The sequence below is a fragment of the Aquarana catesbeiana genome, linkage group LG12 (genome assembly GCF_042186555.1).
Source record: "Aquarana catesbeiana isolate 2022-GZ linkage group LG12, ASM4218655v1, whole genome shotgun sequence".
NCBI classification, from domain to species: domain Eukaryota; kingdom Metazoa; phylum Chordata; class Amphibia; order Anura; family Ranidae; genus Aquarana; species Aquarana catesbeiana.
Window position 1 is genome coordinate 65,454,088 of NC_133335.1, and position 72,089 is coordinate 65,526,176.

At 43.4% G+C, this 72,089-nt stretch overlaps 1 protein-coding gene across 1 annotated transcript; it reads left to right on the forward strand.

The window, feature by feature from the left end:
- Nucleotides 1-14,190: 14,190 nt before the first annotated feature.
- Nucleotides 14,191-40,265, forward strand: CCR7 (C-C motif chemokine receptor 7). The gene is made up of 3 exons (XM_073607971.1): nucleotides 14,191-14,329; nucleotides 25,394-25,443; nucleotides 36,204-40,265. The coding sequence occupies exons 1-3, from the start codon at nucleotides 14,236-14,238 to the stop codon at nucleotides 37,305-37,307; spliced, it is 1,248 nt and encodes a 415-aa protein (XP_073464072.1). The 5' UTR covers nucleotides 14,191-14,235; the 3' UTR covers nucleotides 37,308-40,265.
- Nucleotides 40,266-72,089: the final 31,824 nt, after the last annotated feature.

A 72,089-nucleotide genomic window follows, 5' to 3' on the forward strand; every position in this document is an offset into this window, starting at 1 on the left:
TAATTACAAACATCTATGGGAAAGATGAAGCGCGGGACTTAAAGGATGTCTTTCGTAAATTTAAGGTGAAAGGAGCAGCAGGTTTAGACCCAGATGTATGGAGTGAAATAAAAAGGGACAGACAAGGAGAGGTGTTAGAGAAGCAATGGATGCGTCAGGTTCAATGCTTAATTAAGGTTTCAAATAGAGCGAAAGAAGGGGGGTGGAAATATAATCCAGATTGTGATGGTTGGGATATGAAAGACAGAAGAACAAAAAATGTTGACATTTTAAAAATCCATCCCACCCCCATATACTGACATAGAACGTAAACCACACAAGATATATCCAGTACTTGAGGGGAGAATGGGTACCACCAGATTCCTGTGTATTGTTACAATATGTGGATGATTTATTGTTATGCTGCCCTGACAAGGAAACTTGTTTGGCCACCACCCTTAATTTGTTGCGATTTTTGGCAGAAAAAGGTTGCAAGGTTAATAGGAACAAATTACCAATGTGTCAGGAAAAAGTTATCTTTTTGGGACATTGTATATCACAGGGTACAAGACATCTCACTGAGGAGAGGGTTCAAGTGATAAAGGGAATGTTAACCCAACGGAATTTCAAACAATTGCGTATGTTTTTAGGTATTGTGTCATATTGTAGACAATGGATACCGCACGCTAGCACTTTGATGCAGCCATTATACGATTGTTTGAAAATTGTACCGTATATGCTTACAGAAGTAGCTTATGAGTCGTTTATCACTTTAGATTATACTAAGACATTTAATCTGTACATTGCTGAGATCACTGGACACGCCACAGGTGTTCTGACACAGGCACATGTAAAACAAAGACCAGTCGCTTACTTTTCAGCAGCATTAGATCCAGTATCTAGAGGTTCACCGTCCTGTGTACGGGCGGTAGCTGCAGTGTCAATCATCATAGATAAGTCATCAGAGATTGTTCTAGACAATCCAGTTGTAGTGCACACCACACATGACATACATGCAATCTTGTCTCAAGTTCAGCCCAAACACATTTCAATGGCTAGGCAATTAAGGTTACAGTGTACTTTACTCTTACCTCCAAATGTCACTTTTCAGCACTGTACAACTTTAAATTTGGCCACCTTTTTGCCTCTTCAGTCACCAGATTTGGCAAGGGGGAATAATAGTGCTAATAAGGAAGGAGATGAGGAAACTGACACCCTTCTGTTTAAAGAGGTAGATGAGCACGATTGTTTTCAGCTCATGGAGCAGGAGACAATGGGATTCCCACATGTTACAGATACACCGATTTTAAATGCCGAGCACACTTTGTACATAGATGGCAGTAGGTTTGCTGATGACAAGGGTAAATATCACACAGGGTATGCCGTAGTGACTGATACACAGGTGATTGAAGCACAGCCCTTACCAGCCCACATGTCAGCACAAGAAGCAGAATTAAAAGCTTTAGAACAAGCCCTAGAATACTTAAAAGGACGAGAAGGGAATATTTACACTGACTCCGCCTACGTTTATGGTGTAGCGCATGATTATGGCCATATATGGAGGGCTAGAGGTTATCTGACAGCAGCAGGTACACCTGTAAAACATGGAGAAGGGATTAAGAGAGTTCTGAACAATCTTCAAAAGGTTAAACGAGTGGCCATTATGAAGATAACGGCACACACGAGCGCAAAAACAATTGAGGCAAAAGGAAATGCATTTGCAGATTTGACTGCAAAACAGGCAGCTCTAGGGGAAGGAAGCCCTGAGACCTTAGCAGTGGTAGAGGTGAGTACTGCAATGATGGGCAGTGAGGCTGCTTTGATGGGCACAGTGATGCGTCCGCGCCGCACCGCATCCTGAGAATTTACCAGTAGCTGCTGCATTTCCCACCCTAGGCTTATACTTGAGTCATTAAGTTTTCCCAGTTTTTTGTGGTAAAATTAGGTGCCTTGGCTTATATTCGGGTCGGCTTATACTCGAGTATATATGTTGCTTAACGTTATCAATGGAAGCCTTATAAACATTCATTTAATGTCAGAAACCATGAAATCAGACTGAGACAGAAGTACAGTTAAATCACACTTGTTTAATAATAAAAGTAAAAAGAACAAACATAGTAAAAACATAGCCAAAGTTGGCAAAGGACCTAGTCGAACGTGATGCGGACGTGACCCGCATGCGATAGGGGAGGGGCCTGACTGCAGCGCTCGTGTGGGTGTATGGAGGAGGCTCTGTGGAACCAGCGGGAGCTGAGCGGGGTGAGAGACTGCTAGCCCCGGGGGATGATAGCCCCTGGGACCCACGGATTGTGAGCAGAGGAGCAGAACGGCCCGAAAGGGGGGACGGCGTTAGAGAGGTGAGCGGAGGAGTACACCAGGTGCCTGCCCAGATCAGCTGTAGCCCGACACATCCCCTTCCCCCTCACTTCCCATGTAACCCCCGGCATGCCATAGGATGAGACTGGAGACTGAGAGACAGCAGTGCATGCTGGAGGAACGTGGGGTCTGATCAATGAACAAGCTATGGGAGCTACATATAATTACCAGAAGCACATGGAGGTGGGTGAGAGCCCCCTCGGAGGTCTAACGATAGCTCCTGGAAGGGAAACGGACGAGTCATTTGTCCCCAGGTAAAACGGCTTTTTGAACTGTCAATAGTGCTCTATTGCTGACCTGTATCTCTGGACTTCCTTCTTAATATCATTGCACTGCGATCAGACCCCTTACTATTTTCTGTACTGAATAGCTGATATGTGGTGGATGTCTGTTCCTTGATCATGCCAGAGCGCTTTCCTAGATCTTGGACTTAATCTTTGCTGTATCATATTGCTGCTTGCTCATCAGTGTTCTGGATGCTTTCTATGCGACTTTGGACTTATCCTCTGTTTTGCCTTATTGCCATAGTGTAGCCCTATGCTTTTGCTACCTGTTGCTTTACAGTACTTGTAATGCAGTTTAATGGACTTATTTATTTGTAATCCTCTACCTGATGAACGTCTCTTTTGAAGAAGCCCCTCCCCAACAGGGCGCTAAGCTATACTAACTTAATAAATGCTCAGCCGGAGGGACTCAAACTAGGCCTAGGGTCTTGTTTCTAAATATAGGAAGAAGTAGTATCCTGGCTGACCATTAATTTTGCCTCTATGGATGGCCCTCCATTGGCCTACACATAAATTGTGGATTACGAAATTACATGGAGGTCTAGATACAGGGGACCGTACAATAAGCTGTGAAGTCTTTCAAAAGTAGAAAGGTAGGGAGGAGGGGGGTGGAGGACTGTGCATAAATAGTATACCCCCTCAATAAGCGCAGGGTAAAGATATATTGCTCCAGGTGTGTGCCAGGTAAAGTTACATATACCCTGGAACGCCCACTTGAGAGGAGATCAATTTGGGGTAAAGAAAGTAATAAAAGTGAATATGAGAGGTCGGACTCAGAGAGTGACAGAACCAGAGACCCCAAAAGAGAACTTAAACTCAAGTACGATTCAGAAATATCTAACAACAAAAGAGGCGAACCCTAAAAGTCCAGGAATGGAAAAAAGCAGCAGGGTGCAAAGGAAAAAAAGAAAGAGTCGGCAAAACAAAAAGGGGACCAAGGAGATAAAACCAGGGAAGATCTTGGAATGGAAAAGGAATTAGATTTACCGGTAAGTAATATGGAAGAACAAAGGAATATGTCTCAAATGCCAACTAAAATAGAAATTATGGAAATGTTTGCTAAATTGGAAAACTCAATTAAAAGTGAGATTACTAATGTAAGGATGGATATGGGCCACCTGCTGAGGAGAGTAGAAGCAGAGGAAAAAACAGAAAAACAAGCCCAAGAAATTTTGGAACTAAAATCGCAAGTAAGAAAACTGTAAACTGACCATAGGGATATCCTCTATAAGTTGGAAGACCAAGGAAATCAAAATAGACGCCAAAACCTAAGGATCAGAGCATTACCGGAACAGAACGGGGAAGACCTTGAGAAAAAAATGAAAAAAATATTTAACCCAGTTCTAGGTAGAGGAGAAGGGGATGATTTAAAGATTGATCGAGTTCATAGGGTGAGAAAACCCCCGGGTCTGAAAGAGGATATACCCTGAGACATAATCATTAAATTCCATCAGTACGAGGATAAATCTAAAATATGGAATAAACTTAGAGAAATGCCCCCATTACAATATGAGAGAGTAGATCTCCAGGTATTCAAAAATTTATCGGCAGGAACCCTGGCACGAAGAAGACAATTAAAACCACTATTGGAACAACTGAGAGGGGCTAATATCAAATACAGCTGGGGGTTCCCAGCATCATTAACCGTCAAAAAGGAAGGAAGAACAGTGAGATTAAAGTTCATGGAAGAGCTACAGGACTTTTGTAAAAAAATTAGATATTCCAGTTCCTAACTTACTCAAAGGGCAAAATAAGGGAAGAACGACAGGAGAAGAGGGACTTTGGCAGAGATCGCAAAGGATTTTTAAAATAAAATGAGGAACTGGAAGAGACTGGGGAGGTGGGGGGGAGGGGAAGAGGGTTCCATAACTTTAAAATAAAGATTAGAAGAAGTGGGGAGGCTTGAGGTTCATGGGGGGGTTTTGGGCCTTCTTCGTGCACCCACCCCTGCCCCTCCCTCCCCCTCTGAGGGATTGAGGGGGGGCTTGGACACGGGAGGTCGTGGTTGGAGCCACACCCTAGGAGGTACAGAGCACAGTATGGGACTCCTCAGGCTGTGGCACTGAGGCCGTTTGGTGGCCAGGGGTAGCAGGGTGGAGGGACGGGGGGAGTGGGTGAAAGCAGGTTGGTGAGGGTGGTTGGAAGGGAGGGGGGGGTGGAGGGGAATTGAGACGGGGGGGGTTACAGCCTAGACCGGGCAAAGTAACTACAAGTACACTACAGGAGAACAGAGGCTCTATTTAGCCCAATATGACAACAGTTAATTTTTTGACGTAGAATGTCAGAGGGTTAAACACGCCTGCTAAGAGGCACAAAATTTTGAAAGAGATTGAGCATTATGGGGCAGGTCTTTCTTCAGGAGACCCACGTGTCGCATGAAACAAAAGTAAAACTGTACTCCCCACGGTACCCAGTAAAAAATATGTTCAAAATGCTAACCTCCCCAGAATATCAGAGGAAGCCGCACTAACACTAGAGAGCCCAATTACAACAGAGGAGATAAATAAGGTATTAAAAGAGTCATCTAAGGGGAAAAGTCCAGGGCTTTACGATGGAGTACCTTAAAAAGCAGGGAAATATTATCCCCAAGGCTCTGCTCATATTTTAATGGGTTGGGGGTGAGGTGCGGACTGAGTAAAGAAGCTTCAATGGCCACTATAACTACTATTTTGAAAGAAGGTAAAGAGAGCACATTATGCTCAAACTATAGGCCGATATCGCTATTGAATACGGATACTAAGGTGTTTGCAAAAGTCTTGGCATTAAGGGTGAGAGATCTAATGTCGGAACTGGTCCATCCTGACCAGGTGGGTTTTGTCCCGGGAAGGGGGGGGGGGGGAAATGGGGTAAGAACCCTATTGCTGCTTCAGAAAATAAGAGAGGGGAGAACCCCCAGTCTATTTTTGTTGATTGATGCTGAAAAAGCTTTCGACCGAGTAGACTGGGGGTTCATGATGGGAGTGTTGGAGGGCATGGGGATAGGCCCAAGGATGAGAGAGTGGATACAGGTGCTGTATAAGAGCCCTATGGCATCCATAAAGGTAAACAGAACATTGTCAGCCCCTTTTAGGATGTACAGCGGTACGAGACCGAGTTGTCCCCTGCCCCCGCTGTTGTTCGTGCTGGCGCTGGAGCCACTCTTGGCGAAGGTGAGGGGAAATGTTGACATAGGGGGTGTGGAGATAGGAGAGGAGACACATAAGCTGGCCGCATTTGCGGACGATGTGTTGTTCTATATCTCAAATCCCTGCATCGCTCTACCCAATTTGTTAAAGGTTTTAAAGGAATATGGAGAGCTATCTAACTTCAAAATGAACCCAAGTAAATCAGAGATCTTAAATATAAACATAAACTCAAAAGAAGAATCTAGCATCCAACAGGAATTCCAGTTTCCTTGGAGGAAGTCGGGAATAAAATACTTAGGGATAAAACTAATAGCATCCGTGGGGAAGATCTACCGGGCAAACTATATACCCTTATTGGAAGAATTAAAAGTTGAGGTATAGAGAATAGCAGCATGACCCTTGTCCTGAATCGGCCGGATTATTGCGCTAAAAATAATAATTTTACCCAAAATTTTGTATAAATTTCAGATCCTCCCCATTTATATACCTCCAGTGTATTTTAGGGTGCTTAAAAGGCTAATATTGAAACTAATTTGGCAGAATAAAAAACCCAGGATTTCCCTCTCAATTTTACAGAGAGGGAAAGACCAGGGTGGATTAAGTGTACCAGATCTCAAAAAGTACTATGAAGCGGTGGTCTTAACACGTTTGGTGGAATGGACTAAATTAAGGAGTGAGAAAAGATGGGTCAAAATAGAAGACACTATGGCGGATATAAATTTAGGGAAAAATATTTGGACACCCCCACAACACAGGGCACTTGAAGTAAATACACTTATGTTAACTAAAAATGTCATGAGGATATGGGATTTGCTGCACAAACAGAATAAATGGGAATACAACTCACCACTAACGGCACTAAAAGAGAATAATTATTTTGCACCGGGTAAGAGTTCTATAGGAGGAGATTGGATTAAAAAAGATAACTTACAGAAATTTTACCCGTCCTCCCCTGGGTTGTGTTGGAGATGTCAAGGGGACCGGGGAACGATTCTACACATATTCTGGAGCTGTCCTTCATTAGATAAATACTGGAAGAGTATACAACAGACGATACAAAATTTCACAGAGCGCCCCATGCCTTTGGAGCCGGGTACTTATCTATTACATGCGACAGATATGACAAGCAAAAAATTTAAAAAATCCCTGATCAAACATTTATTGGATGCAGCGAAATCATGTATTCCATTATTATGGAAGTCCACCAAACCCCCAACCACAGGAATGTGGGTCAGGAAAGTTGAGGAAATTAGGAACATGGAGGATCTCACCCTCACGGCACGACATAAAAATGAGCTATACACTAAAACCTGTTCCCCCTGGCTGACCTTTATATTCTCAAGGGAAGGACAGAATCTTCTGGAGGAAAATTGAAAATACTGTACTAGCCAATCTGATACGTCGACCCCGTATATGGGGTTGTGGCCACCTACATGTGTGCTCCCGTCTAACCCCTCCCCCCCCCTCCCTTCCTTTCCCCATCCATCTCCTTCTTGTTTCCTTCCTGCTAAGCTCTCTTCTACTTACTTTTCTTTCTATACCTCATAAAAGAAAATAGGCGGGAGGAAGGGGTTACCCAGGAAAGTCTAAAAAAGGGCAGCGATCCTGATCAACATACTAATTTCAATGCTAATATGTAACTGCTAACACATCAAATGTGAATTCTAATGTGATTTACAAGAGGTTGCGCCCTCAATTTTTGCATGTATACTGGTTGTGAATTTGGGGCTCTGCCCAATGAAAAAAGACTGGTTTGTAATGAATGAATGGCGGTATATTCAGCTTAAAGATTTTGTAACGGCACTACCACACCTGTTGAGAGGAGGGGAGGATTTGACAGCTATAGAGAGATTATGCGACACGGAAACAGTACGGGGAGGCATTTCACGGATATATAAAATACTAGTAGAGGGAAGGGAGTTGGAAGTTCCGACGTATATAAAAAAATGGGAGAGGGAAATTGGACAACGGGGGGAGAATCAAGAGATAGTAAAAATTTTGAGAATGGTACATGGATCCTCAGTTAATATTAGAACAATAGAAATGAACTATAAATGCTTAACAAGGTGGTATAGGACCCCAGATACAGTAGGAAAATACCAAAAGGGGCAAACAACAGTTAGGATCTATGGCCCATATCTGGTGGAGCTGCCCTAAGATCAAAATATATTGGAGGGAAATATTGGAGGTATATCAGGGAGATTACCAGTGTCGAGCTACCTGAAGATCCTTGGATTTGCCTATTCCACGGAGTAGATACCCCAGTGAAAGAATACAGGAATTCGATCCTGATACATCTGATAGATGCAGCCAAGAGCCTGATCCCAAAAAAATTGAAGGTGGTAGATAGTCCAAAAATAAGCGAATGGTTTGATAGAATAGGTGAAGTCTATAGGTTGGAAGGACTTAGATTCTCTGAAGAAGGTGGGAGAGAGGGGTTCCTCAAAAGATGGGAAAAATGGAAATTGTTCAAACTAACTAAAGAATATAGTAAGGTAAAATGGTCTAGGGGTCTAGGGGTAAGAGGGTAGGGGGGTAGGGGTGGGAGAGGGATAAGGGAGGATTAATTATAGGGGCGGTTAGGGGAAGGAAGAAGTACTGTTTTGTAATTAATTTTGTATTATTACCCCTGTTGTGATTACAGGAGTAAAAAAGATGTCTTCTTACCCAATTTTGTATATGAAAATTTGATAAAGATTAAAAAAAAAAAAACATTGCCAAAGTTCAGTAACTGGAACGGATAGTCAGCCAAGCCAGAAGTCAGGGATCAATGTAGTGGAACGGCAAGCAGGATCTGGAGCCAGAAGGGATGTCGGCAAAGCAATCCTTTAAACAGGAACACAGGCTCTGTGATGTTGACCAAGGCGAAGGCAGAGATCCTCTGGACTGGACGGCTTAAGTAGGCAGGACTGACGAGCAGGATATCTTCAACAGCTGAGTAACTATGTGGAGAGATAGGAGCTGGCATTTAGCCAACAGCTGAGCGGCCTGCTCAGAGAAAGAAGGGCTGAGCTCAGCCCTGACAGTACCCCCTCCTCAACGACCCCTCCCTCTCCCCCTCAGAGGACCACCAGGCTTGAGGGGAACACATCTATGGAAATCACGGAGTAGGACAGAGGCATGTACGTCCGAGGATGAGACCCAAGAGCAGTCCTCCGGACCGCTTCCAATGCACCAGGTACTGCATGCACCCACGGAACCTACTGGAGTCAACAATGGACTGTACTTAAAGTTGGTAAAGCGGTTGCAGACCAAAGGTTTTAATAAGGAGACATGAAATACATTTGAAATACTATATTAAAAGGAAGGTCTAATGCATAACCCGCTGGGTTAATCCTGCGAAGAATACAGAAAGGCCCAATAAACCGAGGTGCAAACTTCAGTGAGGAAACACGAAGTTGGAGGTTGCGAGATGACAGCCAGACCCTGTCCCCAACCTGGTAGGAAGGCGCAGGCAGGCGTCTGCAGTCAGCATGGAGTCTGTACCTATCATTAGCATGTCGCAAAGCCTTCTTGATTTGTGCCCAAGTGGAATGATAACCACGGAGATGCTCCTCTAACGCAGGAATACTCTGTGGAACAAATGAGTCAGGCAACATGGAAGGTTGGAAACCATAATTCGCCATAAACGGGGACAATCGGGAAGCAGAGACGGAGACTCTCTGGGACAAAGCAGCGGTCACAAGGTTTCTCAGGAGGAGCATGGACCTGAGCAGCAAGAATTTTGTCACCCAAAGGAGAAGTGAGACTGGTGCGAACCGTAGCCAGAATACGATCAGGAGGAATCACAGGAACTGGAACCGACTCCATCTTGAAAGTGGAGGAAAATTGTTGTGACAAAGCATCAGCTTTTACATTCTTAGTACCGGGTAAGTATGAGACAATGTAATTGAAACTTGACAAGAATAGAGCCCATCGCGCCCTTCTGGAAGAGTGGCATTTAGCCTCAGACAAGAATGTGAGATTCTTATGGTCAGTAAGAATGAGAACTGGCACAGTGGTACCTTCGAGGAGATGTCTCCATTCTTTCAGGGCTAAAATGATCACCAACAGCTCACCGTCACCAATCTCGTAATTGCACTCCGCAGGTGACAATTTCTTGGAAAAGTAGCTACCAGGATGCATAGCGTTCTCAGAGGTAGGACGATGAGACAGAAGGGCGCCAACACAAGTCTCAGAAGCATCAACCTCAAGGGCATCAACCTCAAGGATAAAAGGTAACGTAAGATCAGGATATGTCAACACAGGAGCAGAAACAAAGGCAGCCTTGAGATTCTCAAAGGCCTTAATGGACTCCGGAGACCAACTTTGTGGGTTACCATCCCTTCTGGTCATATCAGTCAGGGGCTTGACCAGAGACGAGAAGTTACGAATAAACTTCCGATAATAGTTGGCAAAGCCCAGGAAACGTTGCAGAGGACGTAAATCCATGGGTCGGGGCCACTGTAGGACTGCTGAAAGTTTCTATGGGTCCATCGAAAAACCAGCAGTGGAAATGACATCACTCAGGAATTTAACCTGTTCACGATGGAATTCACACTTCTCCAGTTTACAATAGAGATTGTTCTCTCTTAATTTCTGAAGCACGCGACAGACATCTGTGTGGTGGTTCTCCAGGGACTTGGAAAATATGAGAATATCATCGAGATAAACCACCACATATAACTGCAACAAATCTCGGAGGACATCATTAACAAATTCCTGGAAAACTGCTGAGGCGTTACAAAGGCCAAAAGGCATTACGAGGTACTCAAAATTACCTGTTCTGGTATTAAACGTAGTTTTCCACTCGTCGCCCTCCTTAATCCTCACGAGATTGTATGCCCCTCTCAAATCAAGCTTCGTGAAAACCATTGCTTCCTTGAGGCGGTCAAATCACTCCGTAATCAACGGAATCGGATCGGCATTCTTAATCGTGAAACGATTGAGACCCCTATAATTAAGGTCTCAGTTCACCACTCTTCTTCTTCACAAAGAAGAAACCAGCACCAGCAGGAGATGAGGATTTGTGGATGAAACCATGAGAAAGTGCATCTGCAACATACTCCTCCATGGCCTTATCCTCCAAGACTGACAAAGGGTAAACCCAACCACGAGGGGGTATGGCAACAGGTTGAAAGTCAATTGCGCAATCATATGGCCGGTGTGGAGGCAAACTAACGGCTTGACCTTTGTCAAAGACATCGCTAAAATCGCGGTACTCCTCCGGCAGGGACGAGAGTGAAGATGTGCACAGGACCTTGGCTACCGTCTGGAAGCATGTCTCACTGCATTGTGGTGACCAGGAGAGCACCTCAGCATGGAGCCAATCAAAAGAGGGGCTGTGCCTCTGTAACCAAGGATAACCAATAACCAGTGGAAACTTAGGTGAGGAAATAACTTGGAATTGGATTATCTCATGGTGAAGAGCCCCTACGGCCATGGACAACAGAACCATCTCATGAGTCACATAGGCAGGCCGTAGAGGATTCCCGTCAAGAGCCTCAATGGCAAGTGGAGTGTCATGCAGCTGCAGCAGAATCGAGTGCTTCGATACAAAGGTAGCATCAATGAACAGGCCTGCAGCCCAAGAGTAGATTAGAGCCTGTATGTCGATGGACGACTCAGCCCAAGAAAGTGTGCCTGAAACCAGGGGCTTATCCTTCTGGATAACTGGGGAGGAATCAACTAAGGTCTGTCCGTGACAGGACCTCAAGGTTCAGGCGTTCACTGGATGGGTAGGACAAGACTTCAAAAAGAGACCTGCCTGGTCACAATAAAGGCACAATCTCTCCCTCCTCCTAAAGGTTCTCTCATTGCATAGATACGTGTGAAACCCAAGTGCATGGTTTCACCTTCACTGACCTACTCAGTACCAGGAGGCATGGGAGGTGAGGGAGGCACAGGTGGGACTGAAAAGCTCGGAGACAAACATACAGGAGGCTTCTGCAAGCGCTCCTTAAAAGAGTCTTTCTCTGAGTCTGGAGTCAATGAGGATGGCAAACGTGATCAACTTCTCCAGCTCAGTGGGTATATCTCGGGCTGCTATCTCATCCTTGAAGGTATCCGAGAGACCATGAAAAAAGCAGCCACAAGGGCCTCATTGTTCCACGCAACCTCTACTGCCAGAGTACGGAATTCAATGGCGTAGTCAGCAAAAGTTCTCGCATTCTGTTCGATGGACAGAAGAGGAGCATGCGGGAATGTCAAATACCCTTTTAAACAAAGCCACAAACTCAGGGTAGCTCAAGACAACAGGTTTTTGCGTCTCCCATAGAGGGTTTGCCCAGGCCAAGGCTCTTTCAGAAAGCAAAGATATCACGAAACCTACTTTGCTTCTGTCCGTGGGAAACGCCTATGGCAGCATCTCAAAGTATATCTCAACCTGGTTGAGAAACCCTCTGCATTGGACTGGATCGTCTCCAAATCGCTGGGGAAGCGGAGCGGAACCAGACATACCTCTTATAGAGGTAATACTCGAGGCGGGTGCCTGCACAGAGACTGGAGCAGCAGCAGGGTCGGTCTGCAACATAGGTTGTACCAGGTGAGCCGTGCGACTCAGGAGCGTTTGTAACGCCATGGCAAACTGATCCGTGCGGTGATCCAGTTTGTTTATGTACATTATGCATGCATATCATTACTTGTATGTTTCTTGATCTTCCAATAAAAACATTTGTAATAAAAAAAATGTAAAAAAAAAATCAAATTTCTTCATCAATTTAGACCAATATATATTCTGCTACATATTTTCGGTAAAATAATCCCAGTAAGCATAAATTGATTGGTTTGTGCAAAAGTTATAGCGTCTACAAACTAGGGGATATTTTTACATTTTATAGCGGGACTGCGATATTTCAGCGGACAAATCGGACACCTAACTGACACTTTTTGGGGACCAGTGACATTAAAACAGTGATCAGTGCTAAAAAAATATGCACTGTCACTGTACTAATGACACTGGCTAGGAAGGGGTTAACATCAGGGGCGATCAAAGGGTTAACTGTGTGCATAGGTTGTGCTTACTCACTGTAGGGAGGTGCTTTTACTAGAGGAAGGCAAAGATCCGTGTTCCTGCTTAGCAGAAACACAGGATCAATGCCTTCCCCTCTGACAGAACGATAATCTTCCTTGTTTACATAGGCATACTGTCGTTCTGCCTGTGACCCGTGTAATCGGGAAGTGGCGGCAGACATTGAGTCCACGGTACCTGCTGCTGGGCCCTCACCTCCCACGCCCCAGACCCGGAAGTGTAAGATCGTGTATTAGGTACATGATCTGGTGCAGAGCAGCTCCCATGCCACAGTATATCTATGGTGGGCAGTCTGCAAGTGGCTAAAGAAGAACTCCATCTTTAAAAACACTTTACATAGTTTGTTTGGGCCAAGCTGTCCCTCACTAGCCTGTGAGGCCGTTGGAAGTCCGGTATAAACTATATGTAGCTGCGGCTACATAGAGCATACCAGACTATGTTCCAGGTTATAACCGAGCATCCTATCTCATACCTGGAACACAGATCAGTTTACAGCAGCGGCGCTCAGCCACTCAGAGCAAGCAATGTATTCTATCAATTAATACAAAGTTTCCTCTGATTGGCTGAGTCAGAGAGGCAGGCTTATGATGTCACAACTCACGGGTGACCCAGCTTTTCATTCTTTATAGGGTCTATGGTACCCCTGAATTTTTGCACAAAATTGGTCGTAGGGACAATCCTCAATGTGCAAGATGTGCTCAATCCTCTGGTTCTTCCATACATTTGTTTTGGAAATGTCCTAAACCTTTTCGTTATTGGCAGGAGTTACTAGAAACCCTAAATACTGTATATGGTTCTGCATTGACCATAGACCCTGTCATATATCTATTAAGATATGTGAACTCTAATGACATAGACCCCATCCAGATATTGCCTATTGAGAGATTTGCTTATTGGGATCGTCCAATTCTCCTACCCTGAGAGACTGGATATTGGAAATGAATAAGCATATAATGTTTGAAAAGTATACATATGCTCAACGTAACGCCTTTCACAAATTTGAAAAAATCTGGACAAAATGGACATGCAATGATACAATGTGCTCCACTCCCACTTCATAATTGGGTACGTTTTGGGTTTTGCTGGGATGGCTGGACTTATTTTTTCAAGAGTCTGGGTGTACTGTTGATATAATTTACCTGCATTATAACTTTTTTTTTCTCAGTATTTGATGGTATCGAGTTGTACATGTCGATGCTGCTATCTCATTTTTGTGTTTTGTTGCCCTGTGATGTAACCTGTTTGGGTTTTTTGTTTTGCTTGTTTCTCTTCTTTCTTTTTAGATTTTCTTTTTTGGAATTGTTTAAAAAACCTTTTCATAAATAAAATCACCCTACCCTGGGATAAGTGAGTTTTTACAGATTCTGTCTATCAGTGCATACACAATTCAATGTACAGTTGGGTGATTCAGGAAGAAGGGGAGGGCTTTCTAGTTTTGTGTATTCTCTCTGCATAGAATGGGATGCAGCTCATTCATTTCAGACTCAGTAGAGGATCATATCTATCCTACACAGAGGAACGGACATCAGTCACCATGCCGCTGCTGAGAAACCGTGGTGAGTTACTGATCTTATTGCCAGATACGTAGATGTCATACTAGTCTGTTTAGATCTCATGCCATGCCAACTCACATAACTAAGAAGCATATTTCTCTGAAATGATCTTCATTCATAATGTACTATAAGCAATGTATTGGGGTGACTTTGGTTTGATTTATAATTTGCATTGATAGCCTTACTTTTCAAGTACATATTAAATTGCTGGCAATTACAGTGTGAGAAATATTGATTTAGTAGATTTTATTAAATCTTGTAAAATGGTTTAAATTACATTTTGGGCATCTGAGATACTGAATATAAATACAAATGCTTAAAATTAAATTAAAATTAAAATTGAAATGCCTCTAAGAAAATAAATAGAAACGGAATCTTGTTTGGAAACTGGGCTCATTTTCTACAATTTCCACTGACAGGTCTTCTAAATCAATATTTGTTACTGTAAATCAGGGACACTTGGGAACACTGGGTTGCTTTTCCATAAGTAAAAGTAGGTAAATTGCCATGTAAACTGATTATGTGGCTGTGGAGAGGTGAATCTGAACTGCAGATGCAAATTGGATTTTCGTAAATCCATCTAAATATTATCAGTATTGAAATAGATTAGGTGGATCATTGATGCCGGTTATTGGTTGTACGTGGTTTGCATTTCTTTTTTGGAGATCTACACACAAATCTCTGATTCACACAGCAATGTGGCACAGTAAGGACGTAACATTGTATAATGGTTCACTCTTTGTAGCCATGGTTAGCAGTTACAGTAATGGGCTTAATTCATAGGGCAACATACAATGACCATGCAGAATATGCAGTGACCCAAGCTAAACAATATTTTTTTTAGTTGACAGCAGTCAACTAAAATGTAATTGGTTGCTACGGGTTATTGAACTTCACACATCAACCAGGCTCTTAGCACTTACTAACTGAATAATGGAATCGGCTTGTTCCATAAAAGTGGGTGTGGAGTAGAGCACAGTACCTATAACAACCAATGTATCTGTTGTACCATGTGCTTGTATTAAAAAGTATACTGTTCTCTCTGTATTGGTTTCTTTGTGTAAAATCCTTGGTGTACCTGCCAGTTTTTCTGCTTTCCTATTAAAAACTGACCACACTAGGCATGTGAGCACAGCGTGGTCAGTTTTCTAGCTGTGCTGAGAACTCAGCCTGCTCCCTTCTAATGATTAGACTTGTGCTGCCCCCCCCCCCGAACCAGTCACTGGGAAGACCCATGTGCATATATATAAATATATATATATATATATATATATATATATATATATATATATATATATATACGCACACACACACACACAAACGTTTGGCCTTTCATGTCTATTTTGAATTGAATGGGTTGTTTTACAAGGTGGGGGCTTACATATACTTTAAAAAAGAAGTGGAACAGTTATACTCACCTGAGAACTGAGTGATCAAAGACCACTGATCGCCCAGTTCTCAGCATTCTGCTCAGGGCTCAGCCAGCTGTGGGTCCAGGCTTCTGGACCATATGGTTAGAATCTTTTCAGAGCCTGGACCAACTCTGTGAAGTCAGCTGACAGCGGACTTAAATTGGTTGTAAACCTTATGAAATCTGAACAGAGCACATATATCTGTAGTGTTTACTTGTCTATTTCCAAAGCAGAAAGTGTTGTTTCTCTCTGGTGCTTCGTTCCTCTGTTATCAGCATGTGTCACTTCTGACACATGAGATAAATTCACTGCTCCTCACAGATGCAGAAGAATAGTATCACAATTGTGCTCTTTTGAAGGGATGTGGACATGAAAAGACTGCAGATAAACATGTAAAACTTATGTAGGAAGATTTGTTTCATCTACCATATTGTGGTCTGAGCTGTGCTCTTTGCACTGCATAATGAACAACCTCCTTGAACTGAATTCACATATCTGATGTATGCAGCTCAACCTTAAAGGGCCAAAAGTCTTAATAAAGGGTTTTTATTCTTAGGTGTAGTAAATCGTAGCAACCAATCAGAATCTATTAATTTATACTCCACCTTTAGCAAAGTGAATTCTGATTAGCTTTACATAGCTATTAGCATTGGAACCTTATGGTCTTACATCCATGGTCTTACATCTTGTGGTTCCCGGAGTAGAGAATGACTTGCCCTCATGGATACCACAGGAAAAAAAGAAAAGAGGGTATGTGGGAGAGCTCTTATAGTGTAGTATGCCAAAAAGCACAGAGTAGGGTTTGTTGGAACAAAACGTAAGAGCAGAAGGAGTAACATTACTTACATCTGTTGAGATTGCAAATGACCAAAATAAGATGGTAGATGCAACCTGGAGAATATATCTCCATATGGATGTAGGGATGATTGTACTTGAATGCTTGAATGCAATGCCTGTTAAGTTTAAGGAACCATTCAGGTAAGGTGGGCTATTTAAACAATGAGTAGATATCTGTCAAATAATGATGAACAGAGAGATGTTTGTCCATGTTCCAGAAGGTCTTCTCCTTCAATTTCAACAAAGAACATTAAAGGACTGAGCTTGCTCACATTTTCATTATAACCACTTGAGAATTAGCTTTCCAGCTTCTGTAGGTGCCCATATACCTTCATCACACATCACATAGGCTATTCACCTAAGAACACAAAATGGATGGCAATGAGTTGTAGTCATAGAGCCTACAATATAGCTATGTTCCTACAGTGATACACTGATTTTGGAGCACACTTTAGGAAAAGCAGATGTTAAATGGGACATGACACAACTTCTGATGAGTGAGAGGCGATGTATATGTCAGAGGATTAAGGGCATACATCTATTAAAGTGGAGTCTCCTGAGCAGTGGTCTGATATCCCTCCAACACCTTCGTTGCTAGAATACATCGCTCTCTGAATGGCTGAGCGCCAATCAGATAGACTTCGAGTGTTCAGAGTAGAAGACAGGAAGTCTTGGCTCAAACCCATAACACGTGAGTTATGCTGTATGTAGCCTCAGCTACATATAGTTTATATTGCACATCCAGCTGGCCCAAACGAACTATGGAAAGTGCATCAAAACCTGGAGTTCAGCTTTAAAGTTCAAGATTAGGTTTTGACTTGAGCATGTTCAGAGGTGGTTACCTGTCATGTTAGTATTGTAAGTTAGTATTGAAAAGGAGTGCTATATTAAGCTACCACTTTAGGATTCAAGAAGCATTAGGTCATACAGTTTGGAAACAATACAATGTCGAGTTGTTGAAATTTGCTTGAGTTTGCTGTATCTTTGTCTGGACTTATACAATTTATTATTTGTTCTACAAGGAAGTCTTGTAGTGAAGTGTATGTAAAGCAAAACTTTACCTCCTGTTACCTTAACCTCACTTCCTGTTATGTCTATGGGACAGGAAGTGAAGGGAAATCTCTCTAATGTCACACAGACAGCAAAAAAAAAAAAAAAAAAAAAAAAAAACAGAATACAGACTCAAATAATGAGGTTTTATCAGGACACATTTTCAGTGTCATAGTTAACCACACTCCCCATCTCCAGAGATTCCACAAATCCTACAAGCAGTCTTTAAGAGTCAAACTATAAAATAGAACATGACATGGCAAAAGGTAAACGGAACTAGAACTTCTCCCAGCTGGAATTGACCACTTAGGACCCTCAGAAACATAGGATGCCAGTGGGTAATTTTTCTTGCAGGTGACCACACATAACATAATATTAAATATGGGTGGACTGACAGATCCCATAATTTGTTGGCTTAGGGCAGAAGCACACAGTCTATTTCTTTAAAGCTCAATCACTGTGCTAAAATCGCTAGCAAGTAATCACTAAGGGGTTCTTTTAACAAAAATTATTTATTAATGGTTTAAGAATTTGACACAGCTGAGTAATCCATGTATGTTGCCTAATGTTTTTTTCCCCATGATCATTAGCTCCATCTAGTGGACATAATGCAGTATTTTCCTGAGATACCTCAAACAGGTGAATCCAGCATTATGGCCACTAGATGGTGCCAATGATAATAGACAATAAACATATTAGGTAAAATGCATGGCCTATTTGTGACAGCTAGGTGAATGCTTGAGACATTCAAAAAGCATTTTTGTTTTATAAACATAACCCTAAAGGTAGCAATCAGTATCTATGCAAATGGACAAACTGATTACTATGGTACCCTTAGGCTCCATTCACACTAGCGCGTTTTTTGATGCATTTTGCATTTTGCAGAAATGCACGGAATTTTTTAACATGGGTTCCTATGGAACATGTTCACATCAATGCCTTTTTGTTTCTCTGCATTTTTGGAAAGGGTGAGGGACTTTTTTTCATGCAAAATGCAGCGTTTTGCATGTAATAGAATTCAATGGACAAGCATCAAAAACGCAAGTGCACCGTTTTTGCAGCGTTTTTGGTGCGTTTTTGCCGTTTTTTTTTTTTTTTAGTTTTTTTTTAGACTGTAAAAAAAAACTGTAAAAAAAAAAAATTAAAAAAACCGCAAAACGCAAATCGCGGCAAAAACGCCGAAAAAACGCCGCAAGAACGCTGCTCAAAAACGTGGCAAGCATGAAAAAAAAACCTCCAAAAACGCCCAAAAGCAACATGCATAGGTGTGAATCGAGCCTTATACATATAACCAGTGAAGTGACTGGCCTCAGGTGATACACAGGGATGAAACAAATGTCTATCTGCAGTCCTCTCTTTTCTACATCTGTTCAAAGTGCTGAATTTTTAAAACTCGTTTGAGAGTTAAAAAAAAAAGGGGCGGGGAGCTGAAGTAACACTTTGTGGAGCTCAGTGTGGAGAGCTCTGAGAGCAGGGAGGAGGGAAGGGACACATAGTTACATAGTAGGTGAGGTTGAAAAAAGACACAAGTCCATCAAGTCCAAGTCCAACATCCCCCCTTCACACAGTACACAGGAACATAGTTGAGGCCATCAATCAAATCAGCTGGAGGTCCCTCCCCTGTCACCATTTTTTTCCTGGTGTCAGGAAAACTTGTGAGCAGTGATTCATGCAGATAGCAGAGGAATGAAGCAGCAGACAGAAATGACAATTAAGTGCTTTTAATTGAGACAAGTACACAGTATAGAGGGATATGCTTTGTTCATATTTCATGTCTGAGGTTTAAAGCCACTTTAAATCACACACATGGTGAAGTAATTAGCATTTACAGTAGTTGCTATGTTTTATTCTACATGAAGTCTTTCGTTCCGTCTCTTTAGCAATCAATCGTTAGCCATTTTAGTGAGCTACAAAAAAAAAAAAAAATCACCCTTATGCTCCTATCTTTGGACAGTTCTCAGTGGCAGTGATAGAGTTAATGACTTTTGCTTATTTTGCTTTACGATACCTTAACTATCAAAACTGAGAAACTGACAGTTGTGGGACATTTTATTCGTCTTCTCAAGAAGATGGGAAACTCTAAATCTTGTTTGTCAGTTGTCATTTCAAAACCCTGACTGAGAGCGGTTTGGTGAGTGGAAAAAGTTACTTTTAAAAACAGAAAGTTTATAGCGTGGTTAAACCTCTATGGTTATGGTCACGGTAACAGTGTCAGCGCTTTGAATGCTGCTATCCCTTGTTGATTTGCCTAGATTTAAAGGAACCTGGTCACTTAAAACTAACCTTTTAGCACAATACTAACTTCCACTTATCTTCCACCCCTCTCCTTCTTACATAATCACAGATCGTTTAATTTAGTAAAAGTAGAAAACTATTCATTTTACCAAAACTTAGGCTAGGTGATGCAGTAGTTGGTTTCCTGCACCCTCCAGGGATATCCACATCCTAATGTTAGGAAGCTATGTAGATGAAGTATTGCTCTATTTTGATGCAGCGTGCCATTCAAGACCTGCCGTGCATCTGTGTGGAGGTGGAGATAGCCAACACCCGATTATGGGGGATTCACTATTGTGGCACGAGAACAGAGCGGCACAAAAACAAATTCATTGGCAAAACTGACAATGGAACACTTAAAAAGGAAGCTGCATTTAATTTTACATAGGTAGGGTGAAGTTCCTCTTGAAGAAGTCTATTCATTTAACAATTTTCTGTGTGAATGCTTCAGCATTCACACAGCTGTCGCAAATAATGTCGCAAATAATCCCTGTGATGTGTCGAATATGTGTAATTCCTATAATCGTTAGCTCCATCCAGTGGCCATAATGTGGTATTTTCCTGAAATGCCACAATCAGGATAAATGACCACTAGATGGACCTAATTGTTTTGTTTAGTTTAGATAAGAAGGGAAGATTTAAAACCCACATTAGTTTATTTTTTGCTTTCTTTAGGAAACTTTCCCTTTGCACTTCATCCCCCCGAAACTCTACAGGAAATGGAGGGAATTATCCTAATATAACAAGCACAGGCTTCCTTGTTGGAAAATTTTTCTTCACCTCTCATTCTTGTTACAACTGGATTTCCCATTAGTTTCTATCTTTGTTACAATGCCCATGGAACAAAACAGAAAGTAAATCACCCTACTGAGTATATAGCAAAAGGGGGTTCTAACCCTTCGAATGAAAAAAAGACGATATACAACTTTTCTGGAGGGCAGTGATTTACAGAGTGCGGCAGAGCAGTGAGGGCAGAGTGGAGAGGAATAGTGCCTCATTGTTGGTGTCAGTGGAAGAAATTGTGCCCCATTGTTGGTGTCAGTGGGAGTAACAGTGCCCCATCACTGGTGTCAGTGGGAGGAATAGTGCCCCATTATTGGTGTCCGTGGGAGGAATAGTGCCCCAATGTGGGTGACAGTGGGAGGAATAGTGCCCCAACGTTGGTGTCAGTGGGAGTAATTGTGCCCCATTGTTGGTGTCAATGGAAGAAATAGTGCCCCATTGATGTCAGTGGGAGGAATAATGCCCCATTGTTGGTGACAGTGGGAGGCAGAGTGTGCCATCGTTGGTGTCAGTGGGAGGAATAGTGCCCCATTGTTGGTGTCAGTGGGAGGAATAGTGCCCCATCGTTAATGTCAGTGGGAGGAATAGTGGCCCATCGTTAATGTCAGTGGGAGGAATAGTGGCCCACTGTTGGTGTCAGTAACAGGAATTATGTCTCACTGTTAATGTCAGTGGGAGGAATAGTGCCCCAAGAGCCGGATAAAGTCAAGCAAAGGGCCGCGTCTGGCCTCCAAGCAACAGTTTGGAGACCCCTGGTATAGTCAGTGCATTCTTTGACTTTTGTTTCAGGAAACCATTAAAATTATTGCTGTGGACACCAAGATCTACTGAATAGATAAGCTCTCACATAGGGTTTGTGGTTAAGACTTTAGTCTGAAGATTGTATCGTATGCAAACTGCTTGAATGAAAACTACAGAGGGTGGGGCTTGAACCAGTGAACATAGGTGCCTGCATATTAAATACATTCAGGGCCTCTGACAAGATGGGAAACCAAGAACTATATGGATTAGTAGAGCAGCTTTACAAGATTAATGTTAAAATGAAAATTACAATCATTTAGAAGGCACGCTGTGCTCTCTGAGTCAGTCTACATATATAATTTTCAAATTCAACTGGACTGTTCAAAAATGTGGTTTACCATTGCTGAATTCACCTAGTGATAACTCTAGCTGCTGACATATGGAAACCCAGGACCCCTAGCTCCTTACCCTTTAAGAAGCAACCTATGGGCGACCAGAACGTCCAAGATTATGTCAGAAGGACTTATATTCTTATTCCAAAACCAGATAAAGATCCATACGACACTGAATTTTATAGCCCTATCCCTTTGTTGCAGACCAATGTTAAGATACTTGCTGAAAGTTTAGTCTCTCCACCCTAACTTATTCAGACCCTCATACTCCCAGGCCAAATGGGCTTCATGCTCAATAAAAACATGTCCTTAAAAATACACATTGGTACATGAACCCACAGGCTGCTCATGAGCAACTGGATACTAGGGTGGTGGTGAGTTTGGATGCTGCCAAAGGATTGCCTTTGCTTTGGCAAGTGGCTACAACTACTATATTCTAACCCACTGGCCAGAATAAGGGCAAATGGGTGACCATCAGAGGCTTTGTACAAGGCAGGGGTGTTGGCTTTCCCCCCACTGTATGCTATTGTACTCTTATTTGGAAGAAGCCTCTATTATCTGAATTTCTATCAATCCAACACCCCAAGCTTAAATAAGGAATTATTTGGTTAGCCCATATTATTGCCGGAGAATGTACAGGCATACCCCACTTTTAAGTACACAATGGGGTTTATTTACTAAAGCTGGAAAGTGCAAAATCAGGCTCCCTTCTGCATAGAAACCAATGAGCTTCTAACCCCAGCTTGTTCAATTAAGCTTTGGTAATAAAACCTGGAAGCTCATTGGTTTCTATGCAGAAGTGAGCCTGATTTTGCACTTTCCAGCTTTAGTAAATAAACTCCACTGTGTACTTAAACTCACTGTGTACTTAAAAGTGGGGTATGCCTGTAATAAATTGTTTCAAATACTTAAGGAGGAGTTCTAGCTGCCCAAAAATACATCCGTGCGTTACCTCCAACTTAGGCGTGCTACTTACAAACAGCTTGGGTATTCGATAACTGCTCTCTTGTAGGATAATTCGCTGTTGGACACTCTGACCAGGCCCTCCAGTCCCTTTCCTAAAAAATTACTCTTTGACCTGACAGCTTTACTGGCCTTTTTGGCTAGTAAAATTGCCTAAGCTAAAAATACCCTCTGGGAAGGGGACTTGAGCTTCATAGATAACAAGGATTACGAGGATCTGAGTAATCATAGGTACATCTCTCTTAAAACTTCTGATAAGCGGTCTACATTAAAACCATCATATGACTGGTTAATTACCTGCAGAATTGTCAAGAACGATCTAGACATCTGTAACTGTATTTTATGTTATTCTAAACGGATGTATGTATAACACCTTGCGATGTTTTTCGCTTTGTATGTTATCACTCTTCTTTCAATAAAAATTTATTGAACAAAAAATAAACATCATATAATCCCTTATGCTCCAAGTGTCAACGAGCTTTTGGCACTGTCTTCCATTTGTTTTGGTCTTGTCCGCAACTCCAGACATACTGGAAATGTGATGTGATGGGTGACTGATGTGACTGGTGAAGCTTGACCCCAGGTTATGTCTACTGGAGCTGCGTAAGCATTTGGAACTGGACCGTCACTCCTCTGTCTTTCCTCAAACAAATGTATTTACTGCCAACAAGCTGATGGCCCGATCACGCATTGAATATAGGCATTGGTACCTACTCTGCATCAGTGGAAGATGAAGATAAATATATCCTTAACACACATCAAATGGATTTACAAAATTTTACCTCTTAGTATACAGTCTTAGTATACAATTACCTAGACAGAAAAAACATATAACCCTCTAAGTTTTATTTTTATTTTGGTTGAGAAGTGACAGCCCTTTGTTCCATACTTTATACAGGACATGCTTTGGGCGTAGGCCACCATCTTATACAGGACTTCAGGGTCAGCAAACTGGCTTTAATTTGCTGTCTACTACTATCATTATGTCCATTTAATAGCCTATTTAAAATAGTTGTAAAGACAATTTTTTTTTTAATTAAAATCAAAAAGAAGCTATATCGGCCACACATGGATCGAAATTTGGCCAGTTCAGCAGGGACCAGCCAATATGTGCAGGCTGGGTGTACAGATGTCGATGTACCAATCAACTTTTGTACAACCAGCCTTTCGGATTTTTGCCGCCCTATCAGTGACACCAGCTATAGCCGGCAGTGCTGATCTGTGAATTCTGATGGCGGGGAATACTTCCCGCTGTCAGAGTTAAAGGCTTCAGCAGAAGGATTCCCCCATCCACAAGTCCATTCACGTATGGGATGCTTTACGTGCTCTATGCAATGATATTGCAAAGAGCAGTCCCTTACCTCCTCTTCTGGAGTCCCTGGCCTGAACTGTCCGTTCCTCCTTCCCTGTGGGTGCCTTCTCAGTAAGCTGTTAAGAAAAAAAATTAAATACTTTTAGCCGCTCAACTGCTGTGCCAAAGGTTTTAAGACTTTTTGAGTCACTGACCTGCAATGTGTATGCAGAGTCTTTCCCTGGATTCTTGGTCATGCAGTTAGTGAAGCACTAAGGCCAATCATGAGGCACCAGCACTGTCACTTTGGTGAAGGGTCATGGGTCATATGCTCCCCATATCTGGAGGTACTGGGTATTTAACACTGCTCCCAGCAGCTGACCATAGCATCAGGTCACAAGCGAGGGAAAGGTGCACATGAGCTGCTGGGGGGGGGGGAAGCTAGGTGACCCTGTTTCTTTGCCTGGCCATGCACTGTATGGTTTTTTTTTTTCTGGTTCAAAACCAGTCACAATTTGCTTAATGGGCGCCCGACATCCCTTAACTGAAAGAAATGGAAGGAGCCAGGAAGAAAATCGTTGGCTAAAAAGCAGCTGCAGCCGCTGTTTGAGTATTTTGAAAGTCAACAGTGCCAACTATCAAAATACAAGAGGCAAAGCAGGAGATTCATCTATCTTCACCAGTTTTTATTTTTTTTTTTAGTTAAGCCTAGATAAACTATCAGTGTTTGGCCAGTTTAAAGCGGACCTTTCATTAAAAGTAAACATACTGCTCAGCCTCTTACCCACCGCTGTACCTAAGGTTTTTCTTTTTAATAGGGAGTGGGTAGCTTTTTTGGCAGGTACCCGCTCCCTATTTCCTCAAGAGAATGAGGTACCCACCCCATCTCCCCACATTGGCCTGTCATGTGTCTCAGAAGGCTGCAGGACCACTCTCTCTGTTCTGAGCAAGCTCTGTGACTCCTCAGAAAGTCACGGCTGGCTCCCAAATCCCAGATAGTGGCACCGGGGACCCGCAGCAGAGAGAAGAAGCAGCTGCGGGAAGACAGCGGTGGACTCCAGGGACTGGTAAGAACATGATTAATAAAAGGTAGCAGCTATAGTATTTCCAGCTGCTGACTTTGATTTATTTATTTTTTTTAAAGGGCAAACTTTCTTCTTCAAAGTTTACTTTAAACCCACAAAGGTGTTATGCTGAAATGCCTAAGTACCAATTTATGAGTTTAAAAATAAGAAAACAGTATTTTATATACAATAGAAATTAAATGCATTCAATGACTTATGGATACAACAAATACTAACTTTTTTTCTTTTAATCATTTCAGAAATGCTGCAGAAATTCTCCATAGCTATCCTTGTCCTGATTAGTGTACAGGTGAGTATTCTGAGACTTTGTGGGCATCATACTTTCAGAAAGCAGATTTCACTAATATTTGGGGCTTTGGTTTCTGTGGCACAATCCATTGTCTCAACTCCACCCAACCTGTCCTCTCTGCATTTTGTCACTCCCCTAAACCACAACTGCCAAACAATATCTTTGTATGGTATCGTTTTCTGCACTCCTTTGATACAAAGGAACTCTACTACAAAGGCAGCATCCAAAATAGGCTTGTCACCCACACAGCCCCCATGCATATATGTAATCCAGACAACTCTATCAAAGACTACACCCAACCTACTGTATATGACATCTTAACCACAAGCATCCTATGTGATTATTTGCACTCTGTAACAAAAGGAAGAAATTCTTAGAAAAACAGGTACAGGTTATCTGTGGAGCAACAAAAATCATAGTTTTAACCAGTTTGCCGCCAGAGCAGTTTTTGTGTTTTTTTGGGGGGTTTAAAAATCATTTTAGACCTGAAGATTACTTAAAACACCAAATATATTTTTTGAAAGCAGAGACCCTGAAGAATAAAATGGTGGCAGTCCCAATTTTGTTTATACCACACAATAATAATGCGGTGGTTTATCGAGCGCAAAATTTCAGTAACAAATACACTAAAGTTAACGTAATTGTAAACCTTCACCTTGTAAAACAACCCATTCAGTTTAAAATAGAAATGAAAGGCAAAATATTTGTGTATAGATATAAAAAAAAAAAAAAAACACATTATAACTTCCTCTTTTCCCCTTTTTTTATAAGTGATCACATTCTTTCTGTTCTCAGTTGTATAATATCTAGGGGAGGAGAAACAGCAGTACACTAAACTTCCCAGTGGGAGGGGGGGGTGTCAGGACAAGTCGAATCTTTGAATCTTTGGAGGAGCATAGCTAGAGAACTGGCCACAGTGTGTTCTTTTGCTTAGTGTGGTCAGTTTTTGATAGGAAAGCAGGGAGACTGACAGGAACACTAGGTAATACACACACAGAGAGTAATACAAAGAGAACAGGATGCTCTTTCATACAAGTACATGGTACAGAAGGCACATATCAAAAATTTGAAATGTTGGGTTTACATATTCTTTAATTTTAGTGTACACAAACACAATACAGTTCCCCATTTTTTTAGAAAATAAATAAATAAAAGATGAGGTTGTGCCAAGTAAATAGATACCCAACATGTCAAGCCTTAAAAAAGCATGCACCTGTGAAACGGTGACAAACTTTGGAACCCTAATTTTCTCATTGTTGAGATTCTAAAAAGCAGCCCACACAGGTCTTTAGCTTGGAATTAAAGTGTTTCATTAACAAACATGTTATACTTACCTGCTCTGTGCAGTGGTTTTGCACAGAGCAGCCCTGATTCTCCTCTTCTCGGGTCCCCCCCCCGCCACCACTCCTGGCCACTCCCTCCTATCAAGTTCCCCCAGAGCATGCAGTTTACAATGGCGGCACCCAAGCAGGCGCGCTCCCAAGCTGCTGCTCTGTGTATTCATTCAGACACAGAGCCGTGGCTTGGTCCCGCCTCCTCTCTCCTCATTGGCTCACTGGCTAACAGCTCCCATTGTTGTCTCAGCCAATAAAGAGGGGAGTCCCTGAAGAGCCAAAACACTTGTGTACATTGCTGGATCACGATGGAGCTTAGGTGAGTATTACAGGGGGCGGCACACAAAATAGTATGCATGAAGAAAAAAAACCTTCTGCCTTTAGAACCACTTTAACTTTGAATAATAGGCCAAGAATTGTTGTTCTCACTCCGGCATGCACGGCATAACAATTGTGTAGCACACTGGATGTTTTCACATGTAGGCGCTACCAACAAGTGTATGTGGGGGGTTTGAGTGCAGGAGTGTAACTATATTTTCATTTTTTTCCACTACGATTTTTTATCACATAGGGTAGCAATAGTGATAATATTTTACTGTGACAGCTTCTTTTTATTATGATATCAGGGTTTTTTTTTTTCCCTTCAACCCTGACCCCACAACCATTCTTGCCTGGGCTAGGCTATGGGAACCCATTCACAGAACGGCTGGGGGCAAAGTTGCAGTGCATCAATGGAGGTTGGGACAGCAGGCTGAGGAGACCAAGATGGCAGCGCAGGCTATGACACCTGAACAGTGGATCGCTGCAGGACAACGCTGGATCCACAAGGCAAGTGGGTATGTTTTTTGAGAACCACTCAACCACTCAAGACCACCCCTCCACCCCTTGGTTTTGGATACCTATATATTTTTTGTTTTCTTTCATACCTTTTTAGAAATACTAAGTGTACTTCCATCCTAGCCCTGGCCCCGGCGCAGTACGCCACGCCCTCTTCTGCGGCGAGCCCTCCTTCTTCACCCCCGCTGCCTTCTGGGACCTGTGTGTGTCCCAGAAGACGAGCTGGCCATTCACAAAGCCTCACGTGTCTCGCGCACGCGCAGTAGGAAACCGGCTGTGAAGCCTGAAGGGTCCACTGCTGGTTTCCCTTAGTTGGAATGGCAGTGCCTGCACCCGTGCCAGTGGACTAATCAGCCTTGGGGGGCCGACATCGCTGGCTCCCTGGACAGGTAAGTGTCCTTATTAAAAGTCAGCAGCTACAGTACTAAAAAAAAAACTTTTTTACGGCTGCAACTCTGCTTAAAGATAAAAAGCCTTTTATGTGCAGCAGCCCCCCTCAGTCCCCCTATTACTTACCTGGGCCCCCTCTCTGTCCAGCGAGGTCCACGAGTGTCTCAGCCATCCGAGACTGTCCCTCCTGATTGGCCTGAGACACAGCAGTGGGGCCATTGGCTCCTGCTGCTGTCAAAGTCAGTCAGCCAAACAGGAAAGAGAAGGGGCAGGGCGGTCCGCGGCTCCGTGTCTGAATAGACACAGGGAGCTGTGACTCGACTTGGGTGCCCCATAGCAAGCTGATTGCTGTGGGGGCACTCGACAGTAGGGAGGGGCCAGGAGCACAGAAGAGGGACCTGAGAAGAGGAGGATCTGTGCTGTTCTGTGTAAAACGTATAACATGTTTGTTATTTTTATTTAAAAAAAAAAAACAAGACTTTACAATCACTTTAAGCTCTACCAAGTTCACCCATATTTAGGGAAAAAAATCCATATTAAAGCATTTTCAGCATTAAACCATAACCCCCACCTTCCTTTCTAATCCTTGGAATCAGTATCCTAGTTTTGCTCCGGGCATTTACTAGACTTATATATTGAGGCATACTAAAAAAAATATTGGTAAGGAAAGTACTTACTGCAACAAGACATGTTATTAAAAAGAAACCAAAAACAGGATGTGCCATGGCTGGCAATGATCTCATTAGCAGCATGTTGTCAATGATATCACAAAAAGGGTAATTTCCCTTCAGTCATGTGAGTTTTGGGCATTTTGTGTCATATGACCTTTTGTAGGCAATAGAACAAGAAGTAATTGTTATGAAAAACAATTCTAGCCAGCATCTTGAAAGGGTAAAGATTTGTAAGCTTAAAAAAAATCATCATGCTACTACCCTAGAACAATGATGCAGCCAGTGAAATCTGAATAGTCCAAACTCTTGTCTTCGTGCCTCTCCAAGGTCACTAATTTGCTAGCTTATGCAGTCATGTTTAAGATGACAGTCTAGGTTAGGACCTTTACCCTTAAAATCCAACTCAGCCAGGTTTCCGTAATTCCTTCCCACCCCCTCCTATTTAGGTAGATTTTAATGCCTGGAGGCAGAATGGATTTTACAATCACATGATCACTATGAATAGGAATGGTGCAGCGCTAAAAAATATTAATGTAAAAATGTCCCAATTAGAACCAAAATAAATGTGGTCAAACAAAAGTCCTCTCCGTCAGGAAGAAATAATACTCTAATCAGCAAGATCCATATTGAAAGGAGACACAGAAGAGAGATGAAAACACCGTCACCAACACCCAAACAAACTGACCCTTACCATCAGTGTATGGGTTATACACGTGTGTAGAAAAAAGGCAGTCTTCATAGAATAAACCAACGATCTTCTAATGGAGTAGCACCAACATATTCCCCTCTGAACTAAATGGAAGGCTTTAGATCTCCTTTTGGTAGTTGGATATTAAACCAAGTATACTCCAGTGTGCATATGCACCTCAAGATCGTGATACGTAGGGAATAAAAAGAAAACGTTCATTGCGCAATCTCCATAAACAAGGATGATTTATTGAAAAGATAAAAACCACTCACATTTAGTAAGAAGGTATACAGCAGTGTGAAGCGTCCAGCGCTTCTAACCACAAAAATGGCCACCGTGTCAACATCCCACCGCGTCCTGCGTCGCCAGTCTCTATCATCGCCCCACTGCGTTCTTATTGGGACATTTTTACATTAATATTTTTTAGCGCTGCACCATTCCTATTGATATCTCTTCAATTGTATCCAGCAATTTTTGTGTCAGCAGTTTCTACTATATGTTTTATTAAGCGCAACAGATTCTATTTTTATCTACATGATCACTATGGTAGATCATAAGCTCAATAATAGCATGCAATGCCAAGCTGCGGTTTCCAAAGCGAGCAAAGTTCTTTCTTGTATTAAGAGAGGTATGGACTCCAGAGAGAGAGATATCATTTTGCCCCTGTTCAAATCATTAGTAAGACCTCATCTGGAATATGCAGTTCAGTTTTGGACACCAGTTCTCAAAAAGGATATCGGGGAACTGGAGAAAGTGCAGAGAAGGGCAACCAAACTGATAAGAGGCATGGGGGAGCTCAGCTATGAGGAAAGATTAGAGGAACTGAATTTGTTCACTCTTGAGAAGAGGAGAATAAGGGGGGATATGATCAACATGTTTAAATATATAAGGGGTCCATATAGTGAACTTGGTGTTGAGTTATTCACTTTACGGTCAACACAGAGGACAAGGGGGCACTCTTTACGACTGGAGGAAAAGAGATTTCATCTCCAAATACGGAAAGGTTTCTTCACAGTAAGAGCTGTGAAAATGTGGAATAGACTCCCTCCAGAGGTGGTTCTGGCCAGCTCAGTAGATTGCTTTAAGAAAGGCCTGGATACTTTCCTAAATGTACAGAATATAACTGGGTACTGACATTTATAGGTAAAGTTGATCCAGGGAAAATCCGATTGCCTCTCTGGGATCAGGAAGGAATTTTTTCCCTTGCTGTAGCAAATTGGAGCATGCTCTGCTGGGGTTTTTTGCCTTCCTCTGGATCAACTGTGGGTATAGTATTGGGTATATTGGATTGTACGTTTTTTTTTTTTTTTTTTTTTTTTTTTTTTTTATGGTTGGACTGGATGGACTTGTGTCTTTTTTCAACCTGACTAACTATGTAACTATGTAACTATGATTGGCTTTCACAGTGGTCACATGAGTGATTCTAAAGGTAAACTTTTTTTTTTTTTTTTTTACAAAAATAACAATGGAATGCATGACAGTAAAAAAACTTCAGCCTTTAGAACTAACTTTTAAACTTTTAAAGAGTTTTAAAAGTCCACCTTTCATGGGAGCATTACAGTGGCTGCTGTTGCTGATCTCCTTATAATGCCTTTTGCCTAGCTCTCTCCATCGTAAATACTTTCTGGGCCACTAAACTGGAACAATCATGGAGCAAGTGAAATTAGAACCCATTTTAGGTTAATGAAACAGAAAGCACTGAAGCAAGGGAGCATGGCAGCCGGGAAATGAGCAATTTAAGAAGGAGTTCACAATGGTTGCCCCTGTATTTCCTTTTCAGTAGCCTGGCAATGGTTCTTCAAATTAAACACCTACTGTATTTCGGTTTTGATGGAATTAGCAGTCAAATGTTAACAGAGAGCTCTATAAATACAGTATATACTCAAAATAATAAAATATAATAAATTCAAATGGTAAACGTGACATGCTATGTAGGTGGGTGGTCAAGGTATATTGATCAGCCTTAAACTGGCTACACCTGCTGCAACACACATTTCTTTCCATTCTCAGTATGAATCTGTGGCTTCCTGACCTCAGGTGAGAGGATGTGGTGGAAGAAGAGAAGACAACAGCAGACATGTGCAAAGCAAATAAAGCCTTGTACACCTGCAAAAATGTATTTTAATGTATAGCAAGGATGAGACACATATAGATGGTTTTGTACCTCTGATCTTCCAACAGTGACAAATATGTTATGTTCTACCCTATAGGTGTTTGACTAGTTTATTCGTCAGCTAGTGAAATTAGGCTGAATGAGAGAAAATCAACAGATTCCTCTATACATGCTAAACAGCATGGATGGGAGAACCTACAATGATGACTGTTTCATTCAAGCAGCTGTGTACTTGAACATCTGATAGGTGCTTGGAGCAGTGGTTGTCCCAGTCAGGACCGTGAGGGGTGAGCTAACTAAAGTTGTGGCACTCACGTAATTAGGAGATACTGAAAATACTGCACATGGAGGGAGGCAAGTATTGCCCGACTTGCTAAATGTCAATGGAATATCATAGTCCACATTAAGGGGTCTATTTATAAAATATTTGCTGGATGAATGTCTCAAGCTTTTGCCCAGCCCTCACAAAATCCTTAAAGTGATTGTAAAGACTCGTTTTTTTCCCTATAAAAATAACAAACGTTATACTTACCATCTCTGTTGCACCCGAGTCACAGCTCCCTGTGTCCATTCAGAAACGGAGCCCTGACCTGGCCCCACCCCCTCTCTCTCATGATTGGCTAGCAACCAATGGCATCGCTGCTGTGTCTCAGCCAATCAGGGAGGGAGAATCTCAAACGGCTCATGGACATCAGTGGACAGAGAGGGACCTCAGGTAAGTATTAGGATAGAATGCATTAAGATAAAAAAACCTTCTGCCTTTACAACCCCTTTAATGAAATTTGCTTAATACATGGATTTCCTATGATCATCAATTCCATCTACTGGCAATAATGTAGTATTTTTCCGATTAAGGTATTTCAGCAAAAATGCCACATTATGGCCACTAGATGGAGCTGACGATCATAGGAAATCAATGTATTAAGCACAATATGGTCAGAATTCCTGACAACTGGGAGAGTGCTTGTGACATTCGTCTAGCAAATCATTTTTAATAAATAAACCCATAAGTGTCTTGCTTCACTATTGGGATTTTGCTTTGCAAATAGTCCATCTGTAGCTGGCATCAGGCCAAAGAACACCTCTCACCCATGAATTAAAATGTTGCTACAGAGTTTCTGAAGGAGGAACTATTCTTGATACTCTTTTTCCTCATATTACACTAGAAACCAAAAAAGAAAAAAAATCCCCTGTAACAAGTTAGGGTGATTTGTCCATTTATTCTGTCTAAGAAAAGATCTACTGATGTCACATCTTCATCTGCCCTTTTCCGAGCCACGTCACTGCCATTGCATTTTAATATCTACTGCAAGACTGAAGAAACAGGCAGTTTATTTTGTTCATCCAGCAGGTTAAACAAAAAAAAAAACTGACTGATCCCTGCATCAGCACAAATGATGTTGATGTGGGAATCTCTCATGCTATGCGAATGTATTATGACAGCCCCTCTACCCCACCAGAATACACTGATCAGTGCTTGCACCATTGGCTGCAAGCACTGAAAAAATGCTGGTTTTCCAGTATGAACGTTCTACAGAAGCCAGTCCTTAGACCAGCTTCTGTTGAACTGATAAGAATACAAACTTACGTGTGCACTCGGCTTTAGGGAAAGAGGAGACCCTCTTCTGATGATGGTCCTGAAAAGGTGCCACCTAAGTTGTGATTCTCAATGTTTTCACCCAAGATTCACACACTGTTCCCATAAGATTCAATTATAAAATTGCGTGAGTCTTGGGTGACCCCCTAGTACTTGCTCTCTATTGTCTACATACTTTCTGCACTACTGTTTTGCTAGTACACATTTCCTGTCACCTTTCCCTACATGTTTTGTCAAATGCATGGCTTCATCAGGGGATATAACACCATTGTGCTGTGACTGAGTGCTACCAATACAGGATACCATATAGTGTGCTTCATTGCACATGCGTAATGACACTGTTCTATCAGTTGTCTGACCATTTTGCCTATAGTGGACATGAGCACATGCAGCTTGTACAGAATTACAGCTGTAAAAAAAGATTTGATTTCAACTAAAACCCCAATTCCAAAAAAGTTGGGTTGCTGAAAAAAAAAGGGGGTGGTAAGGAAAAACCTTGGACAGAGGGGTGTCTGTGGACGTGGTATACTTGGATTTTGCAAAAGCTTTTGACACAGTTCCCCACACATAGCTAATGTGTAAGGTAAAGTCTAACAGGCTTGGAAAGATCAATTTGTAAATGGATAGAAAATTGGCTAAAAACCCGGATTCAGAGAGTAGTGGTTAATGATTCTTATGCCCCGTACACACGGTCGGATTTTCCGACGGAAAATGTGTGATAGGACCTAGTTGTCGGAAATTCCGACCGTGTGTAGGCTCCATCACACATTTTCCATCGGATTTTCCGACACACAAAGTTTGAGAGCAGGATATAAAATTTTCAGACAACAAAATCCGTTGTCGGAAATTCCGATCGTGTGTACACAAATCCGACGGACAAAGTGCCACGCATGCTCAGAATAAATAAAGAGATGAAAGCTATTGGCCACTGCCCCGTTTATAGTCCCGACGTACGTGTTTTACGTCACCGCGTTTAGAACGATCGGATTTTCCGACAACTTTGTGTGACCGTGTGTATGCAAGACAAGTTTGAGCCAACATCCGTCGGAAAAAATCCTAGGATTTTGTTGTCGGAATGCCCGAACAAAGTCCGACTGTGTGTACAGGGCATTACTCTGAATGGTCTAAGGTCATCAGTGGTGTACCCAAATGATATAGGGTCTGGGATTAAAAATACCATTTCAGTCTTTGCAGATGACACTAAACTATGCAGTGGAATAACGTCCTTACAGATTGTCTCCAATTTACAAGCCAACTTCAATGCACTGTCTAATTGGGCAATTAAGTGGCAAATTAGGTTTTATGTTGATAAATGTAAAGTTATGCAGTTGGGGGTTAAGAAAATGCATGCATCATATATACTAGGGGGAGTACAACTGGGAGAATCCATAGTGGAGAAAGATCTGGTAGATCATAAACTAAATAATAGCATGCAATGCAATGCTACAGTTTCCAAAGCGAGCAAAGTCCTTGCTTGTATCAAGAGAGGTATGGACTCCAGAGAGAGAGATATCATTTTGCCCCTGTACAAATCATTAGTAAGACCTCATCTGGAAAATGCAGTTCAGTTTTGGGCACCAGTTCTCAAAAAGGATATCGAGGAACTGGAGAAAGTGCAGAAAAGGGCAACCAAACTGATAAGAGGTATGGATGAGCTCAGCTATGCATGTGCATGTGCCAATGTATTCGCCGCATGCTCACTTTAGAAAGGGCACGCTGTGCCATTTCTAGCTGGGGTCATGCAGTGACTGGTGGCTCCCGCGCATGTGCGCGGGAGTGACATCACGCAACTGCGGCCAGTCACAGAGCTGGAGTTGGAGACCCTGGAAGGAAGAGGGGCAAAGATGGACGCTTCCAGCCAGCGGGGACATCGGGCACATCGCATGCTTCGGTTTCAGGTAAGTGATACATAATGGGCTACTATGCTTTACCTTTGCAGGGAAACAAAGAGGAAGTAAAACCCACCAGGGTGGCGCATGGTGAGCCATGTCCCTCAGACACAGTGCATGACTGAAGATTTAGCAGTGTGTTCTGCTCCTTCACTGTCCAGTCAGCAGCCAGAGAGAGAATACCGATGTATCCCTTTTGTGTTTTGAAAAGAGTAAAATAAATATTTGAATGTAATTTTTTGTTAGTTTTTAATGCTGTCTGCATCTCCATTGGCAAGATTATCCATCTATTTCTATTTTAGTGACAACTCAAAATGTTGGATTTTCCCTCACTTTCTGTCCTGGTGAGAATGATCAACTGAACACATAGGGAGGGTTAAATTATTTGTTTAGGCAATCTTGAACCAAAGAAGTATTTGCATGCCAGAACAGACTGGCTACTGTGTATGCTGTAAAATACTGTAGCAGCTTGTGCTACATACTGCAAGCCGTGCTGTGTTCTGGCAGCAGTAAAATAGACTTCCCCTCTACTCCTGGATATAGAGAGTCAGTTGTACTGCATTGCTGTCATTTAGGTAAAGCCTTGTATTTTTCTAAATGAATATACTGTAGGAGTTCCTCTGAGGCTACATTCACACCTGCGTTTTTGGCAGACAGTGAATAGATGCGAGGAAATCAATGAGGTGTTCCGGCAAGCAATGAAAGCAATGGCAGGCTGCTGGCTACCACAGCTAATTGCAGCCCACTGCGTGTAATTGCTATGTGGCGATTACCTGCAAGTGATCGACCCTGGACACAGACAATCTGTGGGGCTTCAATGAAGCTACCTCCTGCAGCTAAGCACTGGGATCTTCTGCTGATTTCCTTGCATCTACCTACTGTGGGGCAAAAGTGCAGGCGTGAATGTGGCCTTAATGACCGAGGTGGACAGCCAGGCGGATTACATCAATCTCCACCTCATCCAGTCACAAGAAACCTTCACTGCAATAAAAATAAAAGGATTCTCTTAAATGATGGAGAGGCAGTACAATTGACTCTCTCTATTTTGATGAGTAGGGGGAAGTGCTCCCCCAAACCCGAAAATGCCAGTATCTTGCCCCTGGAGTCTCCGTGAGTTGTTAAAACCTGGAAAGTTATTCAATCCTTTAGCTAAAATCAATTTAGGGTGCAATTTAAGCTCATAATACTTCAATACCTTTATCTCATATGTAAGTTTTCTTTTCATGTTTTTTTTTTTTTAGATATGTGCTGGTCGGCAGAATGATACCATTATAGCTGAGGATGCTGGTCTGGAAAATGATACCGTTACACCAGAGGATGCAGATAGTAACTTTACACCAGATTACAACGGCTATGAGCAAGTGTGTGTGAAAGCAGATGTCCGTGGATTCCGTGCTATCTTCTTGCCAATAATATACGGATGTATTTTCGTGATAGGGCTGGTAGGGAATGGCTTAGTGATGCTGAGGTACATCTATTTCAATAGGCTGAAAACCGGAACAGATTTTTATATGCTGAACTTGGCTCTAGCGGACATGGTCTTCCTCTTCACTTTGCCTTTCTGGGCAGCAAGCATTGTCCAGACCTGGATTTTTGGCAACGACATGTGCAAAGTCATATACTGCCTCTACAAAATGAGCTTCTTTAGTGGGATGTTCATACTTATGTCCGTGAGCATTGAAAGATACTTTGTTATTGTTCTGGCCACCTCTGCCCACCGTCACCGGTCCAAGACAGTGTTGGTCAGTAAACTCTCCAGTGCTGGCATTTGGGTTGGTGCTTTCTTCCTGTCTATCCCTGAGTTGATCTACAGTGGTGTCAAACCTATTAATGATGAGAAAACTTGTGTCATTTTCGTTGCTGAATTCCAGAGCCTTGGTGCTGGACTCAAGATTTCCCAGATGGTTATTGGATTTCTTCTGCCGTTGATCATCATGGTCTTCTGTTACAGCATGATTATCATGACACTGCTCCGTGTGCGTAATTTCGAGAAGTACAAAGCAATCAAAGTCATCATTGCCATTGTCATTGTGTTTTTGGTCTTCCAACTTCCTTACAATAGTGTCATGTTGATTAAGACCTTTGATAACAGCACTGATTGTGACATCAGTAAGACCATTGATGTTGCAGACGATGTTACCTACAGCCTCGCCTGCTTCCGATGTGTCCTAAACCCATTCCTCTATGTCATCATTGGGGTCAAATTCAGAAATGACCTGTGCAAGTTCTTTAAAGACTTGGGCTGCCTGAGCCAGGAGAAATTTACCGAATGGTCAACAGCCAAGCCAAGCAAGCGAGGCTCCTTTGCAATGGACACTGACACAACAACCACATTTTCTCCCTAAATATTCAGAGTCAATGGACACAAGTGTTTTCAAAAAGGGCCAGTCCACCCATAACTAATATTTTCATTTTTAAATTAAACCATCTGACAAAATATGTCTGTAAACATCTAAAATATACTTTTTATTACACTTACAAGATGAAAAGGCACAATATCAAAACTCAAATCGCAACCCCCATGCCTAAAAATGAAAATGCCTCTTGTAGTATTGCATGGAATGAACCTGTCCATGAAAATACTTTGAACAGTGACCACCTTTACGGCGTATCAGTGAATCTTCTATATTAAAATGCAGGAGTCCACAGGCATCACACTACACCATATATATTTTGGAAATTTTTTCAAGACACAATAGGTTAATATAACTTGATAATCTGACTCAAGAATATAATTATTATGAGTTTGATATATCAAGTACGGTATATAGAAATTAGCTATCCATAGTTAGATAAAATGGTCACTTGACATATTGATTGGCTGTAAAGAAGGCTGCTTTAAAAAAGGCTAGCAGTCAGCTCTAGACTCCTCGGTGTCCGATTACTTCCAGGTAGTGTAATTATGTCACCTAATAATGTATTTGGATATAGGCAAAAAGGCACCAAATGCAATTAATATAGATAATATAGTATTCAGATATTGCTGTACACCATACACTTTCTATAACATATATAGTGACAGACGATGCAATCTCCTCATATGATGTCATCCATAGTCTCAATAATAGTGGGGGTATCAAATATACTGTACTGTACATGCCTCATATCACTATTCTCGATAAAAGTACAGTCCAGATGCCTGTATCCAAATATCCCATAGGCAGAATCAAGTAAATCCGTGAAGGTAATCCACCTCCCAAATAAGCCATAAACAGGAGAAGCTGGTAATGGTCCACATGGCTCTGGAACCAGGAACCAGGCCATGATGCATTTCGCTGTAATGGCCTCAGCAGAGGGGCATTAATCATGTTAATAAAAAGTATATTTTAGTATATTTACATATGGTGGTGACCGGGTAACCTTTTTTGAATGTATTGCATTTGCAAGTTTATATGTGAAGGCATCGGTCCCATTTTTATGATATTTATTTCATTTGAATATATTTCCTGGATATTATGAGTATTCTCTGTTAAATTCCATATAATTCCTCTATGACTTGTGAGAGGTGTTCTTTGTCTTCCTGGGTCTACACACCTGCTGTGACTGTTATGGAGGGTTCCTATTGTTCTTACTGGAATTTTATTTATATTATATTATAAAAAATATTATCGGACTATCTTCAACACTCAAAGCATGTGCTAGAACATTGAGAACTCCCAAGTGGACAGGAACAGAGATGAGAATTTTGCCAGGGAGGTCCGTTGGAACTAATCAAGAAGACATACAAGAAGCCAAGGGCTAATCCAAATCAACGGGCTCCATCTACAACTAAAATATCAATTTGGGTGGACTGACCCTTTAACTTAATGTGTATATATTTCTAACAGTGGTAATAACGGACTCAATATAACATGCCACTGACTTTAAGAGGACAAATAAAAAAAACAGTTTACCAAAACTTTCATGGCATTTTAGGTGAAAACCCGGCTTTGAAAAAAACCTGAACTGATGTAAATTAAACGTAAATCATGTAATCTGTGAATCATAGTTTACTATTCAGAAACTGCTTTCTTTCTGTCTGACTCATATGTGACATTTGATATTATTGATGATCTTTATCCTATCGGCTTTAATTGACTGTGTAACTCACTGCCTAAAAAAAAAAAAATGTTTCGTTGCAGCTGAATTTCCCATAAACCTCTGAAGAAAGTTGTGATATTACTGCTGTGGAACTGAAAAGTTCTCAGTTTAACCACTTCAGCCCCGGAAGGATTTACTCCCTTCCTGACCAAGCCCTTTTTTGCGCGGTCTTTCGACGTTGTACCCAAACAAAATTGAAGTCCTTTTTTGCCCACAAATAGAGCTTTCTTTTGGTGGTATTTGATCACCTCTGCGGTTTTTATTTTTTGCGCTATAAACAAAAAAAAAGCGACAATTTTGAAAAAAAAGCAATATTTTTAACTTTTTGCTATAATAAATATCCCCAAAAAATATATAAAAAAACAAATTTCTTCCACAGTTTAGGCCAATATGTATTCTTCTAGATATTTTTGGTAAAAAAAAAAAAAAAAAATCGCAATAAGCGTTTATTGATTTGTTTGCGCAAACGTTATCGCGTCTTCAAAATAGGGGATAGATTTATGGCATTTTTATTAATATTTTTTTTTTAGTAGTAATGGCAGCGATCTGCGATTTTTATCACGACTGTGACATTGCGGCGGACAGATCGGACACTTTTGACACTATTTTGGGACCATTGGCACTTATACAGCGATCAGTGCTATAAAAATGCACTGATTCCTGTGTAAATGTCACTGGCAGGGAAGGGGTTAAACACTAGGGGGCGATCAAGGGGTTAACTGTGTTCCCTCAGCATGTTCTAACTGTAGGGGGGATGGGCTCACTAGAACATGACAGAGATCACTGCTGCCGATCACTGGGAGCAGTAGATCCCTGTCATGTTCCTAGGCAGAACAGGGAAATGCCTTGTTTACATAGGCATCTCCCCGTTCTGCCTCTCCGACGTGCCAGGATCGCGGGCCACCGGTGAACATCAAGTCCGCGGGACCCACAAGCGCGTGCTGCCGGTGGCGTGCGTGCGTCCGCTACATCGGCGTGAGCTGGTCGGCAAGTGGTTAACTGACAGTTATAGGAGTTATGCTGTACAGAATATGTCATAAATTCCCTCTCATTTCTCTCCTTTATTTCAGACATGTTCAAGTTTTCAATATAAATAAGCTAATTTAAAGGGAACGTGGACAGTTATTTTCATGTATTTTCTTCACGTATTATGTACAGTAATAAAAACAATTCTAAATTTGTGTGATTTCTTTTCAGTCAATTAAATATGAAATATTACTTGACTTAACATTAGATATATTTTTTCTTGCTAGGTGCATAGACACCAAGGGGTCTACTTATAAAAAAGTATCAGAAGAAAACGAAACATCACTGTAATTCTCCTAAGATTAGTACAACTAAAGGCAAAACTTTTTGGGGCTTTTGGATTCGCCCTCTCTATTTGTCCTGTTTACCATTATCATTGACAGTGAAAGTAAAGGAAAAATCCCTAATTTTGGGTTGTCCCCAGAAATGTAATAGAGGGGAAATCTTTGACTAGGGAAACTAATTCTGGTGACCTGGGGTCCCCAACAAATTCCCTTAATTTGTAGGGATTTTCTCTCACTTTCTGTTTGGGACAGGAAATGAAGGTGAACCTCCACAATAGGACACAAATGGCGAAAAAAAAAATCTGACAGGGGTTAAAGTTTTGCTTATAGTTCTACTTTAAAGTGGGAGTAAAGTCTGCTGTATTTGTTTTCTTCAAGGCCCCCCCCAGATGGGTTATGACATAATGTACTAGCATACACAGCATATTTGCACATTATGACAGACTTATCTGTCATATGGTGTCCTCCAAGCACAGCGCTGGGACCGATCTGGCGGGCCCCCGGCACTTTCATCTGGTCTTCCTTAGGCCACTCGATAGGCCAGGCCGCAGTGACACCACTCCAGTGCATGCGCACAGGAGTCACATCACCGCGGCGCAGATCAGGGGCCAATCGGGGCTGTAAATGTTTGCTGAGCTGCGCATGCGCGGCTCAGTGAACATGACAGCTGACAGGCAGAAGGATGCATTTATGGCATAAATACACTGCCTGTCAGCCATGTAAAGATAAACAAGTTTACTTCCTATTTAATTCCTGTATCATTAGCTCCATCTAGTGGCCAGAATACATTATAGTTTCAAAAAACTAGAACGCATTTTGGTCAATAGATGGAGCTGATGATACAGACATTAAAGAGGTTGTAAACTTATACATATACCCATTGAAGTGACTGGTCTCAGGGAGATTAAACAAATCCTCCTAAATAAGTTGTACTTGTTTATCTGTAGTCTTCACTTGTCTAGAATTTAGAATTTATAAGCTTGTCTGAGACTTACAAAAAAAGGGGGGCGGAGAGCTGAAGTTACATTCTGGAGAGCTCAGTGATGAGAGCTCTGACAGCTGATTGGATGAAAGGGACATGCCCCACTTCACACAGCACACAGGAACAGAGCTGAGGCTATCAATCAGCTGGAGCTTTATCCCCTGTTTTTGTCTCTTGTCTCTTTGTCAGGAAAACTTGTCAGAAGCGACTCATGCTGATAGCAGAGTAACGTAATGGAAGAAAGAGAAACCCCCTAACGGGACTTTAAAGTCCTAAAGAGTGAGTTAAACTGAACTAAGGGGCCAAGCCCAACCCCTGTAAAACAACCCCACACCATAATGCGTTTTTTTACACAGGAGCTTTCTACCAGGAATATCTGATGTTCATACCACAGTACTGTATGCATGAACCCTAATGCCGCGTACACACGAGCGGAATTTCGGTCAAGCTTGCCTTGCATACACACGGTCACACAAAAGTTCGCTGAACTTTCGATCGTCAAGAACGCGGTGACGTACAACACTACGATGAGCCGAAAAAATGAAGTTCAATGCTTCCGAGCATGCGTCAAATTGTTTCCGAGCATGCGTGTCGAAATTGCTACAGACGATCATAATTTCCGATCGGAACTTTTTCCGACCGAAAAATTGAGAACATGCTCTCAATATTTTGCTGGCTGGAATTCCGCCAGCAAAAGTCTGATGGAGCATACACACGTTCGCATTTTTCGACCAAAAGCTCTAATCGGTCTTTTGCTGGACAAATTTCCGATCGTGTGTACGCGGCATTAGAGAACACAACATTCTTTGCAATCTGAATTCTCTAGAGTTCCATTTTTGCAAAATAAAGATTGCAGTAATACTGTTCAAAAATGTCATATAACATCACAGGTTTTGTTTAACCACTCAGGGATTTTAACAAACTTTTTAGAATGGATTTCTAAGACCAGCCATAGACAGTTCAAATCTCCTGCTGAACTGCCCGAGATTTGAACCGTGTATGGGCAGGCTGAATATACCAAATTAACCGATTGATCAACTTGGGTACAACCAGCCTGCTGGATTTACTTGCGATTATCGCTAAAGACTGTCTTCTCCCGATGGTTTGCAGGAAAGAAAAAGAAATTTGCACCATCTACAGCCTGCCTTACTTCCAGCTCCTCTCCCTCTGCTGCTGCTACTCCTGCTAATATTGACGTCAATTACCAGCTGTCAAAAATTAGCCGCTCCTGTGTAAAATGACTGTCCGCAAGTGTCATTAAAAGAGAAGTAAAGGAATTTTTTTTTCCTGAATTTTACTTACCTAGGTGGATGTAGCATCGCTAGGTGGATGCATCTGTCCCCCGGCGCCTCTACACTGAGAACGAGCGATCGAACATCATTGATGGCTCGGTCTTCAGAGCTCCGTGAGCAGAGAAATGCAGACTGTCAGTCACAGCCCTCTGCTCTGCCCTCTCCTCCGCTGTGGAGGGGGCGGATCGGCTGTCTCAGGCTCTCAGCGGCTCGCTGAGAGGCTGAGCGGGGTGTCAGTCCAGGCACCTGGTGCATCCAGACTCCATGGTCAGGATGACGCGGTACCTGGAGTGATATAGGTAATGTCAGCAAAGAGCAGACTTCAGCCCGCTCTCTGCCGAAAACTAGTCACAGGAGTGCAAAACTAACACTCCTGCACTCCTGTGATCCATAGGAGAAGTACAGCCAAACAAGCTTTGGCTATACTTCTCCTTTAAATTACATACAAGGTAACAATTTATTTGTTTCATTGGATTTACTATTTGATTTGCATATAGCATCAGTTTCAAAAAACCTTAGAAGTAGAAAAAATTTTTTTTTCCCTTTTTACCCTTATTAGCCTTAAAGGGTAACTCTACTTTAGTGAAAAAAAAATACAATAAACAAATAATACAGCATATACAATTGCTACACAAGCCATATTGTATTTGAATATTATTAGCCTGTTCCCGACCAGCAGCCGCAGTTGTACGGCGGCCGCGATGATCAGATTCAATCCAGAACCGATCAATCTCCAGGCCCAGGCCAATGGTATCTGGCCTGGACCTGGTGATCGGTCCTGGCGAATGAGATCCTTCCCCTGTCTGTGTATGTGTAAACACTGACATGGGAAGTGATGTCATCTCTCCTCATGACGCTCTTTTCCGTTCCAGACCGAGGAGAGAGAACATCTAATAGTAAGTGCACCAACACTACACTGACACCAGTCCACATAGGTACACTTGCCACCCCCCCCCCCAGTTAACCCCTTCACCCCCTGTCACTGTGTCACCCAGTGTAGCATTAAGTTTTTTTTTTATCGCTGTACTGGTGTCATTAGTGACAAAAATCAGTGTTAGGGTAATTAGTCTTAGGCCCAGATAGGTCTAGTCACCCCCGTTACCAGTGATCACTGTACTTTTTATAGCGTCAGGGCACTCACCGTATATTACCCAATAAAGGTTTAACCACCCGATCACCTGGCGGGTGATATCAGTTAGGTTTTAGAGTCAGTCAGGGTCTGCATCGCCCCAGGCAGTGTCAGATTAGTGCCAGTAGCGCTAACACCCATGCACGCACGCACAATACACCTCCCCTTAGTAGTGTAGTGTCTGAACAGATCAATATCTGATCCGATCAGATCTATACTAGCGTCCCCAGCAGTTTAGGGTTCCCAAAAATGCAGTGTCAGCGGGATTAGCCCAGATACCTGCTAGCACCTGCGTTTTGTCCCTCCGCCCGGCCCAGCCCAGCCCACCCAAGTGCAGGCCTGATCCCTGCGAACGCTAACAGTTTTTTGGTAGCGTTTGAATCAGTCGCTAACAGTCAGATGCTTTTTTTCTTGTGAGTCTCACTATTGTACCTGTACAGTAGTGAAGAGGCCTGCACGTTTCTGAGCATGACAGATAGTGAAGAGAAAGTCACTCATCTGTCAGATTCAGGCTCAGAATACGAACCTGTAGACAGCAGCGACACCCTGACAGATAGCTCTGACGACGGAGTTGTGGTCCCTGCCAAGGTCAGGCGAACCAGACCCCGATCTTCTTCTGCTGTCCTTCTGGTGAACTGGTACATCCTGGTCGTACATCCAGCACTGCAGTATCACGTGGTGACGTGGCGAGTCCCATAAGTGCAGTTCAAGCTGGCGAGGTGGCAAGCACGAGTAGTTACATAGTTACATAGTTGGTAAGGTTGAATAAAGACACCAGTCCATCCAGTTCAACCTGAGTGAGTGTGGGTGCGTGTCTACAATTGTCCCTATCCCTGTTCATTGTGTCTCATTAAGATGCTCATCTATAATTATTTATTTAAGGTACCCATATAGCGCAGTCAATTTATACAGTGCTCCACACATACATCGCACACCCACATCAGTCCCTACCCTCAAGGAGCCCACAATCCAAGGTCCCCAACTCACACCCATATACCAGGGCCAATTTTGGACAGAAGCTAATTAACCTACCAGCATGTCTTTGGAGTGTGGGAGGAAACCGGAGTACCCGGAAGAAACCCACGCAGGCACGGGGAGAACATGCAAACTCCAGGCAGGTAGTGTTGTAGTTAGCCTCTAGACTGCTTTTATAAGCAGTGGGAGGGAAAGTTCCCCCCCCCTCCCACCCTCTTATAAAAGCAGTTTAGAGGTCAATTAGCCGCGAGGATTGCTTTTACATGAAAGCCGACCTCTGGCTGAAAAGAATGATACCAAGATGATACCTAAACCTACAGGCATCATTCTGGTATAACCACTCAAAGTCCAGCAACATACCACTACGTTGCTGGTCCTTGTTGGGCATATATTGTAATGTTCTTGAGAATGCAGCCGGTGGTTCCACCAGCTGACCATAGAGCTGATCAAAGACCAGAATGGCTCCAATCATCTCTATGGCCTAAGAAACCGGAAGCTACAAGCATTTCATGACTTAGGTTTCGCCCAATATAAAGAGCTCCATTGGGAACTTGGCAAAGCATTTTATCACACCGATCTTGGTGTGGTCAGATGCTTTGTGGGCAGAGGATAGATCTGGGGTCTAGTAGGCCCCAATTTTTTCAAAAAAAAAGAGTACCTGTCACTACCTATTGCATCATAGGAGATATTTACATTCCCTGAGATAACAATAAAAATGATTTAAAAAATGAAAAGGAACAATTTAAAAATATAATAAAAAAGCAAAATAAATAATTAAAAAAAAAAAAAGCATCTTTGTCCCCCCGTGCTCATGCACAAAGGCGAACAAAAGCGTCGGTCTGGTGTCATATGTAAACAGCAATTGCACCATGCATGTGAGGTATCATCGCGAAGGTCAGATCAAGGGCAGTAATTTTAGCAGTAGACCTCCTCTGTAAATCTAAAATGGTAACCTGTAAAGGCTTTTAAAAATGTATGTAGTTTGTCGCAGCTGCACGTTTGTGCGCAATTTTAAAGCATGTAGTGTTTGGTGTCCATGTACTCGGCATAAGATCATCTTTTTTTTATTGCATGAAACATTTGGGCAACATAGTGTGTTTTAGTGCATTAAAATTTAAAAAAGTGTGTTTTTTCCCAAAAAATTCGCTGCACAAATACTGTGTGAAAAAAAAATTTGCAACACCCACCATGTCTACTTTACAAAATGGGGTCATTTGGGGGGGGGGGTTGTGCTATCTTGGCATTTTATTGGCCTTCATAACTGTGATAGGTAGTGAAATAAAAAATTTACACCCTTAGAAATCCTGAAGGCGGTGATTGGTTTTCGGGGCCCCGTACGCGGCTAGGCTCAACCAAAGTCTCACACATGTGGTATACCCATACTCAGAAGAAGCAGCAGAATGTATTTTGGGGTGTAATTCCACATATAACCATGGCATGTGTGAGCAATATATCATTTAGTGACAACTTTGTGTAATTTTTTTTTTTTGTAATTTTTCAATCACTTGTGACAAAAAAATAAAATATTCAATGGGCTCAACATGCCTCTCAGCAATTTCCTTGGGGTGTCTACTTTCCAAAATGGGGTCATCTGGGGGGGGGGGGTTGTACTGCCCTGCCATTTTAGCATCTCAAGAAATGAGATAGGCAGTCATAAACTAAAAGCTGCGTAAATTCCAGAAAATGTACCCTAGTTTGTAGATGCTATAAATTTTGCGCAAACCAATAAATATACGCTTATTGACATTTGTTTTTTACCAAAGACATGTGGCTGAATACATTTTGGCCTAAATGTATGACTAAAATTGAGTTTATTAATTTTTTTTATAACAAAAAGTAGAAAATATCATTTTTTTCAAAATTTTCGGTCTTATTCCTTTTACATCGCAAAAAATAAAAATTGCAGAGGCAATCAAATGCCATCAAAAGAAAGCTCTATTTGTGGGAAAAAAAGGATGCAAATTTTGTTTGGGTACAGCATTGCATGACCGCGCAATTACCAGTTAAAGCAGCGCAGTGCCAAATTGTAAAAAGTGCTCCAGTCATTGAGCAGCCAAATCCTCCGGGGCTGAAGTGGTTAAAAAAACCTTTCCTTTTCAATCTGCAGTGCTGTCATTTTCAATGCAATATGGCAATTTATAGGCATTCTGTACAGAATGCCTCTAAAAATGTCATTTTCTGATTGTGTGATTGACTCACTGATTTTCATAGAAGTCTGCACTAAGATACAAGTTAGATTTTAGGCATCCCCTGCAAAGGAATGTTAGTTTTGGTGAGCTACTCTCCAAAAGTTCATCACTTCTAAAGAGATACAGACATTGCAGCTTTCCTCATTAGAACAAAGGAAGTGCACGGGTTGGGGGAAGTGGTGATGACTAAACATTTTTTACCTTCATGCAAGGAATACATGAAGGTAAAAAATGTTTAGGCTTTAGAACCACTTTATAGGGAGGCATGGAGTAGGGGTACCATGTCTTTAGTCTATCTTTAGTGCATACCCTCAAAGGAGTTACTGACAAAGAAGATGCAGTCATAAGCTTTGTCTTTCTAGGCTTCAATAGTTGTTCATAAAATACTGAGAAACGAGGAGCATTATGTAACTTATATTAAAAAAGTGTGATTCAATTTCATCTGATTCAGTGACAACTTGAACACTCCTAGTGGACCCCACAAAGAAGCTGGTTCAGGAAAACACTAGGGGGAGCCATCACTGGGGAACTATTTGCCACCTGCCCACAGTACATTTACTGCGGGTGGGCGGCAGCTCCATGCTAAGCAACGTATGGGTACACCGTGGCTTGCTTCTTGGTTTTCAGGCACGCTGCTAGGAAATATTGACCACTGGTTCCAGCCAGCCCAACTTGCAAATCATGAGCCCGCAGGCTACATTGACTTGACACAGATCCCCACAGTCTCTTTCCTGATCAGGAATCTCCATCATCCACCGTGTGTATTGATGAAGACTCCACTAGTGACCGTGTGATAGTAGAGTTCCCTTCACAGACTCCTTGGCACCTCCAGCCCCACTGTGGTAACACTCACTGACCATCCAACAGCCCTGAGTCCTTGATGAGGAACTTTGACTGGACCATGCGTACCGCCAGTTTCACCTGCCCCTCTGCTCCAGGAGTTCCCTGCCATCCGATCGTGTGGTGGCAGAGACATTGCCAATGACTGTGTAGAGGCAATGTTCCCCCACAGCTCTCCCCGGGCCTCTTCTGCGATCAGCGCATCCCACCCACATGGGGATGGCCTTCTGCGACTGACTAACATGCCATTCCTCACTTCACCCGGCCGACTCTGCCCCAGTGGAGAATCAGCTCAGCTTATATATGAGGCCTGCCCCCTGCCAATCTCGGTTGGGGATTGGCCAGAGCTCACACACAAGCTGCCTGCCACTCCAGTTCTAGGCCCAGTCCCTTTTCTAGAACCTTCTCTCTGGAATCAGGGGAGGCGCCTCAGAGCTAGAGCACAGGTGGTCACACCCACTACTACTCTGACCCCTCCCAGCCCCCAGATCAAAACAGACGGGCCTAGCTTGCAGCATAGGCCTGCCTATATTTGCCTGTGCTGGAATAACCTAGTAAAAATACCTTACTAGCACCTACCTACTGGTAGAGGGTGCTACATATGGGCTCATGGTTTGAATCCTACATGCCTCTTGGATTCCTTTCGGAGTCCTTGATAATATAGAACTTTTGATCCCGTTGATTCCTTTCCCAGCTACACCCAGGCTGCATGCATCCCGATTGCTGTTTCCCTCATAAAATGCTGCCAATGCCCATTCCACTGTGGACACCCCCCTGACCCCACCCTTTTACAAATTCTGGTGGGGGGGCTGGACAGTGTGTGTGTATGCGCCTTCAGCCCACAAAAAATTACCGGAATCTCATGCACCATGGCTAAATGAGGCTTAAAGGGGTTGCAAAGGTTTGTGTTCTTACACCTTAATGCATCCTATGCATTAAGGTGAAAAAACACCTGTCAGTGACTGGCCCCCAGCCACCCGTTTTACTTACCTGAGCCCTCGAACTTGTCCCACGGGGACGTGCCGTCTCTCGGCTGTTGATTGGATAGATTGATAGCAGCACAGCCATTGGCTCCCGCTGCTGCCAATCAGATCAAATGCCGCCGCCAGGGGGCGGGGACGAGTCTTGCATTTAGCATCTATGGACGCCGAATGCTGGACTCGGAAGCGCGCCCACAAGGTAACCCTCCGGGAGAGCGCTTCTCCTAGGGGGTTATCTGATGCGGGGAGGAGCCGAGAGAGCCGCCGGGGGACCCCAGAAGAGCAGGTTCGGGACCACTCTGTGCAAAACGAGCTGCACAATGGAGGTAAGTATAACATGTTTGTTATTTTTTTTTTTTTTTACCTTTAGTGTCACTTTAAAGAGTATCTATGACCCTCTTTATAAATTGGAGTATGTTTTATAAATGCTTCAACTAGCTTCTGGTGACACAAAAGCATTGGCTTTTCATTCATCATGTCATTTCAAGAAAAGTTCAACATTTTTAAATAGTCCGCTTTTATTTAGCTACATTATTTACCTTAAATCCAGACATTTCCCTGCAGTAACTTCTTTGTTACTTGAAATCTGATGACCAACATCATTCCAACCAGATCCTCTAAGCCCAGGCCATCCTGGACCAGGAGAAGCAGCACAGTGATGAGCTCATCTCTGTCACTCTGCTCTCTCCTCCTTTAGGCATGCTTCCTGCTTTTTCCCCTCACACTCCAGCCCTGCTGTACAGACATTTGCCAAAATGTAAGCACTTACACACTGCTTGCATTTAAATACAATAGGTTGACCCCAGTCCCATAAGGCCCTATGGATAGATAGATAGATAGATAGATAGATAGATAGATAGATAGATAGATAGATAGATAGATAGATAGATAGATAGATAGATAGATAGATAGATAGATAGATAGATAGATAGATGGATAGATAGATAGATAGATAATCCAGTGTTTACAATCATTCTGTGCAGGGAAGATTAGCATCTGAACCCAGAGAAGCTGGAGGCTGATTGATTGGAGGTAAATTGTCAGTGTGATTCCTTTGTTTGCGAATATTTTGGGCCTGTAAAGGAAACCAATCTAATGCCGCGTACACGCGATCGGAAATGCCGCCAGCAAAACTCCGATGAGAGCTTTTTGTCGGAAAATGCGACCGTGTGTATGCTTCATCGGTCTTTTGCTGGCGGAATTCCAGCCAGCAAAAGATTGGGAGCAGGTTCTCTATTTTTCGGTCGGGAAAAGTTCCTATCCGTAAATGCATTAGTCTGTATGCAATTCGGACGCGCAAAAAATCACGCATGCTCGGAAGCATTGAACTTCATTTTCTTGGCTCGTCGTAGTGTTGTACATCACCGCGTTCTTGACAGTCGAAAGTTCAGAGAACTTTTGTGTGACCGTGTGTATGCAAGGCAAGCTTGAGCGGAATTCCGTCTGAAAAACCAACATGCAACAAGTCCGTTGCACAAAAGCTCATGCATGCTCGGAATCAAGCAGAAGGAGCCGCACTGGCTATCGAAATTCCTTTTTCTCAGCTACGTCTTGTACATCACCGCGTTCATGACGTTTGGAATTTCCGACAGCAATTGCGTGACCGTGTGTATGCAAGATAAGTTTGAGCCAACATGCTTCGGAAAAAAATCCACAGATTTGTTGTCGGAATGTCCGATCGTGTGTATGCGGCATTAGACAGATTCTATGATCATCTGGAGGTAATACTGAAAGCCAAATGTCCTACTCTTCTGGTCAAGACCATAAGAATTGATAGAAAAGTAAATGGAATGATCTACAAACACTGGAGGGCGCTGTTCGTCTGTTAAAAAGAAGAGGCACTATGCCACACTGTTGGACTTTTCCACTCCTAGGAACACTAGAGGGAGCAGTTCACTTGTTGAAGAGCACACTATGCCAAACTGTTGAGTTTTTCCAGAAAACAACAAAGATGTGCAAAGAGATCAAGGAGAAACAACACTTCAACACTCACCTAAAGCTGAATTCTAAGTAGATATATATAAGACACAAATTGAAACGTATTTTAGCACGGTCCTCTCTGCTGTGTCTTCCCTCCCTCTTACACATTAGCAAAAAAAAATGTAAATTGAAGAGTAAACATTTTTTAAAATTTTTTTCCTGTCGCATCATGGCAGCATACACGTTGGGTTGTGACTCCGCCTCCACAACCTGATAGGACCACATAGCTATAAATTAGAGAGTAGACACCTGCCCCAGTATTCTCTTATTTTTCCTCACCTGTCAGGACGCACGGATCAGCACCCCCTTACCGCTTCGCCCCAGCCAGGTTCTAGCCTCTCCTGGGTGGAAGTCCTTCTTGTACAGCCTCTAAACGAGCTAAATGGAAGGAGCCCCACTCTGGTGGTCTCAGGGGCACTCATGTCAACTCAAAACTGTTTGCCAGAAGATAAGCCTTAAACAGGCTTCAAGTGCAACAGCCCACAAAAGCCTTAAACAGGCTTGCTGGAGGATTGGCCAGGGAACCCTCAGTATGGCCTCAGGAAATAAGCCTTAAACAGGCTTAATTGTGTGCAGCGGTCTCCATTCCCCCCTCTTCCTCCCCCCCCCCTCCCCTCTCATACTGTTTTGTGTTCTGCTGGGCTCTGTGGTTCACGTAGTGCTGTGGGGACCGCCGAGCGTTCTCGGCGTCCTCGCGCATGCGCAGTACGGCTCTTTGGGCGCTTCTATGCTGTTTTCCAGTCTCCAAGATGGCGCCGGGTGTCTCGCGGCGCTACTGCGCATGCGCGAGCGTCCGACGCCGATGGCGGCGGATTTAAAAACCCAGCATTTGCTGTAGATGCTGCTGATGGTTGCTGCATGCTACAGATCGCCTGTTACTGCAAACCATAGCGGAAAAACGCTCTACAAAGGTGGGTGCCCCCCCACCCCCTGTTCAGGTCTGTGTCAGGAACCCTGCTCTCTCTCTCTCTCTCTCTCTCTCTCTCTCTCTCTCTCTCTCTCTCTCTCTCTACATTGCTGCTTGTTTTTTTCCTTGCAGGTTTCCAGCCCACTCACCATGGAGACCGCTGCCCCAGCAGATCACCGCCAGCCTACTAGGTAAGGGGGGGGAAGACGAGGGTAAGTAGTGAAGATTGAAAAAGAGAGCACTTCTAAGGCTGCCTAAATTGGTCAGCCCTACCAGGTCCTCAAGAACGTCTGCGTCAAGACAAAGAGAGTCCTCACGCAGGAGAAGTCGCTCCAGACATAGACGGAGCCGCTCCTACCATAGAAGAAGCCGCTCAAGAGGAAGCCGCAGAAGAAGCCGCTCCAGGTCGCATTCCCGACATGGTCGATCCCGCCACAGAAGGTCGTCCTCACGCAGGCACCGTTCCCCTGCACGCCATTCCCGTCCCGCCGGGAACGCATGCTGGATTTGCGGTGCAGCGGCTCTTCCGGATAAGCTGGTTTGTCAAAAATGCCTGGAAGAGGCCACAAGAGAGAGAGCCTCGGAAGTTGGGGACTCAGCCCCTCAGGCCTCGATACCAGATGTGGATTTCTCCACCATTACCTCTCCAGCCCGGGCCAGCACATCAAAGGAGCAAGACTCCCTATCTGATAATGAAGGTCTGGAGGTGTCGGCCGGATTCGACTTCGGTCTGATAGAGCCGTTTGTTAAATCGGTTAAGGAGGCAATAGGATGGGAGGAACCCCAGGAAGTCCAGCCAAAGCAAAGAAAATATTTTCCTCAGCTTAAGAAGGAACCAGAAACTTTTCCGTTCATCGACGAACTGGAAGATTTAATCAAAGAAGAGTGGCAGAGACCGGAGAAGAAATCTAGTCTGAACAACAGACTCCAGAAGCTATACCCACTCAAGGAGCCTAAAGTGAACCCTCTGGTGTCCCCTCCGGTAGTGGACGCATCTTTAATGCGCCTCGCCAGGCATGTTACCCTCCCGCTAGAAGATGCGGTAACGTTTAGAGACATTCTCGACAGAAAGATCGACACGGATCTTAAGCGGGCTTACCTATCGGCTGGAGGCGCATGCAGGCCTGCGATAGCGCTCGCGGCAGTAGGAAGGGCCATCTCGAGCTGGTCTTCAAGCACGGAGAAGCTGGTATTAGAGGGGGCAGACCAAGAGAAAATAGTGAAGGCATTACAAGAGTTAAGCTTGGCTGGTGATTTCGTGGCTGAAGCCTCAGTTGACACTATCAGGTCTGCATCAAAGTCTATGTTGGCCTCAGTGATGGCCAGAAGAGCTTTGTGGCTGAAGCCCTGGACGGCGGATCCGGCATCCAAGTCTAACTGGTGCCGTATTCCGTTCAACGGTGAGCACCTCTTCGGAACAAAGTTAGATACGGCCATCTCCAAAGTAACTGGTGGAAAATCCGGGCTCATTCCCTCAGATAGGAGGCCCAAACAGAGACCTCCTCCTTTTAAGCGGAATCTCCCAGAAAGGTATAGGGACGCGAAAGCGTACAGACCAGGGAAGGAGTACCGAAGGAACTGGAAGAACCCTCAAACCTCTTTCATGAAATTACAAAAGCCTAAGACTCCCGCTTCCAGTGACCAGAAGCCTTTTTGAAGGTGCGCCCGTCTGGCCAGCATTAGTAGGAGCAAGACTTTCCAGTTTCAAGCTGGTCTGGGCGGGGACCATACACGATACCTGGACCCTGGCCACTGTCAATCTCGGCCACAGATGGGCCTTCAAAAATCGACCCCCAAGGGATCAATTCTGCCCAACCCGTATTCCTCCACCCGGGGAGAAAAGGTTGTCCCTTCTAAATTATGTCCTAGAACTTCTTCAAAAACGAGCGATTACAGAGGTTCCGCCAGCACAACGAGGCAGGGGATTCTATTCTCCACTATTCCTCGTCAAAAAGAAGTCAGGGGACTTTCAGCCGGTTCTAGACCTGAAGATCCTCAACAAGTCCATCAGAGTGGAGTCGTTCAGGATGGAAAGCCTGCAGTCTATCCTTCAGGCCATAAACTTAGGAGACTGGATGCTCTCCATAGATCTCCAGGATGCCTACCTACACATACCAATTCACATGGCATTCCAAAAGTTCCTGCGATTCTCGGTGGGTCAGGAGCACTTCCAATTTCGAAGCCTCCCTTTCGGGATCTCTACGGCCCCCAGAACGTTTACGAAGGTTCTGCTTCCAGTGATAGCCTCTATGAGGGAGAAGGGTCTAAGGGTCCACCATTACCTGGACGACATTCTTCTCCTCTCAAACAGCCAGGAATCACTCGTGCAACATCGCGAGGTCTTAGTTTCCACCCTAACGAGTCTGGGTTGGATAATCAACTGGCAGAAGAGCAACATTCAGCCTACTCAAAGGATGGTCTTCCTGGGAGCCGAACTAGACACCCGAGCCAACACGGTAGAACTGCCAAGGGAGAAGTTGTCCCTACTAATTCAGAAAGTGAAGGATGTGGTTCCAGCATCATGCCTACCGGCCAGAGCATACCTCAGCCTTCTGGGTTCCCTATCAGCAACCATTCCAATGGTCAGATGGGCGCAATGGAATACTAGACCTCTGCAAGCCTCCTTCCTGTGCCAGTGGGATGGATGGTAAATGTCCCAATCGATTCGCATCTCAGAGGAAGCCAGATTATCTCTACGGTGGTGGACCCACCCCGACAACCTCAGCAGATGCAAACAGATAGTCATCCTCCATCAGGAGGTGGTAACTTTGGACGCCAGTCTGGAGGGATGGGGGGCACACTACCTACATTATGCAGCTCAGGGCCGCTGGCACTTCAAAACCAGGGATGTAGTATCAAACGTCCTAGAGATGAAGGCAGCCTTCCAAGCCCTCTTGGCATTCAGCTCACTTCTGAGAGGGAAACAGGTCCTCATTCAAATGGACAACCGAGTGGCTGTGGCCTACATCAACAGGCAGGGGGGTACCAAGAGCATCTCCATGATGCGGGAAGTCGGTCCAGTGATGCGATGGGCTCAACTGAACCTGCGGGACCTGAAGGCGGCCTATATTCCGGGGGTTCAGAACCTACTGGCGGATTCTCTCAGCAGAACATTCGTTTCCCACAACGAGTGGTGTCTAAGCCCGCAGGCCTTTGCCCTCATATGCCAGACATGGGGTCATCCAGACATAGACCTCGCAGCAACACCAGAGAACAAGAAATGTCAGAGGTTTCTGTCAAAGAACCCCTTCCCCTCAGCGGAGGGAACGGATTGTCTCCAGCACGCCTGGAACTTTCGCCTAGGTTACATTTTCCCACCGACCCCACTGATAGCCAGGTTCCTTCTGAGGCTCAAACATTCAACAGCTCTAGTCCTGGCCGTGATTCCCTTCTGGCCACGGAGGCCTTGGTTCACCACCCTCCTGCAACTGAGCACAGCGGATCCACTTCCTCTTCCGGTGACAACGGATCTACTAACCCAGGGCCAGCTACTACATCCGAATCCAGAGAGATTGCACCTAGCGGCCTGGAGACTGAAAGGTCTAGGTTCCTAGATCAAGGCTGTTCTCAGAAGGTAGTCGAGACCCTGCTCCAAGCCAGGAAATCCTCCACGAATAGCACCTACGAGAGAGTCTGGGGAAAGTTCTCTTCCTTTGCTCAGGAACAAGGTTGGGACCCTTCTTCCCCATCAGCAATACAAGTGCTTGAGTTCCTACAGTCAGGTCTAGACAAAGGCCTTAGGTCCAGTACCCTGAAAGTCCAAGTCTCTGCCATCTCTGCTCTGACAGGGGTTAGGTGGGCACTTAACCCTCTCGTGGTTCAATTCCAAAAAGCATGCCTGAAGCTAAGGCCTCCCAGAAAGCCTTCATTTCCAACATGGGACCTATCAACTGTCCTAGAGATTCTATCCGGAGAACCATTCTCCCCACTTGAAGATACCTCCCTCTGGGACCTGACTCTAAAGGTATCATTCCTAATTGCCATCACTTCAGCGAAGAGGGTCTCAGAAATGCAAGCTTTGCTGATCAAAGAACCGTACCTGATGGTTTACCCAGACAGGCTAACCCTGAAGCCTTCAGACAGGTTTATCCCAAAAGTCTCCTCTTCATTCCACTTTAACCAGGAGATTGACCTCCCGGCTTTGATCACAGATCAGGGCGTTCCTCATCCCCTGGATGTAAAGGGCAACATTCTGCATTACCTCTCGGTAACCAAGTCATTCAGGAAATGCGAGAACCTCTTAGTCATCCCACATGGGTTCAGGAAGGGCCAGGCAGCTTCTGCCCGTACCATCGCCTCATGGCTCGTGAAAACTATCAAGAAGGCCTACTCCTTAAGCACCTTGCAGATTCCGGAAGATCTTAGAGCGCATTCCACCAGGGCAATGGCTACTTCATGGGCAGCTTACTGTAAAGTTTCAGCGGAAACCATTTGTAGAGCGGCCACTTGGTCTTCGAGAAACACCTTCATTTCCCATTATAGAATAGACGCTGCACGCTTAGCAGCAGTTGAATTTGGGAGGGCCGTCATACAGGCCAATTCTTCTGTCTCTTGTCAATAAATTTGATTTTGCATTCCCACCCAGTTTGGCGAGTTACTCCCCAACGTGTATGCTGCCATGATGCGACAGGAAAACGGAAAATTGTATACTCACCTTTCCGTAATTTTCCTTTCCTGTCGCATCTTCATGGCAGCATACAATCACCCACCCTCTGAGGTGACATGTGTATATATTTACAGAGAATACTGGGGCAGGTGTCTACTCTCTAATTTATAGCTATGTGGTCCTATCAGGTTGTGGAGGCGGAGTCACAACCCAATGTGTATGCTGCCATGAAGATGCGACAGGAAAGGAAAATTACGGAAAGGTGAGTATACAATTTTCCGTTTTCTCAGCCTAGACCAGAGTGACGTCACCCCCCACCCCACCCCCATGCATCCATGCATGCGCAGAGACACCACATCATTTGTGCACACATGCGACATCTTGCAAACTGCCTCCTTACAGAAGCTGTATGTGAAGAGGTCATGCAAGACTCCCGGCTTCTCTGCACATGCTCTGGATCTCTATTTGGGATGGCGGTGCTGAAGAAAAGGGACAAAGGGAGAACTTTTTGCTTCAAGCAAGACAACACTAGATTTCATAGTCTAATAAATATATATTTTTTTTATTCTAAAAATTTATGGTGGGGTTAGGCGGAGTGAAGTTCCTATTTAATGCGTAACTTCAGTCTTTTTTTTCATCTTTCCGTCTATTAAATCTTCTGCCCTTGTTGTTTTAACTTTGGATAGCAATTTTTTTTTTCTGCTTGTAAATACCTTATACAGCCCACTTCCTCTTTCTTGTCTGGTCATTAGCCTAGGCTTATGACATCATGCACATCTCCCTCTCTCACTCTCCTGAGAATTTGCCCGAAAGGGGGGGGGGGGGGGGGTGAGTCATAAAAGGGAAAATGAGAGCTGCAGAGCTGGAGGTGTGCCTCTGTGTGTCTGTGTAAATCCAGGAAGTGAACAGGTAGCAGCTTCAGCTGCCCACCGGTAAAAGCCAGACTTAGTGGAGGGAGATTTCTGCAGCATATTTGGCAGAATCACAGTATATATAAAATAATATGCAAAATGGTTGGAGGGAAGCTTCAGAATGGCAAAGATGTTTTTATTACAAATTATGTAAGCAGACTGCAGTTCCTCTTTAATGAAGCTCTGAGGTCATTAATACATCAATACATTGTTTTTTTTTTTTAATGCAAGTGGAGTATGGACCCACCGTGATCTGGTATCAGCCTCGTCCCTGTATAGCAGAGCTGGAGATCAACAGGAAGAAGCAAGGGCCAATCAATTCATGTGCTTTCACTGCCCATTCATGGGCTGGGGCGGGTCCTGGATGACCTGGGCTGGCCATCACACTGAGGACATCTAGTGGCTGAAAAAAGTACTGCTGAGGAAACCTCTGAATTGAGGGCTAGTTTGCACTGCGATCGCCGCGTTCATTGCACGTTTACACACGTTTTAACTGCTTCAGCCCCGGAAGATTTTATCCCCTTCCTGACCAGAGCACTTTTTGCGGTTTGGCACTGCATCACTTTAACCACATGCCGACCAGCCGCCGCAGTTGCACTGCGGCAGAATGGCACGGCTGGGCGAAACGTTATGTAACGTCGTTTTGCCCTGTTAAAACTAGGGGGCGTGTGCACGCCGCCGGAGGCACACTCGCCTCCGAGCCGATGCAAGTGCCCGGAGGTCTCGATCACTTCCGGGCTCCCGCGATTGCTCAGGGCACACGGAGAACCGGGATCTCTGTGTGTAAACACACAGTTTCCAGTTCTCTGAGGGGAGAAGTGACAGATCGTCTGTTCATACAGAGTATGAACAGACGATCTGTTATCTTCCCTGCACAGTCCCCTTCCCCGTCAGTTAGAACACAAACTAGGACACTTAACCCCTTCACTGTCCCCTAGTGTCAACCCCTTCACTGCCAGTGACATTTTTACAGTAATCAGTGCATTTTTAATCTACGATTTTTATTAGGACTGCGACATTATGGAGAACACATCGGACAATTTTGACACATTTTTGGGACCATTGGCATTTATACAGCGATCAGTGCTGTAAAAATGTCACTGACAGTTTAGGGGTTAACACTAGGGGGCGATCAAGGGGTTAATTGTGTTCCCTAGTGTATGTTCTAACTGAAGGGGGGAGGGGACTGTGTAGGGGAGATGACAGATCGCTGATCATACTTTGTATGAACAGGCAATCTGCTCTCCCTTCAGAGAACTGGAAACTGTGTGTTTACACACATAGATCCTGGTTCTCCGTGTGCCACGAGCGATCGCGGGAGCCCGGCGGAGATCGTGACCGCCAGGCACTCGCTTCGGCTCCGTGGGCGAGCAGCAGGCGCGGCACCCCTAGTGGCCACAGGGCGAAGCGACGTTACATAACGTTGTTTTGCCCAGCCGTGCCATTCTGCCGCAGTACAACTGTGGCGGCAAGTCGGCAAGTGGTTGATGTGTTTGTAATATATTCCAGAGCTTTTTTTTTTTCACTTGAAAAATCTTTGTGCTAAAGATTATTATTAACATTATACCGGATTTATATAGCTCCAACAGTTTGCTCAGCATTTTACAAAATCCCTCGCATTTTTTAGGGTTCCGGTGTATTTACACACATGTCCCAAAAAATTGCATGCTGCTGTACTTCTTATGAGCATTGCATGCTCCGCCTCCTTGCTGCTACTGGCTGAGGAAAGCAGAGGGTGATTACTAGCCTTTTAATTGATGCAGACGATAGGTAGTGATAACCCGATTTACATACCAAATTGAGCACACTAATGTAAATAAATACAATCTAAATGCTGAAGATGAGTAAAAATGTAGAGGAAATTTAACATAAATTTAAATATATATATATATATATATATATATATATATATATATATATATATATATATATATATATATATATATATATATTTATTTTTTTTAACTTTGAGATTTTGCATTAAAAGAAAAACATGATCTATGCCATGATGCATGTTTACATTGGACTACATCAACTATAACAACCCCCCAGGCTGTCAACGACTGCACTGATTTGTGACTCTTTGCACAGCCAGCAATTACCTGCAGTAATCATGACTAGAAGCACTATGTGTCTGTCCAGCCACAATCACCAGAGGTAATCGCTGGCTATGCAAACAGTGCTGAATTGCTGCGACTGCCAACAGGCTGTCATTATACTGTTATCGGCCACAGCTATCTGCACACAGCTGTCAATCCCGGCTATAGGAATCAGTAGATTCTTGCTGCTGGGATTCCCAGCGTGGCTAAACACCCATGTAAATGTAATCTAAGGATTTCAATCCTACTGCTTTCCTGCAAGAGAATGAGTAACAGGTGAACTCACTGGACATCCACCGGACCCTAGGCTTCTGCCATCCGACTTTAAGCCCTCGTTCACACTGAACACTGCTTTGATGCTTTGGTGGGATGCTCCTATTTCTGGCAATAGGCTCTGATTTGACATGCGATTTGACCTGTCAAATCGCATGTAAAATTGCACCAATGTGTATAGGGGCTGACTTTAATACCTGAAATGAATTATTGATTTAAGCTGCAGGTTCAAGAGAAAAAAATGACCACTCGAAAACATCCCAAATAAGAAGTGCAAACTGTAATGGCTCGTTCACACGGATGGCCAGAGGGCGGTAAAAGCAGGAGGCCGAGCTGTGTTTTTTTTCCACCCCCGAATGCCCACCTAAACACAGAAATGCAGCCTCTCTGGGCAGTACATATCGCCTCCTCACCACCTACCAAAGCTCTGAAGAGCAATCCGCCCCGGATCACTTTTCAGAGGGGCTGCACATGTGAAAAAACCCTTATGATCTTGAGGCCCCTTTCAGGTGGCCATTCTGATCAGGTCCACTTGTCAATTTTTCAGGCAGACCTGATTGAAAGGTCCATGCAGCCCCATGGATAGACAGGTGTAAACAGACATTCCCCCCCTGGCTACCTCCAGACCCATTCCGGCTGCAAAAAAAAAAAAAAAAAAAAAAACAGAAAAGAACTGTGTCATCTGTTTTTGCGGACCAGATCGATGACAGCATGATGTATACAGACACCAGGTTCTGTTTACATCTGGCTGCCCACAGAGCTGACATGTGTCCACCAGCCAGAAACAAAACAGGCACAGATGTCAATACATGAATGCAGGGGATCTGTGTATTCCTCTTCCTGTGAAAGGGGCTTGAAAAGTTGGAAAACACTTTTAAACCTGGAGCTGCAATGCTTATACTGTATATACCTTTCACCGCGCCCCATGCAGCCCCAGGATTGTCAGTGCAGCAGGGCAGGGATCAATGTTCTCTGTCATCTAAAATAGCTACTATCCTGTCTCTTAGCTGGCCTATGCCACAGGTGCTGAACGATGGAGCTGATCTGCATGTGTGCAGGTGATGGACCCTTATCGCAGCTGTCAACCTTCCAGGTGACAGACTTTCCAGAACCAAGCCTTCACAGTGTCCCCCAAGGGTCTTTCATGCGGGTGGTTGTAAAAACAGGACCACAGTTTTACTGCCCCCCAGTAGCCCACCAAACTGTTACAATAGAGCTGGACAGGGCTGTAGCTATGATGCTTTGCTTCGCGACTCGAGCTGCAGAGTTTGACAGGCACCACCTGTCAACCTCACTCATTGAGATTAATGGGGCCACACTACAATTGCGAGCCAAACACCCAGCTCACAGTTGTAGCATGGTCCCACAGTGTAAAATTGCCATTTGGCAATGAAAAAATCAAAGTACACAAACACAGTAGCACCTCCTGAACACCCGTCAGCTCCTGGTATACCGCAATCTGAAAAGTGATCCATCACTTTTAGTAAGCTTACTGCAGATGTGAAAGGAGCCTTAAGCCTCGTACACACGATCCGATTGTTCGCCAACTGAGCGTCTGATATTTGTCTTAAGGGCGTGTGCATGGATCTTGTCTTGCATACTAACGGTACACAATTGTCGGGCAACAAACACGAACGTAGTGACGTACTAGGAGGAATTTCAGCTCTTGAGCGCCACACCTTTTGGGCCGCTTCTGCTAATTTTGTGTTTGGTGAGCATTGATTCCGAGCATGCGTGTTTCTACTTTCAACTTTTGTATGACGGACTTGTGTACTGACCATACGAAAATCTGACAACAGACCGTTGTCCGCTGAAAATTTACTAGCCTGCCATCCAACATTTGTTGGCCCAAAGTTGGACAACAATTGTCAAAAGGAGCGTACTAATGGTCAGATTTTAGGACAACAGTCTGTCAACAGACAATCCCCTGCCAACAATCGCATCGTGTGTACGAGGCTTTACATTGAAGATGGTAGCTCAGAAAGGTAGAAGAGTGACGCAGAAAAAAAAAAAACAAGCAGTCCCTCAAGTCTGACACATTTTTTTCAGTTTTTTTTTAGTAATGTCATGTGGGATGACAGGTAAGGTGGGGAAACCAAAATGGTCTAGATGTGACCTGAAATACTCAAAATAGTTGTTTGTGTGTTGGGCATGATTTGTGCTGTGTGCAGATATGATTCTTACCAATGCTGGCTGAGCCTTGCTTCTTTTTTTTGGAAACCAACAGGAATACAGACACAGAACTTGACATCATAACCATGTAGTTCCACTAGAAAAAAAAGAACAAAGATTAAAAATAACACACTACCACCTAGTGGCAGAACAATTAATCACAGTTTATTATATGAGAATAACTGTTGCACCTATGTCTCTATATACACAGCATACTAACTATCAAGGATTGCTGCAAATTATATGGCTCACTGATATATAAAAAGGGAAATAAAAACACATGGTACCAGCTAATATAGTAATGCCTTTGTACATGGGCATTGCTAGCGCCAGGCACCAAGGACGTATACCCCGCATTGCGGGATCCCTTGTGTGCCAAATCTGCAGCCTCTGTTAAGTTTTGGTGCTGCAGTGCCACTTGCCGCCTGTCAGATCTCAAATATAGTACAAAGTCGAAGGAGGTTCCTTAAGCACCTCATCAGCTCTGATCATGGGAAGAGGGTAGAGCACTATACTTTCTTATGTGCCCTAGTGGTGACTGCCATTCTTCCAGTGTAAAAAAACACCAGTCACTGCATGTGTGAATGGGCCCTGAAAAGGACAGGGTCTAGTCGTATTTACAAATTGCTAACAGAATCATTGTTTACATATGCAGAGCTCCATCCAGCCTGTCTCCTCAGTGGATGCTGGTGGACATCCATTGGCCGGCACCCACTGATCGGCTTCTGCTGTGATTAGTCATAGCAGGAGCCCTCTACTTGGAAGTGCAGAATCACATATATATATATATATATATATATATCTATATATATATAGATATATATATATATATATATATATATGTGTGTGTGTGATTCTGCACAGAATGGCCACCCTATAGCAGTAAATCTGCTATAGGGCAGTTGGCGGTTAGAGTGCCTTTAACCTCCCTAGCGGTATTCTTGAGTGTGACTCGGGGTAAATTTTCAGTACCAAAAGCGGTAACCCCGAGCCACACTCACGATTGCATCGCAGGATCCAGGCAAAGTTACCCACCTTGTCCCCAGGATCCTGCGACGTCTTCCCGCTGTGTGTGCGAGCCGTCCTCCGCCGGATCTATCACAGTGCCGAACTCCGTTCCCTGCGAGCGTTGCGACACACAGGTACAGAGCACAGCACCAAATTCAAAAAGGAAAAAAAACACATTACACATACAGTACACTGTAATCTTACAGCTTACATTACTGTATCAAATTATTTCACATCCCTTTTGTCCCTAGTGCTTTGTCCAGTGCCCTGCATGCAGTTTTATATTATAAATACTGTTCTTCCTGCCTGAAAACTGGAGATTGTCCATAGCAACCAAAAAGTGTCCAAAGATACAAAGATAAAAATGTGATCAGGAAAGTAAAACAAGGCAATGTGAAAAGCGATAAGCCAAGCCCTACGCGTTTCAACCAATGGGTCTTCAACAGAGGCATATATCAACTCACCCCACACTGCCAATGCATATACAGTCAGGTCCATAAATATTGGGACATCGACACAATTATAATCTTTTTTGGCTCTATACACCACCACAATGGATTTGAAATGAAACAAACAATATGTGCTTTAACTGCAGACTTTCAGCTTTAAATTTGAGGGTATTTACATCCAAATCAGATGAACGGTGTAGGAATTACAACAGTTTGTATATGTGCCTCCCACTTTTTAAGGGACCAAAAGTAATGGGACAGAGTAACAATCATCCATCAAACTCACTTTTTAATACTTGGTTGCAAATCCTTTGCAGTCAATTACAGCCTGAAGTCTGGAACGCATAGACATCACCAGACGCTGGGTTTAATCCCTGGTGATGCTCTGCCGGGCCTCTACTGCAACTGTCTTCAGTTCCTGCTTGTTCTTGGGGCATTTTCCCTTCAGTTTTGTCTTCCGCAAGTGAAATGCATGCTCAATTGGATTCAGGTCAGGTGATTGACTTGGCCATTGCATAACATTCCACTTCTTTCCCTTAAAAAACTCTTTGGTTGCTTTCGCAGTATGCTTCGGGTCATTGTCCATCTGCACTGTGAAGCGCCGTCCAATGAGTTCTGAAGTATTTTGCTGAGTATGAGCAGATAATATTCCCTGAAACACTTTTCATCCTCAACGCTCAACACAATCCTTTTCAACACTTTTCAAAAAACAGAATTCATCCTGCTGCTTTTGTCAGCAGTCACATCATCAATAAGTACAAGAGAACTAGTTCCATTGGCAGCCATACATGCCCACGCCATGACACCACCACCACCATGCTTCACTGATGAGGTGGTATGCTTTGGATCATGAGCAGCTCCTTTCCTTCTCCATACTCTTCTCTTCCCATCACTCTGGTACAAGTTGATCTTGGTCTCATCTGTCCATAGGATGTTGTTCCAGAACTGTGAAGGCTTTTTTAGATGTTGTTTGGCAAACTCTAATCTGGCCTTCCTGTTTTTGAGGCTCACCAATGGTTTACATCTTGTGGTGAACCCTCTGTATTCACTCTGGTGAAGTCTTCTCTTGATTGTTGACTTTGACACACATACACCTACCTCCTAGAGAGTGTTCTTGATCTGGCCAACTGTTGTGAAGGGTGTTTTCTTCACCAGGGAAAGAATCCTTCGGTCATCCACCACAGTTGTTTTCCATGGTCTTCCGGGCCTTTTGGTGTTGCTGAGCTCACCGGTGCGTTCTTTCTCTTTAAGGATGTTCCAAACAGTTGATTTAACCACACCTAATGTTTTTGCTATCTCTCTGATGGGTTTGTTTTGTTTTTTCAGCCTAATGATGGCTTGCTTTACTGTTAGTGACAGCTTTTTGGAACTCATATTGAGAGTTGACAGCAAACAGATTCCAAATGCAATTAGCACACTTGAAATTAACTCTGGACCTTTTATCTGCTCCTTGTAAATGGGATAATGAGGGAATAAAACACACCTGGCCATGGAACAGCTGAGCAGCCAATTGTCCCATTTCTTCTGGCCCCTTAAAAAGTGGGAGGCACATATACAAACTGTTGTAATTCCTACACCGTTCACCTGATTTGGATGTAAATAACCTCAAATTAAAGCTGAAAGTCTGCAGTTAAAGCCCATCTTGTTTGTTTCATTTCAAATTTATTGTGGTGGTGTATAGAGCCAAAAAGATTAGAATTATGTCGATGTCTCAATATTTATGGACCTGACTTATATAGAATACATAGGAATAAAGAATTGCTTAAGGGCCAATCAGCATGTAAATCTTCAAATGGTCGCTAATTGGAGCTGAAATGGTCAGCTGACCACTGAGTTCCAAACCTCATTCCAAGGAACCAATGATAAAAGAACGGCACACATCACATGGGCCGCTAGACCAATGGAATAGTGACCCGGAATACATGTGAATACACCAGGCAGTCACATGGTAAACACAAGGCATCCTATTGGTTAAAAAGCCTGCCAAAAAACGGGTCATGATACCATGTGACAAGCTCACAGGAGAACACATGATCGGGGAAAGACATCACATGACCGGGACCCATAACATACTGCATTCTTCCCGTAGAGAGACAATAGTCTCAAAAGGGATGTACAAAAGAGAACAGGAATAAGCATGGGAATGTTAATGAAACTGGAATGATCCAAACTGCCCCAGATGGAAGCAGCCGGCAAACTGACAAGGAAATGTATGGATGAATAGAACTGGTCCCTTTGGAGTCCCATACATTGGCCACCTGTGGCACCATGCCTGTATGATTCCATGTCGCTGACATTGGAGTCCACCAGTTCCGGTAAGGGCACGCGCACTTCTTTCCATTGTTGAGGATGCAATATTCTTGATGCTATTCATAACGAACAGTGTTCAGTATTTGGGTTCTTCTGTCCCTTCACGATGATTTGGCCCATGTTGGACTTACACTTTATTTTTTCACTGGTTTAATTCACATTTCCAGTATTTGTATGTTCTGGTTTTCACCCAACCATACATTATTTTTTTACATATTGGACATTCTGTATATTTTTATATATATTTTATATAATTTTACACATTGGATTGGTTTCAGTATCACCATTGTATTTTCATCACTTATATCACTATATTTGTGTTTCACTGGTTAGCGCTAAATTATTTACCACCCAGATCTATTTATGTTTGTCACATTGTTTATGTAGCTGCTTGTTTTTTAGTTACTTGGGATTAGCGCAGTAATATTCACTTTCCACCAATAGCAAGCAGATCTTTTTCAGTAGCAGCAGGAGCAGCCTTGATGCATGAACACTCAGCTGCTCCTCATCCCCCCCAGGCTGCAGCTCGGGGGAAAGACTGAAATCACCCAGCCTTCCCCAAATATAGACCTCCTACTGGTTGGCAAGTGGAAGCTTGAATATTCACAAGTCAGTTTTACTTTAGCTTCTCATGCTAATACCTGGGGTACCAGTGAAACCTACTGGAAGAAGGGAGAAACTACAGCACCAGTGAGTTTAGGGGAAAACCAAGTAAATGAATAGACTCTAAATCAGCTAGGCTGTCTACCACCCAGCAGGACTAATTTTAACTAGTAGCTCTTGTTTAAAACAGGGTGACTACACATACAGAGCATAGAAACAGGTTTTCTTTATATGATTTAAGCTACATTATAGGTACAAATTAAAGCAGCACGGTAGCCATTGATATACAGTGTAAAGTACCTAAATTTGACTTTGTGTCAGCCTCTTGCAGTCCCTGTACAGCAGAGTTCAGAATGGGAGAAAAGCAACACAAGGAGTCAACCAGTTCATGTGCTGACACTAACCATGCTTATAGGAGACAAAAGCAGCGTGACAGAGAGATGACCACACCACTCTACTGTGACAGGTCCATGGTGACCTGGGCTCAGAGTAAGGACTTGTTTAGGCTTGTGGTCGGGGATGGTAAACACACACGTTTGAGCCTCATTTTTAGCACCAACCCCCCAGCTACCCCCCTTCAAGTGATCTCAATTAAACAAACATGTTATTCTTACCTGCTCTGTTGCAGTGGATTTGCACAGGGTAGCCCAGATCCTCCTCTTCTCAGGTCCCTCTTCTGTGATCCTGGCCCCTTCCTCCCTTGCTATGGGGGCACCTGAGCCGAGTCACAGCTCCTTGTGTCCATTCAGACACAGAGCCGTGGCCCAGCCCCACCCCCTCTCTCTCCTGATTGGCTAGCTGTCTTTGATTGAATAGCGCTGCTGCTGTGTCTCAGCCAATCAGGAGAGAGACTTTTGCATGGCTGAGACACTCGTGGACATTGCTGGACAGGGATTGGGTTCAGGTAAGTATTAGGGGGCTGAGGGGGGCTGCTGCACACAGAAGGCTTTTTATCTTAATGCATATAATGCATTAAGATAAAAAAACCTTCTGACTTAACAACCCCTTTAAGAAAGCAAAAGGGGTGCTCGCATGTCACAGTCATTACCCACTAGGAAACAGGAAACACCAACTCCACCAAATTTTAAAAGGAGGCTTCTCCCCACAGCTCGTCAGTTGTAGCGTACCTCCGGCCCAAGCTGGAACACATAATCAGAATATGGTTAGTCACAGCATATATAAACAAGAAAAGGGCGGGTTGTTGCTTTCCTGAAAGACTCTTGGAAAACAAGTTCCCGGTAAGTCTACCTTGAATTTTCCCTAAACGTCTTTCAGGACAGCACCTGAGAGGATAATCGAGACTAACCAACTAGGGAGGGACAACAGCCTGCAGGACCTTTCTGCCAAATGCCTGATCACTGGCTGACAGAAGATCCAGTCTGTAATGACGGACAAACGTTAGATAACTTGACCACGTAGCCGCCTTACAAATTTGATCTGGGGTAGCACCAGCTTTTTCTGCCCATGTAGTGGCCAGAGCTCTAGTAGAGTGTGTTCGTATTCCCAGTGGGGGAGACAAACCCATCTGGGAATAAGCTTCTGAAATAGCTGATTTTAGCTATCTAGCAATTGACCCCTTTGATGCTTGGCGGCCCTTTCTGTTGCCAGAAAAAAGAACAAATAAAGAGTCTGAAGACCTAAAGTTCCTTGTTACAAGTAATGTAATAAAATTCTTCTTACATCTAAGTTATGGAATAAATTGTCCTTTTTCCCAGAAGGATTTGAACAAAAAGTTGGCAGGATGATTTCCTGCGACCTGTTATGAACTGACGCTACTTTTGTAAAAAAAAAAAAAAAAATCTGTTTTAAAGTACAATCCTGTTTGGGTAAATAATAAAAAAGTTTCCTTTACTGATAGAGCATGTAGTTCACTGATTCTTATTCTGCAACTAAGAATACCATTTTAAGAGTTAAATTCCTTAAAGCTGAGTTCCAGTCATAAAAAAATGTACATTATTCAGCTGCATTAAATACAAATAACAACCTTTAGAAAACATTTTTTTTTTTTACTCACCTTTTCAAGTCTGTTGCTAGGGGGTCCCTCGTAATCTGCCTCTTCCTCTCCAAAGCGCCTGACGTCATTTCCCTCGACGCCCGTGCTCGCTAGTGCTCCTGAGAGATGTCTGTCATCATTTCCCAGGAGTCACTGGGCAGCGCCGAGGGCCTCGTTGCCATCACAACGGGGCGGGCACTTCCGACGATGCCGCCCGTATTGATGGCAATGTCAGAAGTCTGCGGCGCTGTGCCGTACATACTGCGCATGCGCGAGAACAGGCGGTGCATGCTGGTCGCTCAGCTACACCAGAGCCCAGAAGATAGTGCTTGTGGACTTCACATGCCCACAAGCACTATGGAAACTTCCAGGGAAGAGGAATATAAGATATATTCCTCTATGAAATCGGCAATCGAGCGCCGATTAAGCACACAAAGGTGAGTGCTATAAATAAGCCTTAGAAACAAAAGATATGCATCCTAAAAAAAAAGAAATTTAACAGTGGGAACTCCGCTTTAACAAGATTGTCTGTAATGGTTCAAAAGGATCTTTTGTGAAGGCTTGCAAAACTACTAACATGTCCCATTTAGGAAATTGTTTAGTAGGAGCTGGTCTGGACCTAGACAGTGCCTTAACCACTTCCTTCCCCGTCCATAGTCAAATGACGTCCACAGGAGGGATCTCCCATTCTGGGCGGGCGTCATATGACATTCTCGGCTTCCCGGCAGTCTAGGGGGCGCGCGCGCCGCTTCACTCGGGAGCCGAAGCGCGTGCTCGGCGGCCGCGATGTCTGCCGGGCACTCGCGGTTGCCGGTAATACTGTCCCTGCCAGTGACATTTATACAGTAATCAGTGCATTTTTATAGCACTGATCGCTGTATAAATGTGAATGGCCCCAAAATAGTGTCAAAAGTGTCTGATATGTCCGCCGCAATGTCACAGTCACAATAAAAATCAGATTGTCGCCATTACTAGTAAAAAAAAAAATAATAAAAATGCCATAAATATATCCCCTATTTGCACAAACCAATCAATATATGCTTATTGCAATATGTTTTACCAAAGAATACATATCGGCCTAAACTGAGGAAAAATTTAATTTTTTTTTTCAAATTGGGATATTTATTATAGCAAAAAGTAAAAAATATTGTGTTTTTTTTCAAACTTGTCAAGAAATAAAAACCGCAGAGGTGCTCAAATACCATCAAGAGAAAGCTCTATTTGTGGGAAAAAAGAAAGAATGATAAGAATTTCATTTGGGTACAGTGTTGCATGACCGTGCAATTGTCATTCAAAGTGCAACAGCGCTGAAAACTGAAAATTGGTCTGGGCAGGAAGGGGGTGAAAATGCCCGGTACTGAAGTGGTTAAAGAATCTTGTAACCAAAGGAACTGAAGAAATTGGTCTTTCTAGGTATACTCCCAAGGCAACCACTTGCACTTTAAGAGTGCTAATCGCAAGACCTCTGTCAGCGCCATTTTGCAGCAATTCCAAAACTCACACAATGTCTTCTAAGGTTTGGTTTGACGAACGACACCAAAAGTTGTAGACTCTCCAAACTTTAGCGTAAATATCTCTAGTTACTTTCTTTCTACTGGCGAGTAAAGTGGATACTAGAGGCTCTGACAATCCTTTGTTCCTTAACAACTGCTCCTCAGATACCAGGCGATGAGGCTTAATCTGGCTATATCCGGGTGGTATACTGGGCCTTGAAGTAGTAAGTCCTGTCTGAGAGGAAGCTGCCAGAATGGTTTGACTGTTAAATAAATGAATGTAGCGCTATACATAAATATTGCTTAACTGAAAATATCTACTCTTTAATAAATCCTACACATCTGTGATAAATAGTCCACACAAGTAGAAACAAAAGTTGAAACAAAAACTCTTCTTATAATCAGTGTTTCCACACACTTCCACCACAGTGATTTTTCATTCTCAAAAGGAGTGCACACCACCACCAGTGCAAATGTGCGCTCACCTGGAGCCACTCTTAGGTGCTGTCCTGAAAGACGTTTAGGGAAATAAGTACTGCAATAAATGTATACTACACTAATACAGTGAGCAGGAGTAAAAAAATATGCACTGTCACTTCTGCTAATGACACTGGCTGGGAAGGGGTTAAAGATCTAGGGCAATCAAAGGGTTAACTGTGTGCCTAGCCAGTGCTTTTACTAGGGGAAGAGATGGATTCCTTCCCCCTCTGTCAGACCGGCGATCTGCCTTGTGTACATAGGCAGTTTCCCAATGATCGGCGGGTCCTGGAGGACATCAAGTGCCCGACAGCCGCAGGTCGGCTTCTGCTGTGAATAATCTCAGCCGAAGCGGCACATGCACGCCCCCTGCATACGTGATCCTGCGCAGAGCTGCCACCCTGTGGCAGTAAAAATGCTATAGGACGGTCAGCAGGTGGTTAACACATACTGATAAGAATATTTACATTATGCTGACCTATCTTACAGAAAGCTGTCATTGGAAAGAGTATGCATTCCCTTGAATAGAACTGTGCCTGTTACAGGCTCACAAAACAATATCACAGTCTACTAGGCTTTGGAGATGAAATCCAGCCACTCTATCCTTTATATTGCTGGTGAAGGTTCCTCTATTATAATCGTTGTCAGGGATATCAGGTGACTAACAGCTGTCAGTGCAATGCCTAGAATGAGTAATTAGCCTGTCTGAAGAGGACATCAATAAAGGAGGTACTGGTGACCAAATATTTAGGAATGAGAAGGTGTGCCGCTGCCAGGAAGGGTCCCCCTCTACAGCAGCTATGAAAAAAAAAAACACTACTGCAAAGAGAGGGCTAGAGGGGGTGAGCAAGAAAACCTCCTATTTCCTATAGGAAGTGGGGCTGTGAGGTGTTTGCACAAGGAGGAATCTTTGGTTACGCAACTTCATCTTAGGAATCATGAATCATTAGCTGCAATAAATGTCTGCATTAGTTGTCAATGTTTTGCTGAGCCACTTATACTTAAAGTGTGGTCATCACCTCCAAACAAGGCAGACAGTCATCTGGTCTGCAGGTCTCTAGATGTTGAGTAGCTACAAATTCTAGAATGAGTGAATAAAACAGCTACTCGTTTTATTAAGCTGGTTCTACCTCAAATGACATCCTCTGTAAATAAGAACTTATCCATTCAGAAGTCAGCACAAGGATATATATATGGCTACTGGCTGCAGCTGGGGAAACTTGACTATTAAGGTATGCAGTAACAGTTCCAAAATAAATATTCCTGGGTTTACAGATCGTATGATTTTCATTTAATCAGTACAGTTCGAAAATACAATACAAATATCACTTCCAAATTTTTTTTCAGTCGTATGAGAATTTCCGTACTTTAGTAACCTATTCGCATTTGATATGGAGACTAGCATGCAAAAAAAAAGAATGATAATTCGTCCGATAAGCTCATCGTTTGTATTAGGCTTCAGGCAGGCCATAGGATGGGGCAATTTTCTTTCCTCCTACCACGGGTTGCAAAATAGAAATTTTGCATGGTTTCCCCATCAACACAAACAGTGCTGAATGGGCAATCCTCCTGCCGAACAATTGTCTGCTCCCGACATTGATTATTGCTAGTGGCTATAGCAATCTGTATAGCTATAATAATCACAAGTGAATCTGGCAGGTTTTTTGTACCCAAGTTGATCGGTCGATCAACATGGTACATTCAGCCTGCCCACACACAGTTCGAATCTCAGTCAGTTCCTGCTTAACTGGCCGAGATTCGAACCGTCTATGGCCTGCCTTCCTCCAGGACATTGAGCCTTATGTCCGTGGGTAGCCTCATACGTTCTTAGTGGGTCATTCTAGAAAGAAGAAGACAAATGGCCAGGTTGGATTTATTCAGCCCACAGTTATTGTGGTTTATTTACTAAAGCTGGAAAATGCAAAATCAGACTCATTTCTGCATAGAAACCAATCAGCTTCCAGGTTTTATTGGCAAAGCTTAATTGAAAAAGCTGAAGTTAGAAGCTGATTGGTTTCTATGCAGAAGTGAGCCTGATTTTGCACTCTCCAGCTTTAGTAAATAAACCC

Coding starts and splice junctions, on each gene's coding strand:
- CCR7 (XM_073607971.1), top strand. CDS start 14,236: ATGCAGCTCATTCATTTCAGACTCAGTAGAGGATCATATCTATCCTAC. Junction 14,330..25,393: donor GCCGCTGCTGAGAAACCGTG/GTGAGTTACTGA, acceptor TAATCATTTCAG/AAATGCTGCAGAAATTCTCC. Junction 25,444..36,203: donor TTGTCCTGATTAGTGTACAG/GTGAGTATTCTG, acceptor TTTTTTTTTTAG/ATATGTGCTGGTCGGCAGAA.